This window comes from Lithobates pipiens, unplaced genomic scaffold, assembly GCF_037356315.1.
Source record: "Lithobates pipiens isolate NorthernLeopardFrog02 unplaced genomic scaffold, aLitPip1_a1.2 Scaffold_69, whole genome shotgun sequence".
NCBI classification, from domain to species: domain Eukaryota; kingdom Metazoa; phylum Chordata; class Amphibia; order Anura; family Ranidae; genus Lithobates; species Lithobates pipiens.
Window position 1 is genome coordinate 1,632,250 of NW_027507891.1, and position 72,089 is coordinate 1,704,338.

General features: G+C 49.8%; 1 protein-coding gene across 3 annotated transcripts; it reads left to right on the forward strand.

The window, feature by feature from the left end:
• Positions 1-5,315: 5,315 nt before the first annotated feature.
• On the forward strand, positions 5,316-59,751 carry LMCD1 (LIM and cysteine rich domains 1). Of its 3 annotated transcripts, none has more exons than XR_013270193.1 (7): positions 5,316-5,388; positions 29,541-29,629; positions 45,842-46,097; positions 47,365-47,667; positions 50,748-50,963; positions 53,194-57,412; positions 57,453-59,751. XR_013270193.1 is itself a non-coding variant. In XM_077467957.1 (6 exons), exons 1-6 carry the CDS (start codon positions 5,368-5,370, stop codon positions 53,353-53,355), a joined length of 1,047 nt encoding a protein of 348 aa, XP_077324083.1. In that variant the 5' UTR covers positions 5,316-5,367; the 3' UTR covers positions 53,356-59,751. The 3 variants fall into 3 exon arrangements, 1 of the variants encoding a protein (XP_077324083.1); XR_013270194.1 differs by having other exon boundaries at positions 57,493-59,751; XM_077467957.1 differs by having other exon boundaries at positions 53,194-59,751.
• Positions 59,752-72,089: the final 12,338 nt, after the last annotated feature.

Sequence of the window (72,089 nt, forward strand, 5' to 3'; positions counted from 1 at the left end):
ATGTGAAGAACACGTTCTCCTCTCCTCATCTCACCTTCATAAACTGGCCATCTCAATGACGGAAGGACGCATCCTGTGATGAGACGTGAAGAACACGTTCTCCTCTCCTCATCTCACCTTCATAAACTGGCCATCTCAATGACGGAAGGACGCGTCCTGTGATGAGATGTGAAGAACACGTTCTCCTCTCCTCATCTCACCTTCATAAACCGGCCATCTCAATGACGAAAGGACGCGTCCTGTGATGAGATGTGAAGAACATGTTCTCCTCTCCTCATCTCACCTTCATAAACCGGCCATCTCAATGACGAAAGGATGTGTCCTGGGATGAGATGTGAAGAACACGTTCTCCTCTCCTCATCTCACCTTCATAAACCGGACAACTCAATGACGGAAGGACGCGTCCTGTGATGAGACATGTTCTCCTCTCCTCATCTCACCTTCATAAACCGACCATCTCAATGACGGAAGGACGCGTCCTGTGATGAGATGTGAAGAACACGTTCTCCTCTCCTCATCTCACCTTCATAAACCGGCCATCTCAATGACGGAAGGATGTGTCCTGGGATGAGACGTGAAGAACATGTTCTCCTCTCCTCATCTCACCTTCATAAACCGGACAACTCAATGACGAAAGGACGCGTCCTGTGATGAGACATGTTCTCCTCTCCTCATCTCACCTTCATAAACCGGCCATCTCAATGACAGAAGTACGTCTCCTGTGATGAGACATGAAGAACACGTTCTCCTCTCCTCATTTCAGCTTCATAAACTGACCATCTCAATGACGGAAGGATGTGTCCTGGGATGAGATGTGAAGAACACGTTCTCCTCTCCTCATCTCACCTTCACAAACCGGACAACTCAATGACGAAAGGACGCGTCCTGTGATGAGACGTGAAGAACACGTTCTCCTCTCCTCATCTCACCTTCATAAACCGGCCATCTCAATGACGGAAGGACGCGTCCTGTGATGAGACGTGAAGAACACGTTCTCCTCTCCTCATTTCAGCTTCATAAACTGACCATCTCAATGACGAAAGGACGTGTCCTGTGATGAGACGTGAAGAACACGTTTTCCTCTCCTCATCTCACCTTCATAAACCGGCCATCTCAATGACGGAAGGATGTGTCCTGGGATGAGACGTGAAGAACACGTTCTCCTCTCCTCATCTCATTTTCATAAACCAGCCATCTCAATGATGGAAGACCATGTCCTGTGATGAGACGTGGAGAACACGTTCTCCTCTCCTCATCTCACCTTCATAAACCGGACAACTCAATGACGAAAGGACGCGTCCTGTGATGAGACATGTTCTCCTCTCCTCATCTCACCTTCATAAACCGGCCATCTCAATGACAGAAGTACGTGTCCTGTGATGAGACATGAAGAACACGTTCTCCTCTCCTCATCTCACCTTCATAAACTGACCATCTCAATGACGAAAGGACGTGTCCTGTGATGAGACGTGAAGAACGTGTACTCCTCTCCTCATCTCACCTTCATAAACTGGCCATCTCAATGACAGAAGAACACGACTGTGATGAGACATGAAGAACACGTTCTCCTCTCCTCATCTCACCTTCATATACCGGCCATCTCAATGACGGAAGGATGTGTCCTGGGATGAGACGTGAAGAACACTTACTCCTCTCCTCATCTCATCTTCATAAACTGGCCATCTCAATGATGGAAGACCATGTCCTGTGATGAGACGTGGAGAACATGTTCTCCTCTCCTCATCTCACCTTCATAAACCGGACAACTCAATGACGAAAGGACGCATCCTGTGATGAGACATGTTCTCCTCTCCTCATCTCACCTTCATAAACTGACCATCTCAATGACGAAAGGATGTGTCCTGTGATGAGACGTGAAGAACACGTTCTCCTCTCCTCATCTCATCTTCATAAACTGGCCATCTCAATGATGGAAGACCATGTCCTGTGATGAGACGTGGAGAACACGTTCTCCTCTCCTCATCTCACCTTCATAAACCGGACAACTCAATGATGAAAGGACGCATCCTGTGATGAGACATGTTCTCCTCTCCTCATCTCACCTTCATAAACCGGCCATCTCAATGACAGAAGTACGTGTCCTGTGATGAGACATGAAGAACACGTTCTCCTCTCCTCATCTCACCTTCATAAACTGACCATCTCAATGACGAAAGGACGTGTCCTGTGATGAGACGTGAAGAACACGTACTCCTCTCCTCATCTCACCTTCATAAACTGGCCATCTCAATGACAGAAGAACACGACTGTGATGAGACATGAAGAACACGTTCTCCTCTCCTCATCTCACCTTCATAAACCGGCCATCTCAATGAGGGAAGAACACGCCTGTGATGAGACATGAAGAACACGTTCTCCTCTCCTCATCTCACCTTCATAAACTGACCATCTCAATGACGAAAGGACGTGTCCTGTGATGAGACGTGAAGAACACTTACTCCTCTCCTCATCTCATCTTCATAAACTGGCCATCTCAATGACGGAAGAACACGCCTGTGATGAGACATGAAGAACACGTTCTCCTCTCCTCATTTCAGCTTCATAAACCGACCATCTCAATGATGGAAGACCATGTCCTGTGATGAGACGTGTTCTCCTTTTCTCATCTCGCCTTCATAAACCGGCCATCTCAATGACGGAAGGATGTGTCCTGTGATGAGACGTGAAGAACACGTTCTCCTCTCTTCATCTCACCTCCATACACCAGCCATCTCAATGATGGAAGAACACGTCTGTGATGAGACATGAAGAACACGTTCTCCTCTCCTCATTTCACCTTCATAAACTGACCATCTCAATGACGGAAGGACGTATCCTGTGATAAAAAGAGAAGATGTTCTCCACTCCTCATCTCCGCTTCATAAGAGAAGAGAACATGCTCTTCAATCCTCATCTCCGCTTCATAAACCAATCATCTCAATGAAGGAAGGATGCATCCTGTGATGAGAAGAGAAAAACATGTTCTCCTCTCCTCATCTCACCTTCATAACCTGGCACACCTGAGATGTCACCTGTGATCATCAGGATCTCAGCTTTTCTCTGTTTCAGAAACGGACACCTTTAACCCTTTGTTAGGACAGACAGCGATCACATGGAGTGACAACTGATAAAGAAGATCTTCCTGCACAGCACAGATGGGGTTAATGATGGCAGAGAGCTGCCCATCCCCCTCTCTGTAAGATTCTTCCTGGCTATAGAGCCTGTGAGCTGACACCTACAGATCGATTGTTGGGGGTCAGTGAATGGGGAAATGGAACAGATATACAGGAGGTGATATACTGTGAGGGTGCAATCACACCGCAGTAACGCGCACTTTACAGCGACCACTCATGCGTCATAAATCGATAGGTAGGATTGTAAGCTCCTGGGGTGAATGGATTGTAAGCTCTTGGGGTGAATGTCTGTAGATATCGGGAGGTTGGATTGTAAGCTCTTGGGGTGAATGTCTGTAGATATTGGGAGGTTGAATTGTAAGCTCTTGGGGTGAATGTCTGTAGATATTGGGAGGTTGGATTGTAAGCTCTTGGGGTGAATGTCTGTAGATATTGGGAGGTTGAATTGTAAGCTCTTGGGGTGAATGTCTGTAGATATCGGGAGGTTGGATTGTAAGCTCTTGGGGTGAATGTCTGTAGATATCGGGAGGTTGGATTGTAAACTCATGGGGTGAATGTCTGTAGATATCGGGACGTTGGATTGTAAGCTCTTGGGGTGAATGTCTGTAGATATCGGGTGAATGGATTGTAAGCTCTTGGGGTGAATGTCTGTAGATATCGGGAGGTTGGATCTTAAACTCTTGGGGTGAATGTCTGTAGATATCGGGAGGTTGGATTGTAAGCTCTTGGGGTGAATGTCTGTAGAGATTGGGAGGTTGGATTGTAAGCTCTTGGTGTGAATGTCTGTAGATATCGGGAGGTTGGATTGTAAGCTCTTGGGGTGAATGTCTGTAGATATCGGGTGAATGGATTGTAAGCTCTTGGGGTGAATGTCTGTAGATATCGGGAGGTTGGATTGTAAGCTCTTGGGGTGAATGTCTGTAGATATCGGGAGGTTGGATTGTAAGCTCTTGGGGTGAATGTCTGTAGATATCGGGAGGTTGGATTGTAAACTCTTGGGGTGAATGTCTATAGATATTGGGAGGTTGGATTGTAAGCTCTTGGGGTGAATGTCTGTAGATATCGGGAGGTTGGATTGTAAGCTCTTGGGGTGAATGTCTGTAGATATCGGGAGGTTGGATTGTAAGCTCTTGGGGGGAATGTCTGTAGATATCGGGAGGTTGGATTGTAAGCTCATGGGGTGAATGTCTGTAGATATCGGGAGGTTGGATTGTAAGCTCTTGGGGGGAATGTCTGTAGATATCGGGAGGTTGGATTGTAAGCTCTTGGGGGAATGTCTGTAGATATCAGGAAGTTGGATCTTAAACTCTTGGGGTGAATGTCTGTAGATATCGGGAGGTTGGATTGTAAGTTCTTGGGGGGAATGTCTGTAGATATCTGGTGAATGGATTGTAAGCTCTTGGGGAGAATGTCTGTAGATATCGGGAGGTTGGATTGTAAGCTCTTGGGGGGGAATGTCTGTAGATATCTGGTGAATGGATTGTAAGCTCTTGGGGAGAATGTCTGTAGATATCGGGAGGTTGGATTGTAAGCTCTTGGGGTGAATGTCTGTAGATATTGGGAGGTTGGATTGTAAGCTCTTGGGGTGAATGTCTGTAGATATCGGGAGGTTGGATTGTAAGCTCTTGGGGGGAATGTCTGTAGATATCTGGTGAATGGATTGTAAGCTCTTGGGGAGAATGTCTGTAGATATCGGGAGGTTGGATTGTAAGCTCTTGGGGTGAATGTCTGTAGATATTGGGAGGTTGGATTGTAAGCTCTTGGGGGGAATATCTGTAGATATCTGGTGAATGGATTGTAAGCTCTTGGGGTGAATGTCTGTAGATATCGGGAGGTTGGATTGTAAGCTCATGGGGTGAATGTCTGTAGATATCGGGAGTTTGGATTGTAAGCTCTTGGGGGGAATGTCTGTAGATATCTGGTGAATGGATTGTAAGCTCTTGGGGTCATTGGGGGCCCAGCACCATTAGCCGGGTCACCTGCAGCGGTCAGATTTCCATTCCAATTCCTTTAAAGGAAGAAGTAGAAATAATGGAGGAAATGAAATGTGGAGTGTGAATCATTCCTTGACTCAGCTCACTCGCCCGGCTGGGTGTTGCCTGCTGCCACTCCCTGATTGGCTGGAAGTTCTCCTGGCCAGGGATTGGTTGGCAGGGTCCTTGGCTCATTCTTATAGTGAGGAGGTGAGAGTGGAGCTCAGTCAGGATCAGAAGAGAACGAGAAGAATCCTGGGATGGAGCTGAGCATGCAGAAGGTGAGTCCCCACCCTCCCTCCTTATATCCTCTGAGAAGGGGGAGGGGATGTTTATTACAGGTATTTATATAGTGCTGACAATTTACATATATGTTGTACATTCACATCAGTCCCTGTCCCCAGGAGCTTACAATCTAAGATCCCTAACTCACATAGTGGGGATAATTTAGACAGGAGACAATTAATCTTCCAGCATGACTTTGGAGTGTGGGAGGAGACCAGAGTACCCGGAGGAAACATGCAAACTCCGTGCAGGGAGTGTCTGACCCCAGCGCTGCCCAGTGGAAGTGCTAACCACAGTCACTGTGCTGAGGATGAGGATGATGGTCCTAAATGTGAAAAACTTTCCATATATCACCCCAACTCTGTATGAGAATCAATTATTGGTAATGAACTGATATACATAATAATGAAAGACTGACACTAAAATTGCACTATTCCCTTACATTGGTGATCAGTGAGAAGAACGTTCCTTACATTGGTGATCAGTGGGAAGAATGTTCCTTACATTGGTGATCAGTGAGAAGAATGTTCCTTACATTGGTGATCAGTGGGAAGAATGTTCCTTACATTGGTGATCAGTGAGAAGAATGTCCCTTACATTGGTGATCAGTGAGAAGAATGTCCCTTACATTGGTGATCAGTGAGAAGAATGTCCCTTACATTGGTGATCAGTGAGAAGAATGTTCCTTACATTGGTGATCAGTGAGAAGAATGTCCCTTACATTGGTGATCAGTGAGAAGAATGTCCCTTACATTGGTGATCAGTGAGAAGAATGTTCCTTACATTGGTGATCAGTGAGAAGAATGTTCCTTACATTGGTGATCAGTGAGAAGAATGTTCCTTACATTGGTGATCAGTGAGAAGAATGTTCCTTACATTGGTGATCAGTGAGAAGAATGTTCCTTACATTGGTGATCAGTGAGAAGAATGTTCCTTACATTGGTGATCAGTGAGAAGAACGTTCCTTACATTGGTGATCAGTGAGAAGAATGTTCCTTACATTGGTGATCAGTGGGAAGAATGTTCCTTACATTGGTGATCAGTGAGAAGAATGTTCCTTACATTGGTGATCAGTGAGAAGAATGTTCCTTACATTGGTGATCAGTGAGAAGAATGTTCCTTACATTGGTGATCAGTGAGAAGAATGTTCCTTACATTGGTGATCAGTGAGAAGAATGTTCCTTACATTGGTGATCAGTGAGAAGAACGTTCCTTACATTGGTGATCAGTGAGAAGAATGTTCCTTACATTGGTGATCAGTGAGAAGAATGTCCCTTACATTGGTGATCAGTGAGAAGAATGTCCCTTACATTGGTGATCAGTGAGAAGAATGTTCCTTACATTGGTGATCAGTGAGAAGAATGTTCCTTACATTGGTGATCAGTGAGAAGAACGTTCCTTACATTGGTGATCAGTGAGAAGAATGTTCCTTACATTGGTGATCAGTGAGAAGAATGTTCCTTACATTGGTGATCAGTGAGAAGAATGTTCCTTACATTGGTGATCAGTGAGAAGAATGTTCCTTACATTGGTGATCAGTGGGAAGAATGTTCCTTACATTGGTGATCAGTGGGAAGAATGTTCCTTACATTGGTGATCAGTGAGAAGAACGTTCCTTACATTGGTGATCAGTGAGAAGAATGTTCCTTACATTGGTGATCAGTGAGAAGAATGTTCCTTACATTGGTGATCAGTGAGAAGAATGTTCCTTACATTGGTGATCAGTGGGAAGAATGTTCCTTACATTGGTGATCAGTGGGAAGAATGTTCCTTACATTGGTGATCAGTGGGAAGAATGTTCCTTACATTGGTGATCAGTGAGAAGAATGTTCCTTACATTGGTGATCAGTGAGAAGAATGTTCCTTACATTGGTGATCAGTGAGAAGAACGTTCCTTACATTGGTGATCAGTGAGAAGAATGTTCCTTACATTGGTGATCAGTGAGAAGAATGTTCCTTACATTGGTGATCAGTGGGAAGAATGTTCCTTACATTGGTGATCAGTGGGAAGAATGTTCCTTACATTGGTGATCAGTGAGAAGAATGTTCCTTACATTGGTGATCAGTGAGAAGAATGTTCCTTACATTGGTGATCAGTGAGAAGAATGTTCCTTACATTGGTGATCAGTGGGAAGAATGTTCCTTACATTGGTGATCAGTGAGAAGAATGTTCCTTACATTGGTGATCAGTGGGAAGAATGTTCCTTACATTGGTGATCGGTGGGAAGAATGTTCCTTACATTGGTGATCAGTGAGAAGAATGTTCCTTACATTGGTGATCAGTGAGAAGAATGTTCCTTACATTGGTGATCAGTGAGAAGAATGTTCCTTACATTGGTGATCAGTGAGAAGAACGTTCCTTACATTGGTGATCAGTGAGAAGAATGTTCCTTACATTGGTGATCAGTGAGAAGAATGTTCCTTACATTGGTGATCAGTGGGAAGAATGTTCCTTACATTGGTGATCAGTGGGAAGAATGTTCCTTACATTGGTGATCAGTGAGAAGAATGTTCCTTACATTGGTGATCAGTGAGAAGAATGTTCCTTACATTGGTGATCAGTGAGAAGAATGTTCCTTACATTGGTGATCAGTGGGAAGAATGTTCCTTACATTGGTGATCAGTGAGAAGAATGTTCCTTACATTGGTGATCAGTGAGAAGAATGTTCCTTACATTGGTGATCAGTGAGAAGAATGTTCCTTACATTGGTGATCAGTGGGAAGAATGTTCCTTACATTGGTGATCAGTGAGAAGAATGTTCCTTACATTGGTGATCAGTGGGAAGAATGTTCCTTACATTGGTGATCGGTGGGAAGAATGTTCCTTACATTGGTGATCGGTGAGAAGAATGTTCCTTACATTGGTGATCAGTGAGAAGAATGTTCCTTACATTGGTGATCAGTGAGAAGAATGTTCCTTACATTGGTGATCAGTGAGAAGAATGTTCCTTACATTGGTGATCAGTGAGAAGAATGTTCCTTACATTGGTGATCAGTGGGAAGAATGTTCCTTACATTGGTGATCAGTGGGAAGAATGTTACTTACATTGGTGATCAGTGGGAAGAATGTTCCTTACATTGGTGATCAGTGGGAAGAATGTTCCTTACATTGGTGATCAGTGGGAAGAATGCTCCTTACATTGGTGATCAGTGGGAAGAATGTTCCTTACATTGGTGATCAGTGGGAAGAATGTTCCTTACATTGGTGATCAGTGGGAAGAATGTTCCTTACATTGGTGATCAGTGGGAAGAATGTTCCTTACATTGGTGATCAGTGGGAAGAATGTTCCTTACATTGGTGATCAGTGGGAAGAATGTTCCTTACATTGGTGATCAGTGGGAAGAATGTTCCTTACATTGGTGATCAGTGGGAAGAATGTTCCTTACATTGGTGATCAGTGAGAAGAATGTTCCTTACATTGGTGATCAGTGAGAAGAATGTTCCTTACATTGGTGGTCAGTGAGAAGAATGTTCCTTACATTGGTGGTCAGTGAGAAGAATGTTCCTTACATTGGTGGTCAGTCTTAGAATGTTCCTTACATTGGTGGTCAGTGGTACTAGGTATGGTAAAAGACATTAATTTCTTATTGCTCCGGAAACCCTGAATTACTTCTATGGGATCCTATAAAGTTCTGTGGATCTGGGGTGACTCCGGTTGGGTGGAGCTCCTGTTAGTTGAGTGGGAAGTCTTCCTGCAATCTGTATTCTATAATGAATACTTCCGGAAGTGAGGACTCTGTGATGTGATTGTCAGCTCTTGCGCCTGGGATGTATCCAGTGTTTGTCTCTCTGTACATTGGATACATTGATGATCAATTATGAATTGAAGAAGAAAATGTTTCCAATTCAAACTTTTATTTGATACAAATCTGTGAAGCAGAATTGTCACCAAATCCCTGGATTGATTTGGTGGTATTTGTACTGGGGGGTGATTTGGGGGGTATTTGTACTGGGGGTGATTTGGGGGTGTATTTGTACTGGGGGTGATTTTGGTGGGTATTTGTACTGGGGGTGTGATTTGGTGGGTATTTGTACTGGGGGGGGGGATTTGTCCTGGGGGGTGATTTTGGGGGTATTTGTACTGGGGGTGATTTTGGGGGTGTATTTGTACTGGGGGAGTGACTTGGTGGGTATTTGTACTGGGGGGGGGCAATTTGGTGGGTATTTGTATTGGGGGGGGGTGATTTGGGTGGTATTTGTACTGGGGGGGTGATTTTGGGGGTATTTGTACTTTCCTGGCATTTTTGTACCTCAAGAAATGAGATCGGCCGTCAGTAGATCAGGATTGATCGATTTTCATTCATATATCTCATGCCGCATACACACGACCGGAATTTCTGGCAGAATAGGTCAGACTGAATCATTCTGTTGGATAATCCGATAGTTTTTCTTCAAAAAGATTCCAATGGACCTAGAAATAGAACATGTTTCAATCCTGTCCGATGGACTCAGTTCCTGTCAGGAAAACCGTCCGTCTGAGTGCTGGTCCGAAATACGAGGGCAGCTATTGGCTATTGAACTTCCTTTTCTAGTCCCGTTGTACATCATCACGTTCAAAACCTTCGTTCGGAAGTCTGTCTGACCTTTTCTGCCGGAAAGTCCGGTCGTGGGTACGCGGTATCAGTCTGTAGGCGCTATAACTTGCACACAAAAAAAATTACCTTTTACCAAAGACATGGAGCAGAATACATTTGCGCTAAATTTATGAAGAAATGTGATTTTATTGGCTGTTTTATAGCATAAAGGAGAAAATATTGTGGTGTGTTTATTTTTTCTATTTACCAGCTGAAGTGGCGCAATGCTGAATAGCAAAGATGTCCTTGTCATGTTGGGGGGTAAATCTTCCAGAGTTAAGGGGGGAAGGGACATATCATGGGGGGCTCCACAGGTGTTCTGCATCTGCTGAGGGGACATTTCATGGACACAGAAATATTGGGGGGTGTCTAAGCAACAGCGGGGGTCAAATATTATCCATGCCAGGAGGTCCCCACCCCACAGGTAAAGAAAATACAACAAGAAAAGGGAGTATTGGGGTATTCAGGGTGGTCTTCCTGTAATGACATTTCTATAGAAGATGCACAAAGTCATTTTACAATGTATCATATTTTTATAGAAAGCTAAAACATGTCCAGTTTCTGTATTAGGAACTATATAAGTGTAAGGAGTTACTGCAAAGTAGACAGGTGCAATAACGCGTTTCGTGGTTAAATGCTTCTTCAGATTGGCGTAATCACTGAAAACAGATTATCCAGCAGATCTCTGAGTTCTAAAAAGATATCAATATGAAAATATAAATCTACGAATAGATATTTGTAACGGAAGATCCCGCACGCCGCTTCCTACAGACTGGAAAGTTCAGATATCAGATATTACAGCCACATATAGTGTAAGAACCTGGCGAGACTCGCTCACTTCCAAAACCGCAACATGGAACTGTTTATGGAAGTGACTCCAATCACATCTCATAACACAAACTAAGGAAAAATATAAAAACTGTTTTTTTGTTTGTTGTTTTTTTCCTTCTCAGAGCGGAGAGTTTTTGTTATGAGATGTAATGTACTAATAAATATCTATTCATAGATTGATATTTTCATATTGATATCTTTTTAGAACTCAGAGATCTGCTGTATAATCTGTAATAAGTGATTACAGCAATCTGAAGAAGTGGTATTTAACCGCGAAACGCGTTATTGGACCTACACTTTGCAGTAACGCCTTCCACTTATTGCTGTATTGGGGTCGGTGAATGTTTTTAGTTTTGTATAATAAAATGTGAATCTTTGTAGATGACTTGTGTATAGAAATGTCACTGCAGGAAGACCCCCCCCCCCCCCCCCGAATCCCCTTTTCTTGTTGTATTTGTGGATTTCTTGGACGATTCTTCTGCTTTTATCATTTATAAATTCTTTTCATATTCTGCATTCCGATCGTTTCTGCGCACAACGATCGTCCCAATACAAACCTTGCCGAACAGAAGCTCCAAAGTATTTCAGTGCCAAAATGTTGTTAATATGAAAACACCTCTCAGTGATCCATACTGGAGATGCCCACCCCTCCCTTCCCCCACCTAAGAACCTCCCCCTCCCATCACCAGACCCTCCCACTGCAAGCCTTGGATCTGCTTTCAGCTGGTGTTCACCAACCCCCCTATGAGGACAGATTGATGGGGGGAGGTGAGAGGATCTGGGAATGTTTTTTATTTCTTGCTGTTATAATGGAAGCAGAGCGGGGGATGGAGTATAAAACTGGATTCATGCCGGAGCCTCTTTTGTGTGTTTCTTGAGCACAGAGAAAACGCTCAGACGCACCTCCTGGTGTTAAGCCCTCTGGCTGGGGGGCATTAAGAATATGGACTATACAAGACCACCAATGCGTTTCAGAGACCAATACCCCCCCCCCCCTTCTCAGGGGACCAGGAAAGGGGAATTTGATGCATTTTTACTGCAAAGCGTAACAATGTAACACAATGTGAGATGCGATTTTTACATGCGTTTCCTACTGAAAAAAATCAATAAAATGCAGATTGTGTTTTCCATGCGTCGCCATAGGAGTCGGGATTTTTCAGGAACGCAGCGAGCTGTGCCCTACAGAAAGTGCAATATATGAATAGCGTCTTCATCGGAGATTCCACGGGAAATGCAGCGAGTCGCTCCGACATCCTCCAGTCAGGCGGAGACGGCAAATATGCGGACAAACCAGATCTGCTGCATAGTCTGTGGGTGAGGGGCGAACAAACGGCACCAGGGAACCACACCCCCTATGTATAGACACACCCCCTCAATGTATAGAGAGACCCCCCCATGGATATAAACCCCACCCTCCATGTATAGAGAGAGTCCACCACCCCCCATGTATATAGAGACACCCCCCATGTATAGAGACACCCCCCATGTATAGAGACCACTCCCCCATGTATAGAGACCACTCCCCCATGTATATGATGACCACTCCCCCATGTATATAGAGACACCCCCCATGTATAGAGACGCCCCCCATGTATAGAGACACCCCCCATGTATAGAGACACCCCCTGTACAGACACACCCTTTGTTTACATGTGGGGTTGGTTGTGTTCTGTTAGGAGATAAGAAGCTCTGGGCTGCTCATGGGGTTTAGTGCTCTAATTCCCCTTTATAGCTCATTTCCGGGGTAATAAATCCATCGGTCATGTGACTTCCGGAATCTCCTCCCAGATCTGTGCCGTCATTCAGTGTGAGACTTCCTGTAATAAAGACCGCCCACTGCTGATCTCTCTTCTTGTGTCGGGGGACTGGTCTTGTCTCCGCCCCCTCCTGTACTGGGTGGAGCCTGCTGGGCCCCTCCCACAGCTCTGCTCTCTGCACTGGCTATATACAGCACAGTGATGATGTCACAGCTACTCTTATGAGGTAATATCTGGGTTTGTGGAGACGTTTGGAGTGCAGAGAGCGGATTCCTATCCTTTGTGTTTATTGAGGAATAGATTTTGCCCGGAGTTCAGCTTTAGGTAGTGAGTTAGGATTGGATTGGACGTGGTGATGGAATTGGGGGGACGGAATGAATTTGGGGGGTTGATGACGGAATGAATCGCTATCCAGGTCCAGCTGTAGAGGACGGCCATATTCTGTCTGCCAGGAGAAGGAGGGGGCCGACCTGCAGGATGGAGGACCCCCCCCTCCCCCTTGTAGTGTAATTATGGAGGAATTGGTTCCAGATGCAGAATTGGTAGCCTCCCATCCCCGATCTCTCCGGACTCCACACACAGAACCAATTCATGAACCGCCCGGAACCCAAATCACGCCGACCATTTCGAGGCTTTCATGCACTTTATGTTTGGTGTGTTTAAATATCTTTGGCGCTGTCATCAGAGCGCGCTTCATAGAGGTCCATGGTAAGGCAGCGCACAGAACACCCCTCCTATGGTGGATCGATTACCTGAGCGGCTCGGCGATCGACATTTCCACCAACACAACATTATATTCTAATAAAATTAGTTTACCCCAAAATTCTTCTCATTCCTATTGGGCAATAGTGGAAAGGGGGAGGGGCAAAAACTGACTATGTGCAGGAAGAGTGGGGGAGGGGTTAAACCCCCATTCTTACTTTATGAATTCTGGGGCAAATCTAGACGTAGTGATGAGTGAATCTTCTCAAGTTTGGTCAGAGGGAGGTCCAGAGATCTCAGCTGGAGGACCGCGAGTCCAGAACTGAGCATCAAACCCCAATGGGGGGGGGGGGGGCGAGGGGGCAAAGTTTTTTATTTATTTTTTCTGGCATATTTTGAGGTTCATAAGAAATTGCTGATGAAGGACAGAGGTGGGTGACTGGGCACCAGCCTGGCCAATGAGGAGAAGATAAAGGCGAAGGAGGAAGAAAAGGAGATGGATGAGGAGTAGAAGATGAAGGAGAGGAAGAAGGAGGAGAAAGGGGAGGAGATAAAGGAGGAGGAGGAGATAAAGGAGATGGAGGAGAAGGAGGAGATAAAGGAGATGGAGGAGGAGGAGAAGGAAGAAAAGGAGATGGAGGAGGAGAAGATGGAGGAGGAGGAGGAGGAGAAGATAAAGAAGGAGGAAGAAAAGGAGATGGAGGAGGAATAGAAGATAAAGGTGAAGGAGAGGAAGAAGGAGGAGAAAGAGATGGAGGAGGAGGAGGAGGAAGAAAAGGAGATGGAGGAGGAGGAGGAGGAGGAGAAGATAAAGGAGATGGAGGAGGAGGAGATAAAGGAGAAGGAAGAAAAGGAGATGGAGGAGGAGGAGGAGAAGATAAAGGAGATGGAGGAGGAGGAGATAAAGGAGAAGGAAGAAAAGGAGATGGAGGAGGAGGAGAAGATAAAGGAGATGGAGGAAGATGAGGAGATAAAGGAGAAGGAAGAAAAGGAGATGGAGGAGGAGGAGGAGAAGATAAAGGAGATGGAGGAGGAGGAGATAAAGGAGAAGGAAGAAAAGGTGATGGAGAAGGAGGAGAAGATAATGGAGAAGGAGGAAAAGATAAAGGAGAAGGAAGAAAAGGAGATGGAGGAGGAGAAGATAAAGGAGGAGGAGGAGGAGGAGAAGATAAAGGAGAAGGAGGAGAAAATAATGGAGAATGAGGAGAAGGAAGAAAAGGAGATGGAGGAGGAGGAGGAGGAGAAGGAGGAGAAGATAAAGGAGAAGGAGGAGAAGATAAATGAGGAGGAGGAAAGGGAGATGGAGGAGGAGGAGGAGAAGGAAGAAAAGGAGATGGAGAAGGAGATGGAGGAGGATGGGAAGAAAAGGAGATGGAGATGACGGAGAATGAGGAGGAGAAGATGGAGGAGGAGGAGAAGATAAAGGAGGAAAGGAAGATAAAGGAGGAGAAGGAGAAGATGAAGGAGGAGGTGAAGATAAAGGAGGAAAGGAAGATAAAGGAGGAAAATGAGGAGGAGAAGATAAAGGAGGAGAAGGAGCCGTACTAAAACTCTGCACAGAACAATCTATAAAATGCAGCGCTGTGAACTCCGGGAAGTCGCCCCTCCAGGCACCTCAGAGGAATCATCCTGCGGTCGGCGCGGCTGACTTAAATTTCAAGCAAAAATTCAGTCTTTATTTCTCAGAATGCCGGAGAAGGCGCAGAACTGAATAAATAACCGCAGTGTGAAAAGAGGAACTCCGCAGAAAAATACTCATACATAACAACCAAAAGATATCAACATACCAATATTCTTTTTAAATGAAGCCTTTCCATTTTCATTACATATCTTATGACCTGATGTCATCACCGGGTCTCTGTACTCCTCTCTATGCAATGCCGATGTCCTGTCAAATAGTGTCCCCCATTAGATAGTGTCTGCTGTGTACTGCGCATGACAAGCAGACTCCGAAGATGTACAGCGCCTGCGCCGTGAGTCCAGGTTCAAGCCCCACCATCCAAGTGCACATAGAGTTAGGATAAAAAAGAGCGAGGCCGTGCCCAAAGCGTGGCGAGCGAAGCGAGGCCGCTAGGGGCTGTCCACTTGGATGGGGGGGCTTCCACCTGGATTTTCCGAATCTCCTTGTGCTCCGTACTGCGCAAGCACTGCGCCTGTACAGTACACAGTGGACACTATTCGATAGGCGGACATTTTTGGACAGAACACCAGCAGATCATGGGTGGTGGGAGGGGCCGGCAGGGCCAGATCATGGGTGGTGGGAGGGGTCGGCAGGGGCAGATCATGGGTGGTGGGAGGGGTGGGCAGGGGCCAGATCATGGGTGGTGGGAGGGGTCAGCAGGGGCAGATTTATGCAAATATCAAAACACCTTGATGGGCAGGCAACTTCCTTGCCAGAGTAAATCTACTTCTTGGATTATTATTGGCTCGTATTTCCTCCATCGCTGTGATAGGTTGTCTCTCTGCTCCAAATAATACAACAAAACATTGTGCCAATCACCGATCGCCCCGCAGCTCGCTGTCTTCTTACATCTCTGGGGTATATTAATGACTGCATGGCTCCACTGCTGGACGTCTGCCAGCTCATCCATTCATCCTGCCAGGTGGGGGATTTCTACTGTCTGCAGACTTCTATAAAATGACAGATGAACAGCCATCGCCCTTCCTCTAGGGGGAGCCCTTCCTCTAGGGGGAACCCCTCCTGCAGGGTGAGTCCTTCCTGTAGGGGGAAGCCCTGCCTGTTGGGGAGCCCTTCCAGTTGGGAGAGCCCTGCCTGTTGGGGGAGCCCTTCCTGCAGGGCGAGTCCTTCCTGTAGGTGGAGCCCTTGCTACAGGGGGAGCCTTGCCTGTTGGGGGAGCCCTTCCTGCAGGGGGAGCCTTTCCTATAGGGAGAGCTCTGCCTGTTGGGGGAGCCCTTCCTGCAGGGGTAGTCCTCCCCGCCAGTTGGGGGAGCCCTGCCTGTTGTGGGAGCACTTCCTGCAGGGGTAGTCCTCCCCGCCTGTTGGGGGAGCCCTGCCTGTTGTGGGAGCCCTTCCTACAGGGGGAGCCCTTCCTGTTGGGGGAGCCCTTCCTGTAGGGGTAGTCCTCCCTGCCAGTTGGGGGAGACCTGCTTGTTGGGGGAGCCCTTCCTGTAGGAGTAATAGATGATGCCCCATGTAAAGACGTGAAAAGTGCCCCGGAATGGGAGGATGTTGGTGGAAAGGATCCATTAAAGTGTACCTGTCATCTGCGGACTATGGGGGTGACATTGCTGGTTTGTATTAGAATTCCCAGAACTTTGGGGAGATATAAAACACAAATCCTAAAGCTGATCAGTCTTCCTCAATAAAATCTTCAATGTGTTATAAATCAGCAGTGAGAGTATCTGTGTGTGACCTGGTATTGGCCTTATACAGTCCCAGTACAGCAGAGCTTAGACTGGAGGAAGGAGAAGTAGAACAAGGAGCTAATCAGTACCGCTGAAGTGCCAACAAGGGTCACACTGATAGGAGGGGTGAGCAGAGTGAGAGAGAGGGCATCAGTCTGCTGCTTCTCCTTTCACTGTCCAATAACAGCTGGGGGAGGGGCAAGACCTGTAAGTGTTACTGCATTGCAGGAGAACAATATCCAGTTTCCTTCACTGCTGGACAGAGCTGTGTAAATCTCAGGACTATATGGACAGAGATACAAATCCTTTGGCAGGTAACGCAGCTCCCACTTATCATCATTCAGTCAATGATATTGAGATCAATAGATTGTGAGGTCCCCTCCAGGGATGTCTTCTTTTGCACCCACCGAATGGTCAGCATGGCTCTGCGTTTCAAATCACAATTGTGTAACTTGTGTTGGAAACTCTGATGCAGTACTCCACAATCCCCAAACACAGCAGAGGTTCACCGCCATGCTTCAAAGTAGGGCTGATGGGCTTCTCTTCATGGCCTTGTGGACTCCTCCAAACATAGCGACCATGGGGGTATCCTATCTATCTATCTATCTATCTATCTATCTATCTATCTATCTATCTATCTATCTATCTATCTATCTATCTATCTGTAACAGAATCACTTCCCACACTCCGTTTGAGTGCTTCCGTCATATACCGCTTCCTCCAGTCTGAATATAGATATTAGATATTATAGCCGCATATTACAACCAAGAACTAGGTAGGACTCATTTGGCTACAAAGCTGGAACTGTTTATTGGAGCAAGAATACAGACTTTTATATACTTAAGTTACCCCCTTCTGATCATATTACCCTAACATTACACACTGAAACCAGCAACATAAACTAACATGAGTTAATTAACGTATAATTTAACTAGCCCAGGTGACTCAGAGGTTTGACCTATTCAGGTCAGCCTTGGCGTCTTCTACCTCAGAAGACACAATACACATTATCATAAATATAAACACAGAACTCATTCTTACAATAGCAGGAGCCCCCATTAGCAGACTATGCGTCTCCTACATTGTACAAGGGCCTATGTGATAAGCTCTTTCAATTAACATGTATATTTCAGAATCAAATAAACCAGGAATAGTCTTTATATATTTCCTGGGAGGTCTTGTGGATAAATATTACAGTCCAAATTGCTTGGTCACCTTGTGCCCCTAATAGGCACAGGGTGACTTAGACATAAGAGGGCATGGGAGGCTGAAACAAAAGTTTCCCAGTTGTCTCCAAAAGCCCCTGTCCTGGCTAGGTCTGTCACTATCTATCTATTGATCTCTGTGGGCCGAAGAGCTGACATTTCATAGAATGAGTTCCTCTCGGAGGTGCAGATGCTCAGGCCGACTAACTGCTGCTATTTAAAGCTTATCAGATGGAAAATATGAAATGCAATCTGAGGATAATCCCATTATAACACCGGCGCTGCAAATCATTGTTCTTATTTAATTTTTGGCTCCTCTGCCGTTTCATAGGCCGGATCCTCCAAGGCCGCACACCAATGACTACATAAGTAGGATGCGGTGCGGAGATAAGAGATTAGAAAAGAATGGATTACATATTAGGAAGAAGAGAGCGATCACAAAGGGCATTCAGCCTCCGGCAATCGAGAGAAGCGGCCTGATAATTCTTTAATTATCTCAGTAATTATGTCCACCGGCGAGCATCGCATGCGCTCAGTGAGCGCCTCCTTATCTAAATCGCAAATTCCTACTATTATTTTTAGCTCCGCCCCCTAGTGGTTGTCTTCATCACACTGCAATTATTTAACATTTCTGATCAACAACTGCTGAGATAAAACCACTCGCCTGCTTAGGGCCCCAGCACACTGGATGTGCATTATTGCAGATGCTTTCATGGCTTGTTGCACCTTCAGGTTATACGTTATGTGTGTGTAAATGTGCTTTCCGAGTAGATTTGTAAAGAACCTCCGATCCGTCCAAGATTCACCAAACTTTCACCTTGTTTTTAAATGCAGTTACTCTGCAGCATGGCCTCTGATGCAGTAAAGTCCCAACCAGTAGGAGTGTGCCGTGGCTCATTGCCGCTGCAGGCAGATTTTTTTTGACTCTGGATACGCCAGATGCCACCTAATTTTTAATGCCCTCCCCCCTTGTTTGCTAGGACTCTGGCACAGCAACCATTGTCACTGGGCAGCTGTATCATTGGTTGCTAAGATGCTGGCGGCTGTGTCATTGGTTGCTAAGATGCTGGTGGCTGTGTGTCATTGGTTGCTAAGATGCTGGTGGCTGTGTGTCATTGGTTGCTAAGATGCTGGTGGCTGTGTGTCATTGGTTACTAAGATGCTGATGGCTGTGTGTCATTGGTTGCTAAGATGCTGATGGCTGTGTGTCATTGGTTACTGAGATGCTGATGGCTGTGTGTCATTGGTTACTGAGATGCTGATGGCTGTGTGTCATTGGTTACTGAGATGCTGGCGGCTGTGTGTCATTGGTTACTGAGATTCTGGTGGCTGTGTGTCATTGGTTACTGAGATTCTGGTGGCTGTGTGTCATTGGTTACTAAGATTCTGGAGGCTGTGTGTCATTGGTTACTAAAATGCTGATGGCTGTGTGCCATTGGTTGCTAAGATGCTGGCGGCTGTGTGTCATTGGTTGCTAAGATGCTGGTGGCTGGGCTGCACAGTGTCCATTGGTAATTATAGAGCACCAGCAACCAATGACAGTGCTTGGTTTAGCAGCCAGTGCCCTAACAGCTGACCAGCTCTCTATTGTTGGTAGTATGGACACTCCGGCCTCGGTAGCCCCTCCCCCCCGGTTCCATCTGAACTGGTTGCCCCTGTTAGCCTTTCCGGAGTTTCCTCTCCTGCTGGACTACTAAACACCTCCCCTCCTCATCCTTCTCATAAGGTGTTCTGTAGTCCAGCGGTGGAGAGGTAGGAAGTGAGGAGATCACTGGATTCCTGGTGGGATCAGATATACATTCATAGGAGAGCGCCCCCTCCAGGGCCGGGCGTAGATCAGCAGTGTGGGCGGGGTGATTGAACGCACCTTCCATATCATATACTGTTTGCACTTCGCTCCCATAATCCTCCATCTCTCCATCCTTACCCACAATTCCTTGCTGTGATGTGCACACAGCTGGTCACTCACCCCCCCCCCCCCCCGCCCGGGACACGTTGGGTGATGAGTCGGGAATGTGGAGGAATTTTGTATTGGGAAAGGAAAGGCGTTTTATTCTCCATGTTGGTGGGGGATGGGGCTACATGGAGTATGTATGATGCTTGGGGGGGGGGGCAGGGAACCGTCTGAGCTTCCTGGACTCACATCAGCTCCTGGGGGCCAAAATATCTTCCACCTGACACAATGCGTTGTGACAATGTGGCCCCCCGGAGGGACAGGTGGGGGGATTATCCCTCCAATCCCATCTCATCCTCACAGCAGCCCAAAATAGATGGAAGGTGACATTGCCGCCCAATGGACGACCCCGGGAACATTCTCTGCCAATCGAGTCACACTTCTCAGATTAGAGAGAGACACAGAGCACCCCTTATATAGAAGAGTCCCCCCTTATATGGGGGCAATAGAAGGGTCCCCCCTTGTAGTATTATTATTATACAGGATTTATACAGCTCCAACAGTTTATGCAGCGCTTTACAATATAAAAGGAGGCAATACATTTATAATACAATAAAATACAAGAGGATTAAGATGGCCCTGCTCAGAAGAGCTTACAATCTAATAGGGTGGGGGAGGTGGTACACAAGGTTGTAGCTGTGGGGGATGAGCTGATGGATGTGGTAGGAGATCAGTTGGAGACATGATCGGCTTTCCTGAAGAGATGAGTTTTCAGGAATCCCCTGAAGGTAGAAGAGTAGGGGATAGCCGGACCGGAGGAGGTAGCGAGTTTCAGAGGATGGGAGAGGCTTTGGAGAAATCCTGGAGACAAGTATGGGAGGAGGAGACGAGAGAGCCGGAGAGCAGGAGGTCTTGAGAAGAGTGGAGAGGATGATTTGGGTGATATTTGGAGACAAGATTGGTGATGGAGCTCGGGGCAGAGCTGTGAATGGCTTTGTATGTTGTGGTTAGTATATTGAATTGAATTCACTGGGCGATTGGAAACCAGTGTAAGGAATTGGAGGAGAGGGTTGGAGGACACTGAATGGAGACCAGTGTAGGGATTGGAGGAGAGGGTTGGCAGACAATGAATGGAGACCAGTGTAGGGATTGGAGGAGAGGGTTGGAGGACACTGAATGGAGACCAGTGTAGGGATTGGAGGAGAGGGTTGGCAGACAATGAATGGAGACCAGTGTAGGGATTGGAGGAGAGGGTTGGAGGACACTGAATGGAGACCAGTGTAGGGATTGGAGGAGAGGGTTGGCAGACAATGAATGGAGACCAGTGTAGGGATTGGAGGAGAGGGTTGGCAGACACTGAATGGAGGTCAGTGTAGGGATTGGAGGAGAGGGTTGGTGGACACTGATTGGAGACCAGTGTAGGGATTGGAGGAGAGGGTTGGAGGACACTGAATAGAGGTCAGTGTAGGGATTGGAGGAGAGGGTTGGCGGACACTGAATGGAGGTCAGTGTAGGGATTGGAGGAGAGGGTTGTCAGACGCTGAGCGGTTGGTAAGGTGGATAAGTCTGGTTAGGGTTCATGATAGACTGAAGAGAGGAGGAGCCTATAGAGAGGCAGGCCAATAAGAAGGGAGTTGTAATAGTCAAGGTGAAAGATAACAAGGGAGGGAAGGAGGAGATTGGTGGTTTCATTTGATAAAAAGGGGTGTGGTTTAGAGATGATTCAGAGGTGAATTCTACAAACCTTTGACAATGATTGGACTTGGATCTGAAATGACAAGTCAGAGTTTAGGATTACACCGAGTACCCCGTGCATGGTGAGAAGCATCTGCGGGCGCGCTCCCGTGATACAGCCGGCAGCTATAGCCGCCCGCTGTGTCACACGGCCCCGCCCCCCGGCGCTCCGCGTCAGTGGATGTGATTGACAGCAGCGCGAGCCAATGGCTGCGCTGCTTTCCATCCAACCACTCCAGCCAATCAGCGGCCAGGCTGAACGGTGGAAATGACGTCGGGGGACGAGCGCGGGACTTTCGAGGGGTGAGGTAAGTAAAACGGGGGGGCTGGGGGCGCATGCACTGTCAGATGTTTTTTCACCTTAATGCATAGAATGCATTAAGGTGAAAAAATCTTTACCTTTACAACCCCATTAAGTGGAATACAATGACACATCTTTGAGAACCGGTCAACCACCATAAGGATAACAGTGTTGCCTTGGGAGTTGGGCAATTCCACAATGAAATCCATAGACAGGTGAGTCCAGGGCCTCTCTCCATTGGGTATGGGTTGTAGGAGGCCCACTGGAAGGTGTCGTGGAGTCTTACTCTGAGCACACAGGCAGCTACGAAGGCAGTAACATCAGCCTGTAGACTAGGCCACCAGAATTGTTGGGAAATGGCCCAAATTAGTTGATTCTTCCCAGGGTGGCCAGCTGCCTTGGGAGAATGGTAAGTCTGGAGCACTGCAGTATGGAGACTCTCTGGGACAAAGCAGCGGTCACAAGGTTTCTCAGGAGGAACATGGACCTGAGCAGCAAGAATATTGTCACCCAAAGGAGAAGTGAGACTGGTGAGAACCGTAACCAAGATATGATCAGGAGGAATCATAGGAACCGGAACCGAATCCGACTTGGAAGTGGAGGAAAATTGTTGTGACAAGGCATCCGCCCTTACATTCTTAGTACCGGGTAAGAATGAGACAATGTAATTAAAGCTTGACAAGAAAAGAGCCCATCGCGCCCTTCTGGGAGAGTCGCTTAGCCTCAGACAAGAATGTGAGATTCTTATGGTCAGTAAGAAAAGGAACGGGCACAGTGGTACCTTCCAGGAGATGTCTCCATTCTTTCAGGGCTAAAATGATTGCCAACAGCTCTCTGTCACCAATCTCATAATTGCACTCCGCAGGTGACAATTTCTTGGAAAAGTAGCCACACGGATGCATAGCGCTCTCAGAGTTAGGACGTTGAGACAGAAGGGCGCCAACTCCAGTCTCAGAAGCATCAACTTCTAGGATAAAAGGCAATGTAGGATCAGGATGTGCCAACACAGGAGCAGAAACAAAGGCAGCCTTGAGACTCTCAAAGGCCTTAATGGACTCCGGAGACCAACTCTGTGGGTTACCGTCCTTTCTGGTCATATCAGTCAGGGGCTTCACCAGAGACGAGAAGTTAGGAATAAACTTCCGATAGTAGTTGGCAAAGCCCAGGAAACGCTGCAGAGGACGTAAACCCACGGGTTGAGGCCACTGTAGGACTGCCGACAGTTTCTCTGGGTCCATCGAAAAACCAGCAGTGGAAATTACATAGCCCAGGAATGTAACCTGTTCACGATGGAACTCGCACTTCTCCAGTTTACAATAGAGATTGTTCTCTCTTAGTTTCTGAAGCACACGACAGACATCTGTGTGGTGGCTCTCCAGGGACTTGGAAAATATGAGGATATCATCGAGATAAACCACCACACACAATTGCAACAAATCTCGGAGGACGTTGTTAATAAATTCCTGGAAAACTGGCGGGGCATTACAAAGGCCAAAAGGCATAACCAGGTATTCATAATGGGCTGTTCTGGTATTAAACGCAGTTTTCGACTCGTCGCCCTCCTTAATGCATACGAGATTGTATGCCCCTCTCAGGTCAAGCTTTGTGAAAAACCGTAGCTCCCTTGAGGAGGTCAAATAATTCTGTAATCAATGGAATCACACGATTGAGACCCCTATAATCTATACAAGGTCTCTGTTCACCGCTCCTCTTTTTCACAAAGAAGAAACCAGCACCAGCAGGAGACGAGGATTTGCGGATGAAACCTCGAGAGAGTGCATCAGCAACATACTCCTCCATGGCCTTATCCTCCAAGACCGACAAAGGGTAAACCCGGCCACAAGGAGGTATGGCACCAGGTTAAAGCTCAATTGCGCAATCATAAAGCCGGTGTGGAGGCAAACTACCGGCTTGACCTTTATCAAAGACATCGCCAAAATCACGGTACTCCTCCGGCAGGGAGGGGAGTGAAGCGGTGCACAGGACCTTGGATACCTTCAGGAAGCATGTCTCACTGCATTGTGGTGACCAAGAGAGAACCTCAGCACGGAGCCAATCAAAAGACGGGTTGTGCCTCTGTAACCAAGGGTAACCAATAACCAGCGGAAACCTGGGAGAGGAAATAACTTGGAATTGGATTATCTCATGGTGAAGAGCCCCTACGGCCATGGACAACGGAACCATCTCATGAGTCACATGGGCAGGCTGTAAAGGTCTCATGTCAAGAGCCTCAATGGCAAGTGGAGTGTCACGCAGCTGCAGCGGAATCGAGTGCTGCAAAACAAATGCAGCATCAATGAACAGGCCTGCAGCCCCAGAGTCGATTAGAGCCTGTATCTCGATGGACGACTCAGCCCAAGAAAGGGTGACCAAAACCAGGGGCTTATCCTTCTGGATAACTGGGGACAAAACAACGCCACCTAAGGGCTGTCCATGACAGGACCTCAAGGTTCGGGCGTTGCCTGGACGGGTAGGACAAGACTTCAAAAAGTGACCTGCCTGGCCACAATTAAAGGCACAATCTCTCCCTCCTCCTAAAGGCTCTCTCATCCTCAGAGAGACGTGTGAAGCCCAGGTGCATGGGTTCATCTTCACTGACCAACTCGGTACCAGGAGGCATGGGAGGTGAGGGAGGCATGGGAGGTGAGGGAGGCATGGGTGGGACTAAAAAGCTCGGAGACAAACGTACAGGAGGCTTCCACAAGCGCTCCTTAAGAGAAAGTCTTTCTCTGAGTCTGGAGTCAATGAGGATGGCAAACGAGATCAAGCTCTCCAGCTCAGTGGGTATATCTCAGGCTGCTATCTCATCCTTGATGGAATCTGAGAGACCATGAGAAAAAGCAGCCACGAGGGCCTCATTATTCCAAGCAACCTTTGCTGCCAGAGTACGGAATTCAATGGCGTAGTCGGCAACAGTTCTCGTACTCTGATGGACATGAGGCACTTGGCAGCAGAAGCGGAGCGTGCGGGAACGTCAAATAACTTTTTAAAGGAGGCCACAAACTGAGGGTAATTTAAGACAACAGGTTTTTGCATCTCCCATAGAGGGTTAGCCCAGGCCAAGGCTGTCTCAGAAAGCAAAGATATGACGAAACGTACTTTGCTTCTGTCTGTGGGAAACTCCTGGGGCAGCATTTTGAAGTATATCTCAAACTGATTGAGAAACCCTCTGCATTGAACTGGATCGCCCCCAAATTGCTGGGGAAGTGGAGCAGAACCAGACATACCTCTTATAGAGGTAATACATGAGGCGGGTGCCTGCACAGAGACTGGCGCAGCAGCAGGGACGGCCTGCGACTCAGGTTGTACCAGAGCAGCCACCGTGGGGGATTCCAGGTGAGCCGTGCGATTCAGGAGCGTTTGTAACGCCATGGCAAACTGATCCATGCAGTGATCTTGCTCATTCAATCTGGAAAAAATATTACCAACAAGTGGATTGACTGTATCTTCTGAATTCATAGCCTTCACCTACTGTCAGAAACCATGAAACAGACAGGGACAGAAGTACAATCAAATAAAAAGGTAAATAGAAAAAGAGTAGTCAAGCATAGCCAGAGTCCAGTAGCCAGATCGAGTAGTCAGCCAGTCCAAAGTTCATAAACCAGATCGGGTAATCAGCCAGGCCGGAAGTCAGCGATCCAAGGAGAGCAACTGCAAGCAGGATAGAAGCCAGGAGGGATGTCAGCAAGCCAGTCTTGAAACAAACAGCAGGAGATGGTCCCTATTGATATGACCAACACGAAGGCAAAGGAAAGAGTGAGCTGGAAGGCTTTAAATAGGCAGGTCAGATGAGCATCATCGGGAACAGCTGGTAACTGTGGAAAGAGAAGAGAGCTGGCAATTAGCCGACACTTGAGTGGCCAGCCCAGAGGAGGAAGGGCTAAGCCAGCCCTGACAGGCTGGTAGTAGGAATATGGAGTAGTGGCTGGTAGTAGGAGTATGGAGTAGTGGCTGGTAGGAGTATGGAGTAGTGGCTGGTAGTAGGAGTATGGAGTAGTGGCTGGTAGTAGGAGTATGGAGTAGTGGCTGGTAGTAGGAGTATGGAGTAGTGGCTGTTGGTTTTATCAGTTAGTAGATCATTAGTGAATTTTAGTAAGGCATTTTCCATGGAGTGCTGCGAGTGAAAGCCAGACTGTAAAGGGTCCAGAAGGTTATTTCCAATGAGGTAGGAGCGAAGACAGTTCTAGACTAAGCATTCTAGATGTTTAGCGGTGTACGGAGCAATGAGATGGGTCTTCAGTTGTTCAGGTTGGTGGGTCCAGTGGCGGCTTTCTAAGTATGGGGGTGATCTGCGCATGTTTTAGCCCTTGTACACACGATCGGAGATTCCGACGGAATGTGTCAGATCGGAGCATTTTGTCGGATATTCCGACTGTGTGTGGTCTGCATCGGACTGTTTCCGTCGGAATATCCATCGGACCAAATTTTCCAACTTGCCAGAAATATTTTCCGACAAAATGCTCCGATCGGACATACTCCAATCATGTGTAGAGAATTCCAATCGGACAAAGTGCCACGCATGCTCAGATCAAATTCCTACATCAAAGCTATTGGCTACTAGCCTGAACGTAGTCCCATCGTAACGAAATTACGTCATCACGTTCTGAAAGATCGGATTTTTCGACAACTTTGTCCGACCGTGTGTATACAACAGTTTCGGACAAGATTTGTCGGACTAAGTCCGACGGACAAAATCAGACGGATTTCGTTGTCGGAATCTCCAACCGTGTGTACAGGGGCTTAGAGGGGAGGGGAAGGTGCCACTAGAGAGGGAGAGATTGAAGATGTGAGTGAGGAGGTATAGGATAGAAGAAGAGGGGGAGGGTAGTAGTTGTGAGGGAACAGGGTCCGAGGGACAATTGGTTAGGTGGGCATCTGAGAAGTTTTGGAACCTCTTCAGTAGCCAATTCAAAAGAGGAGAGCATTGAAAGGGCTGATAGTCCAGGTATGTTGGGTGGGGAAGATGTTCTCACAATGGAGGTGTCCTCACGAATTGCTTCAGTCTTGTCTTTGGTGATTGGCATCTCTTGGGCAGTGAGTGAGGTGGTGGGTAGAGGGGGGGGGTGGGGGACGAAGCAGAGAGTTAGAGGTTGAGAAGAGCCGATGAGGACCGGATGACAAGGAATTAATAAGAGAGATAGGAGGCCTGGAGGCAGGAATTGTATCTTAGGGGGGCAGATTTATATAAGGTGAAGTCTTGCAGGTATTTGGTTTTACGCCACAATCATTGAAGATCACGGCAATGTCTCCGGAGATTTCTAGTGCTGTCAGTTTGCCGGGGTTGTGCCGGTCGGGGCTGAACCTCCGTGTGGTTAGAGGAGGAAGTGCATCTAGAGATGATGAGAGTAAACTGTTGTAGACAGAGGTGACCAGGTCCGGACAGGGGAGAGATTGTCATATGGGTGGTCAGTAGCAGAATAGAGAAGAGAAGGGTTAAAGTGGCAAAGGTTCCTTATATGGGGGCAATAGAAGAGTCACCCCCTTTACAGTGCCTGGAAAAAGTATTCATACCCCTTGGAATTCCCCACATTTTGTTACAACCAAAAACATAAATGGATTTTATGTGACACATAATTGTGAAGTGGAAGGAAAATGATACAAATAAATACGTGAAAAGTGTGGGGGAGGGGCATGTGTATGGCGCCCCCCCCCCCCCGGAGTCAATACTTTGTAGAACCCCTTTTCTCTACAAGTCTTTTTGGGGGTGTCTCTACCAGCTTTGCACATCTAGAGAGGACATTTCTGCCCATTCTTCTTCTTTGTAAAATATCTCAAGCTCTGTCAGATTGGATGGAGAGCGTCTGTGATCAGCAATTTTCAAGTCTTGCCACAGATTCTCAATGGGATTTAGGTCTGGACTGTGACTGGGCCATTCTAACACATGAATATGCTTTGATGTAAACCATTCCATTGTAGCTCTGGCTGGATGTTTCGGGTCGTTGTCCTGCTGGAAGGGGAACCTCCGCCCCGGTCTCAAGTCTTTTTTAGACTCTAAGCCCCTGTACACACGGGTCGGACATTCTGCCAACCAAATCCGTTGGATTTTGTCCGACGGATTGTGTCCGAAACTGTTGCATACACACGGTCGGACCAAGTTGTTGGAAAACCCGATCATTCAGAACGTGATGACGTTATTTCGTTCCGACGGGACTACGTTCAGGCTAGTAGCCAATAGCTTTGGTGTAGGAATTTGATCTGAGCATGTGTGGCACTTGGTCCGATCAAAATTTGCTACACATGATCGGAGTATGTCCGATTGGACCAGTTTGTCGGAAAATATTTCCAACAAGTTGGAAAATTGGGTCCGATGGATATTCAGACGGAATCAGTCCGATGCATACCACACACAGTCGGATTATCCGACAACACTGTCCGATAGGACACATTCCGACGGATTCTCCGACCGTGTGTACAAGGGCTTAGAGGTTTTCTTCTAAGATTGTCCTGTATTTGTCTCCATCCATCTTCCCATCAACTCTGACCAGCTTCCCTGTCCCTGCTAAAGAAAACCATCCCCACCACATGATGCTGCCACCACCATGTCTCACGGTGGGGATGGTGTGTTCGGCGGATGGGCAGTGTTAGTTTTCCCCACACATAGCGTTTTGCTTTTAGGCGATAAAGTAGAATTTTGGTCTCCTCTGACCAGATCACCTTCTTCCACATGTTTGCTGCCCCCTTCCCCACATGGCTTCTCACAAACTACAAACAGGACTTCTTATGACTTTCTTCCTCCAATGTCTTTCTTCTTGTCACTCTTCCATAAAGGGCAGATTTGTGGAGAGACGACTAATAGTTGTCCTGTGGACAGATTCTCCCCCCTGAGCTGTGGATCTCTGCAGCTCCTCCAGTTACCATGGACCTCTTGGCTCTTCTCTGATGAATGCTCTCCTTGCCCGGCCCGGTCAGTTTAGGTGGACGCCGTGTCTTGGTAGGTTTGCGGTTGTGCCATAATCTTTCCATTTTCCGATGATGGATTGAACAGAGCTCCGTGAGATGGTCAAAGCTTGGGAGATTTTATTATAACCCAACCCTGCTTTATACTTCTCTACAACGTTATCCCTGACCTGTCTGGTGTGTTCCTTGGCCTTCATGATGCTGTTTGTTCACTAAGGTTCTCTAACAAACCTCTGAGGGCTTCACAGAACAACTGTATTTATACTGAGATAAAATGACACACAGGTGGACTCTATTTACTAATTAGGTGACTTCGGAAGGCAATTGGTTCCACTAGATTGTATTTAAGGGTATCAGAGTAAAGGGGGCTGAATACAAATGCCCCTCCCCCACACTTTTCACATATTTATTTGTATCATTTATGATTTTCCTTCCACTTCACAATTATGTGACACTTTGTGTTGGTCCATCACATAAAATCCCAATAAAATACATTTATGTTTTTGTTTGTAACATGACAAGATGTGGGGAATTTCGAGGGGTGTGAATACTTTTTCAAGGCACCGTATATGGGGATAATAGTAAAAGTCACCCCTTATATGGGGGCAATAATAGATGTGGGGGTTCACCCCTTATATTGGGCAATAGAAGTGGGGTCATAGGGATCAATTCTTATATTGGGCAAATGTAAAGAATACCCCTTATTCAGGGCAATAATAGAGGTCATTTCTTGTATGGGGCCATAGATTTTGCCCGGTAATAACCTCTTACATTGGAGCATAGATAGTTGCTGGAGATCCTTCTGAAAGCCAATACAAGACTGATAAGAGTTTGTGAATTATGATTGGCTCTTCATCCTGACTTAGGCTCCTCCTTTTTCTTCCAGATGTCCCTTGAGCAGCCGCCAATGGGACGAGGACCGCCGTGTGTGAAGTGCAAAAGAGCATGTGCGGGATTCCAGCCACACCCCTGGAGGTAAATGTCACTGCACTGATCTCTGGAAGGAGAATGTTCAGAGGGGGTCTCTGTACCCTCATGGGAATGTCCCATCTAAATCCCCTCCCCCTTCCCCATCATTCTTGCACAGTTGTATCGACTCCTCCCCTGGACAGAAATGTCTTCCTCTGATGTCACCGCACACTGTGAGCTTCTCACCGTGTGCATCAGAAGCTGCAGAATAGAGCCCCGCCTCTACAGACTTATTACAGACCACCCTAGGTAACACCCCCATCCAGAGCCCCCAACTGCCCCTGATTAGGAGCTATGTCCCTCTGCCCCTCTCATTTGTCCCTCTGCCCCTCGTTCCTCCTCATTTGTCCCTCTGCCCCTCGTTCCTCCTCATTTGTCCCTCGTTCCTCCTCATTTGTCCCTCTGTCCCTCGTTCCTCCTCATTTGTCCCTCTGTCCCTCGTTCCTCCTCATTTGTCCCTCTGTCCCTCGTTCCTCCTCATTTGTCCCTCGTTCCTCCTCCATTTGTCCCTCTGTCCCTCGTTCCTCCTCCATTTGTCCCTCTGTCCCTTGTTCCTCCTCATTTGTCCCTCGTTCCTCCTCATTTGTCCCTCTGTGCCTTGTTCCTCCTCATTTGTCCCTCTGTCCCTCGTTCCTTCTCATTTGTCCCTCGTTCCTCCTTATTTGTCGCTCTGTCCCTCTCGTCCCACATTCCTCCTCATTTGTCCTTCATTCCTCCTCATTTGTCCCTCTGCCCCTTGTTCCTCCTCATTTGTCCCTCTGTTCCTCTGCCCCTCGTTCCTCCTCATTTGTCCCTCTGTCTCTCGTTCCTCCTCATTTGTCCCTCTGCCCCTCGTTCCTCCTCGTTTGTCCCTCATTCCTCCTCATTTGTCCCTCTGTCCCTCGTTCCTCCTCATTTGTCCCTCTCCTCCCACGTTCCTCCTCATTTGTCCCTCGTTCCTCCTCATTTGTCCCTCTGTCCCTCGTTCCTCCTCATTTGTCCCTCTGTCCCTCGTTCCTCCTCATTTGTCCCTCTGTCCTCGTTCCTCCTCATTTGTCCCTCTATCCTCGTTCCTCCTCATTTGTTTCTCTGCCCCTTGTTCCTCCTCATTGTCCCTCTGTCTCTCTCATCCAACGTTCCTCCTCATTTGTCCCTCGTTCCTCCTCATTTGTCCCTCTGCCCCTCGTTCCTCCTCATTTGTCCCTCTGCCCCTCGTTCCTCCTCATTTGTCCCTCTGTCCCTCGTTCCTCCTCATTTGTCCCTCTGTCCCTCGTTCCTCCTCATTTGTCCCTCGTTCCTCCTCATTTGTCCCTCTGTCCCTCGTTCCTCCTCATTTGTCCCTCTGTCCCTCGTTCCTCCTCATTTGTCCCTCTGTCCCTCGTTCCTCCTCATTTGTCCCTCTGTCCCTCGTTCCTCCTCATTTGTCCCTCTGTCCCTCGTTCCTCCTCATTGTCCCTCTGTCTCTCTCATCCAACGTTCCTCCTCATTTGTCCCTCGTTCCTCCTCATTTGTCCCTCTGCCCCTCGTTCCTCCTCATTTGTCCCTCTGTCCCTCGTTCCTCCTCATTTGTCCCTCTGTCCCTCGTTCCTCCTCATTTGTCCCTCTGTCCCTCGTTCCTCCTCATTTGTCCCTCTGTCCCTCGTTCCTCCTCATTTGTCCCTCTGCCCCTTGTTCCTCCTCATTGTCCCCCTGTCCCTCTCATCCAACGTTCCTCCTCATTTGTCCCTCTTTCCTCCTCATTTGTCCCTCTTTCCTCCTCATTTGTCCCTCTGCCCCTCGATCCTCCTCATTTGTCCCTCTGCCCCTCAATCCTCCTCATTTGTCCCTCTGCCCCTCGATCCTCATCATTTGTCCCTCTGCCCCTTGTTCCTCCTCATTTGTCCCTCTGCCCCTTGTTCCTCCTCATTGTCCCCCTGTCCCTCTCATCCCTCGTTCCTCCTCATTTGTCCCTCGTTCCTCCTCATTTGTCCCTCGTTCCTTCTCATTTGTCCCTCTGTCCCTCGATCCTCCTCGTTTGTCCCTCTGCCCCTCGATCCTCCTCGTTTGTCCCTCTGCCCCTCGATCCTCCTCGTTTGTCCCTCTGCCCCTCGATCCTCCTTGTTTGTCCCTCTGCCCCTCGATCCTCCTCGTTTGTCCCTCTGCCCCTCGATCCTCCTCGTTTGTCCCTCTGGCCCTCGTTCCTCCTCGTTTGTCCCTCTGGCCCTCGTTCCTCCTCGTTTGTCCCTCTGGCCCTCGTTCCTCCTCGTTTGTCCCTCTGGCCCTCGTTCCTCCTCGTTTGTCCCTCTGGCCCTCGATCCTCCTCGTTTGTGCCTCTGGCCCTCGATCCTCCTCGTTTGTCCCTCTGCCCCTCGATCCTCCTCGTTTGTCCCTCTGCCCCTCGATCCTCCTCGTTTGTCCCTCTGCCCCTCGATCCTCCTCGTTTGTCCCTCTGCCCCTCGTTCCTCCTCGTTTGTCCCTCTGCCCCTCGTTCCTCCTCGTTTGTCCCTCTGCCCCTCGTTCCTCCTTTGTTTGTCCCTCTGCCCCTCGTTCCTCCTCGTTTGTCCCTCTGGCCCTCGTTCCTCCTCGTTTGTCCCTCTGGCCCTCATTCCTCCTCGTTTGTCTCTCATGTTGCTCTGATCTCTGTAGTTGTTTATAAAATCCGCTTTTTGTCTTCCATAAAGTGTCCATGTGCAATGCTAAACTTGCATGACTGAGGAACTTTAATCCAATGAATGAAAGGGGCGGGCCAGGGACAGTCAGGCGGGGGGTGGGGCTAGATGATGCTGGACCTCCTCCAGCCAGGAAATGGGGCGGGGCTCTATCTGCGATTGATCCGTCTGTAGAGGAGATCTCTATAAATGACGACTTTCCCATCTTCCCGTCAATGTTTAGACATTTCTATAAAGATTAATGAATGTCGTCATATAAAGTGAGATTTTTTCTCGCCATCATTAGAACTTGCTGGTTGTTGTGGTTCTGTGACAATGAACCCCCCTCCCCCTCCCCTTAGAGAGTAGAAGGAGAAGAGCGACAGTCGCTGAGCCGGGCGGAGATGAAGGCGGACAGACGACGCTCTCACACAACAAACAAGCAGAAAATTAAAGAGAAATAAACAAACGACATAATAAATGTATTCCGCATGACAAATGAAACGCGTCGCTGTCTCTTCCAGCCGCAGCGCTCGCCTCCTTGTGTGAATTATTAATGATGATATGCTGTGGCAGAGCCGGAGACGCTTCTATTCAGGCCGATGATAAATACTCCGAAAATGAATGAGTACAACCCATGAATATTCCGTATCAATCATGCCGATCGATAGCGCGGCGATTTATGGAGCGAATCTGGACCTGGAAGTCATCTGAGGAACGAATGAAACATATTGACTCGTTCTGCTCTTCTAATCTGTATGTTTAGGCACTCGCCCAGCTGTTGGAGGAACGCGTCGGTCACAGTCGGCTGAGGGCTGTCGCAAAGCAAATGAAGGGGCTGCATAGTCGGCAAGCGGAAGCCGGGCAACGCTTACAGCAGAGCAACTCTGACCCCCAAGCAACACTTACCGCCGGGCAACGCTTACAGCAGAGCAACTCTGACCCCCAAGCAACACTTACCGCCGGGCAACGCTTACAGCAGGGCAACACTTACCGCCGGGCAACGCTTACAGCAGGTCAACTCTGACCGCCAAGCAACACTTACCGACAGGCAACGCTTACTGCAGGGCAACTCTGACTGACAAGCAATACTTACCATCGGGCAACACTTACCACCAGGCAACGCTTACCGCCGGGCAACACTTCCTGCCAGGCAACGCTTACAGCAGGGCAACTTTGACCGCCAAACAATACTTACTGCCGGGCAACTCTGACCACCAAGCAACGCTTACTGCCAGGAAACGCTTACCGCAGAGCAATGCTTAACTCTGGGCAATGCTTGCGCCAGAGCAACGCTCACCGCAGGGCAACACTTGCCATCGGGCAACACTTACCACCCAACAACGCTTACCGCCATGCTACGCTTACTGCCAGGCAACTCTGTCCGTCAAGCAACACTTACTGCCAGGCAACGCTTACCGCCGGGCAACGCTTACAGCAGAGCAACTCTGACCGTTGGGCAACGCTTACAGCAGAGCAACGCTTACCGACAGGCAACGCTTACAGCAAGGCAACTCTGACCCCCCAAGCAACACTTACCGCCGGGCAACGCTTACAGCAGGGCAACGCTTACAGCAGGGCAACACTTACTGCCGGGCAACGCTTACAGCAGGGCAACTCTGACCGCCGGACAACGCTTACAGCAGAGCAGTGCTTACCGACAGGCAACGCTTACAGCAGGGCAACTCTGACCGCCAAGCAACACTTACCGCCGGGCAATGCTTACTGCAGAGCAACGCTTACCGACAGGCAACGCTTACTGCAGGGCAACTCTGACTGACAAGCAATACTTACCATCGGGCAACACTTACCACCAGGCAACACTTAACCGCCGGGCAACACTTCCTGCCAAGCAACGCTTACAGCAGGGCAACTTTGACCGCCAAACAATACTTACTGCCGGGCAACTCTGACCACCAAGCAACGCTTACTGCCAGGAAACGCTTACCTCAGAGCAATGCTTAACTCTGGGCAATGCTTGCGCCAGAGCAACGCTCCCCGCAGGGCAACACTTGCCATCGGGCAACACTTACCACACAACAACGCTTACCGCCGTGCTACGCTTACTGCCAGGCAACTCTGTCCGTCAAGCAACACTTACTGCCAGGCAACGCTTACCGCCGGGCAACACTTACCAACAGGCAGCGCTTACTGCCAGGCAACGCTTACTGCAGGGTAACGCTTACCAACAGGCAACGCTTACCGCAGGGAAACACTTACTGCAGGGCAACTCTGACTGCCAAACAATACTTACCACCAGGCAACACTTCCTGCCAGGCAATGCTTACAGCAGGGCAACTCTGACAGCCAAGCAATACTTACCACCAGGCAAAGCTTACAGCAGGGCAACTCTGAGCCCTTGTACACACGGTCAGACATTCTGACAACCAAATCCGTTGGATTTTGTCTGACGGATTTTATCCGAAACTGTTGCATACACACGGTCGGACAAAGTTGACGGAAAATCCGATTGTACATAACGTGATGACGTTATTTCGTTATGATGGGACTATGTTCAGGCTAGTAGCCAATAGCTTTGGTGTAGGAATTTGATCTGAGCATGCGTGGCACTTTGTCCGTCGGAGTAGGCTACACATGATCGGAGTATGTCCGATCGGAGCATGTTGTCGGAAAATTTTATAGACAAGTTGGAAAACTTGGTCCGTCGGATATTCCGACGGAAACAGTCCAATGGAGACCACACACAGTCGGAATATCCGACAAAACGGTCCGATAGGAAACATTCCATTGGAATCTCCGACCGTGTGTACAAGGGTTAACCGCCAAACAATACTTACTGCCAGGCAACACTTACCACAGAGCAACGTTTACCATTGCGCAACGCTTACCACCAAGCAACACTTACTGCCGGGCAACTCTGACCACCAAGCAACACTTAGCGCCAGGAAACGCTTACTGCAGAGCAATGCTTACCGCCAGGCAACGCTTACTGCCAAGCAACGCTTACCATCGGGCAACGCTTACCACAGGGCAATGCTTACTGCCAGGCAACTCTGTCCGTCAAGCAACACTTACTGCCAGGCAACGCTTACCGTCGGGCAACGCTTACCACAGGGCAATGCTTACTGCCGGGCAACGCTTACCGCAGAGCGAGGCTTACCACAGAGCAACACTTACTGCCAAGCAACACTTACTGCCAGTTACTTCTAAATGGGTGTGGCTAGAATGGTAAATGACTTAAAGTGAACATTTACCCTCCCCGCCCCCATTCTGTCATCCACACCCCACCCCCTTCCTCTCTAAGAATCTGACTTTATTTTTTATGACTTTTTTCAAGAAACTCTTCCGAAACTGCCTGGTGCACCGCCTAGGTGGGAATGATATCCCAGGAGACCTCTGGGTCCTGTGCCTTGGTGCTGTCATCAGGGAGTCACCTGCCACTTCCATGTTCCTGCAGCCATCCCCCTGATGACATGGCTCAGCGCAGATTGGGGGAGGGGTGGGAGCGTTCCTCTTTAAAGGATAGCAATGTGTTGGGGATGTTGAGAAGAGTCAGAGGATTCTGTAGTTCAAGAATAAGAATGTTCCAGCAGTTTCACAGGATGTGACAGCCCATTCCAGTAGACACCAGACCACACTGTCCAGTGCCCTCTGTAGCCTAACAAAGCTGGTTGGACACGCCTCCCACTGATTAGACACACCTCCCTTTGGTTGGACACGCCTCCCTCTGGTTAGACATGCCTCCCTCTGGACAGACATACCCCCCTCTGGTCAGACATACCCCCCTCTGGTCACATACCCCCCTCTGGTCAGACATACCCCCCTCTGGTCAGACATACCCCCCTCTGGTCAGACACGCCTCTCTCTGGTCAGACACGCCTCTCTCTGGTCAGACACGCCTCTCTCTGGTCAGACACGCCTCCCTCTGGTCAGACACGCCTCCCTCTGGACAGACACACCTCCCTCTAGTTAGAAATGCCTCACTCTGGTCAGACACGCCTCTCTATGGTCAGACACTCCCCTTCTCTGGTCAGACACCCTTCTCTCTGGTCAGACACTCCCCTTCTCTGCACTCCCCTCTCTGGTCAGACACTCCCCTTCTCTTGTCAGACACTCCCCTTCTCTGGTCAGACACTCCCCTTCTCTGGTCAGACATGCCTCTCTCTGGTCAGACACGCCTCTCTCTGGTCAGACACGCCTCTTCTCTGGTCAGGCACGCCTCTTCTCTGGTCAGACACGCCCCTTCTCTGGTCAGACACGCCCCTTCTCTGGTCAGACACTCCCCTTCTCTGGTCAGACACTCCCCTTCTCTGGTCAGACACTCCCCTTCTCTGGTCAGACACTCCCCCATCCCTGGTCAGACACGCCTCTCTATGGTCATACACTCCCTTTCTCTGGTCAGACACGCCTCTCTCTTGTCAGACACTCCCCTTCCCTGGTAAGGACCTCAAAAGTCCCCAGGCTTTGGTGTTTGCCCCCCTTGTTACTTTGGCAAGTGATGCAAGACTGGACATAGGTCTTACAGTCCCTTCTCCAACCCGGCCACCAGAAGGAATGACTGATCAAATCGGCAGTCTTCTGGATCCCAAAATGTCCTGCCATCTTGTGATCATGAAAGGTCTGCAAAATATGGAGTCTTACTGTAGGAGGGATGAATACCTTGCTGTGTGCCCATAGCAAACCATGTTTCCTTTCCAAGGAGGATGCTGCAGTTTCGGAGAGTTGACTAGAGGCTTGCTTGATGGCTGTTTCTAGGTCAGGCTGGATGATTTGGAGGAAGTTGTGCGGAGACAGAATAGTTGCGGGTTCAGATGGTTCTTCAGCTTCTGGAAACATTCGGGAGAGTGCGTCTGCCTTCCCATTCTTGGACCCGGGGCGGTAGGTGATATGGAAATTGAACCTGGAGGAAAAGAGGGCCCAGCGTGCTTGTCGGGGTCGGAGGCGTTTAGCAGCTCTGAAGTACTCCAGGTTCCTGTGGTCAGTAAAGATCATGATGGGTAGAGACGCACCCTCCAGCAGGTACCTCCATTCTTCCAGAGCGAACTTTATAGCGAGAGGTTCCCAATCTCCGACATCGTAATTCCTCTCCGGAGGACTGAGTTTCCGGGAAGCGAAGGCGACTGGATGAAGGAGAGCCTTCGGCCCACTTCTTCGGGAAAGGATAGCACCTGTTGCGGATTCAGAGGCATCTACCTCCAATACATAGGGAAGGCTTGGATCCAGATGTTGGAGGATAGGAGCTGATATAAAGAGTCTGTTTAATTCATCAAAGGCTTCCTGAGCTTGTGGAGACCATTGCTGGATGGATCTTTTGTCTGAAGGGGCCGGCCATTCCTTGATGGCTTTGATCTTTTGTGGATCCATTGAGATTCCCCTTGTGGTGATGATAAATCTGAGGAACTGGATGGTGTCTCTTTCAAATTCACATTTTTTTCTCCTTTTAAGTAGAGCCCGTGTTCTCTGAGGACGAGGAGGACCTTCCTGACGTGGATATCGTGCAGTTCTATTGAATTGGAAAAAATCAGAATATCGTCAAAATATACTATCACGAAGTTGTCTAGCTACTCACGGAAGATATCATTGACCTGGTGCTGGAACGTGGCCGGGGCATTGCAGAGGCCGAAAGGCATCACTAGATATTCAAAATGCCCGAATCTAGACCTGAAGGCCGTCTTCCACTCATCCCCATTGCGGATTCGGGCTAAATTATATGCTCCCCGAAGATCTAGTTTAGTAAATATCTTTGCAGTTCTTAGGCGCTGAAAAAGTTCAGGGATGAGAGGAAGTGGGTACCTATTTTTAATAGTAATTTTATTAAGTTCCCTGTAGTCCACACGAGGCCTGAGAGAACCGTCCTTTTTTTTTTTTCAACAAAAAAGATGCCTGCGCCAGCTGGAGAAGAGGATGGTCGGATGAATCCCTTTTCCAGGTTTTTATCTATGTAAGAGCGTAGGGCTTCTAGTTCAGTCTATGAAAATGGAAAGATCCGACCAAACGGAATTTTGGAACTGGGTAGCAGGTCTATCGGGCAGTCATAGGGCCGATAGAATATCAGCCTTCTTCTTGTCAAAGATGTCCAGAAAATCATAATAGGCTGAAGGAACGTGTTGCAGATTATCAGGATTAATCTGTATGGTTAGGCAAGAGGTGGACTAGTGGGAGGTCGGCAGGAGACAGTGCTGTGAACAGTAGGCAGATGAAAAGAGTACTTCTTTCTTGTTCCAGTTGATCTGAGGGTCCTGGGCTTGTAACCAAGGGAACCAGAGAATGATCGGGAACATGGGAGAATGGATTCGCGGTGACCAGAGTCTGTGGACGTCAAGATTGGTTCTGTTTCCTGGGTCACAGGACCGAAGCAGGGTAGGGAGCCATCAGCCAGGTGAATTTGAAGGTACTGTTTCTTAGAGCAGTGAGGAATGTGTAGGTTCCGAGCTAAGGTTATGTCCATAAAACAGCTGCAGGCCCCGGAGTCAATGATGGCTCCCAGCCGAACCTCATCTTCTGCCACCTGTAATAAAACCGAGAGGACAAGGTGAGACCAGGTGGAAACCGCAATCTGAAAATTCACAGCAACGCGAGGTCGGCACTTACTGGGTCTCACAGGGAAGCTGCGTAGAAAATGGCCCGCTTCACCTCAGTATAGACAAAGGTTGGCTTGACACCGATGAAGTCTCTCGTTAGGGGTGAGCGGAGCCCAGACTAAGCCCAGCTGCATGGGTTCGCCATCAGTAGAGGAGGTGGGAGCTGGAACAGGTGCAGGTACCGGGGGTTCCACGTGGGTCTAGGTGACTGGAGGCGTTCGGAGCGATGCTCCTGAAGACGTCGATTAAGTTTGGTAGCCAACTGGACCAGATCTTCCAAAGACGTGGGGGTATCTACCCGGGCCAATTCATCTTTTAAGGTCTCAGAAAGGCCCAGACGGAATTGATACCTAAGGGCAGCCTCATTCCAGTTAGTGTCCCCAGACCATTTCCGAAACTCCACAATATAGTCCTCTACTGGTCTCTTTCCCTGGGTTAGGGAATGCAGGATGGCTTTGGCCATGGCAGTGCGCTGGGGATCGTCATACAGTTGTGACATAGCTTCAAAGAAAGTCTCTACGGAATCAAGAAGGGGGCTCTTCTGTTCCAGGAGGTTATGGGCCCAGGACTGTGGCTCATCAGATAGCAGAGAAATGATGAAACCCACCTTCACCGATTCAGAGTGGAAGGTCCTGGGCTGCAGAGCTAGGTACAGGAGGCATGCATTCTTAAATGCCCTAAACTTCTTCCGGTTGCCCAAAAAGCGCTCAGGAGTAGGGACTCTGGGTTCTGGATGGGTCATGACCACTCCGGTGTGGTACCGCCTTAGGCTTGCGAAGCGGAAGATCTGCTGGCTGTGGAGGGTGAAAAATCTGGTGGACTGGGAGAGACCGCCAAGTGCTGTAGGCGGCCCTCAATCTAGAAGTAGCTGTCTTGGAGTCACTGCACCACCTGGGACAGGGCTGCAACCTGCTGGCAGAGGGCCTCCAAAGGTGAGCCAGCTTTGTCTGCCTCTGACATGGCTGGTTTGTACTGTCAGGTACTCACCAGGGGCCGAAGTGCTGAGAGCGGCTTCCCTTGCAACTGGGTGCACGGTACCGCTGAAGGTGGAACAGCGGGTACAGGGCACGAAGGGGCACGGGTTGCCAGCAGGTGACTCGTATGTAGGAAGTATTCTGAAGGAAGAGATGCCCATGCAGATGGCCTTGGGATATGTTTGAAGAGAACGCCCGGTAGGGGTTCTAACACTTGGAGTGAAGCACAGCAGGAGGCCGAGGGTCAAACACCAGGGAGGTTAGAGCAGAGTCCGAGAGCAAGCCAGGTCATACACAAAGGTCAGTCCGTAATCCAGGTGTCACAACACAGGGAATAGGCAGAGACAAGTCCAGGAGGCAGGCCGGGGGTTAAACACAGGAACGGTACAGAGGGAAATCCAGAAGGCAAGCCAGAGGTCAGTCACAGGAGAGGTCCGAGAGAGTAGTCAGGTCTGATCCGGGTCACAATGGGAAGGCTCAGGAAACAAGGCACAGGGACACTGGAGCTGAAGAGACAAACCAGCAAAGACACGGAGCAAATGGTTGCCTTTTATAGGCCTGCCAGAACGATCAGGTGGTGTGCATAGCCGTGCGCATGCGCACACGATGTTGTACCATATCGCGCATATATGCGTGTGTCAGCCCGTACTGTGTGCACGCAGACCTGCTAATTTTGCGCACCCGTATGCGCAAACCTGCCACATCGCGCATCCGTGTGCGCCGCTGTGCTGGTCTACCCCGCAGACGCACAGGGAAGCACAGACAGTACAGTCTGTTGATCCTCTGACACTCTGGTCAGACATGCTTCTCTCTGGTCAGACACACATCTCTCTGGTCAGACACTCCCCTTACCTGGTCAGATACTCCCCTTACCTGGTCAGGCACTCCCCTTCCCTGGTCAGGCACTCCCCTTCCCTGGTCAGGCACTCCCCTTCCCTGGTCAGACACGCCCCTTCCCTGGTCAGGCACTCCCCTTCCCTGGTCAGGCACTCCCCTTCCTTGGTCAGACACTCCCCTTCCCTGGTCAGACACTCCCCTTCCCTGGTCAGACACTCCCCTTCCCTGGTCAGGCACGCCCCTTCCCTGGTCAGGCACTCCCCTTCCCTGGTCAGGCACTCCCCTTCCCTGGTCAGACACACCTCTCTCTGGTCAGACACTCCCCTTCTCTTTCTCCTCAGTATAAAGCTCTGAACTGGGAGAACCGGAAGCTGCATTTTTCACAAAAAAAAAAATCTGTATTTGAAATCATAACTCAGGACAATAAATAGAAAAGTCGCCGCATTCAGCAGATCACATTCTTCTTCCAATAACATATTCCAGAATTAATTGTGTGCCCTAAGGGGCAGAGCTGGTAGAAAAAGAGGGGCAGAGTTCAGGCATACTTAGGGCCATGTGATGTGCCATGTGACAGGTACGTTTCTTATGCCAGGTGAACCTACCTATGTACAGTCCATAGACAACTGTAGTCTGATGAGGCCACGCCCCCACCAAAATTAAATTGGTGATACAATTTATTTCCAGAGATAACGTTTTCTCTGCCTGCTGGATCAAATCAGATTTGTCAGACGGGCGGAGTTACCCTTTAATGCTGAGCTCCAAGTCCAGCTTATCCCTGACATTCAGTCATGTATGTAAAGAATGGAGGCGAGATTCCGGGGTCAGGAATTCCTGGATAAGAATAAAGGTCAGGACTGGCATCTCATCCCCGAGGGGGGGAGGGGAGTACAAAGCTTCTGTATGGCATGTGTGCCAGTCAGTGCTAGAGGAGTATATGGAGACAATCTATATACTATTCTACAGTATATAATCTGTATGCCCACCTACATTATACCCCCTTCACCTCTCACACCAGTTCAAGCCTATGGAACAAATTTTACATTTCAGAGATGGACTTGTTTATTTGGTGATAATTTTGTTACTAAAGATAACAACGTATACATATATTGTTCTTTTAAGTACAAACAAAGCTTTCTTCTCATGAATATTGTCCGGCAACAATAATTTATTTTAGTAATCTTTAGACAAACAAAACTAAACAAATCGCGTTTTTCCTTTTTTCGAGCATTGTGGACTCCGGTGGACTTTGAAAGAAGACTTGACTGAAAATTGTCCGCCGACTCGGCTTTCCAGCGGACAATCTGCTCGTCTGTGTGCTAGCCTGCCAGACTTTCCAAATGAACGGACTTGCCAACACACAGACTAAAGTCCGTTAGTCCGTCCCCTGGTATGAATTTTAAGGGGAAGCCCCTACGCTGCAAAAACGGCGTGGGGGTCCCCCCAAAGTCCATACCAGACCCTTATCCGAGCGCCCCCCCCCCTCTTGAGCCGCACCAGGCCGCATGCTCTCAACATGGGGGGTGGGTGCTTTGGGGAAGGGGGATGCCCTGAGGGCCCCCCACCCCAAAGCACCTTGTTCCCATGTTGATGAGGACAAGGGCCTCTTCCCGACAACCCTGCCATTGGTCCGCAGGGTCTGCGGGCAGGGGGCTTATCCGAGTCTGGAAGCCCCCTTTAATAAGGGGGCCCCCAGATCCTGGCCCCCCCACCCTATGTACATGAGTATGGGGTACGTCGTACCCCTACCCATTCACCTGGGGAGAAAAGTGTCAATAAAAAAACGCACAACACAGGTTTTTAAAGTAGTTTATTAGGCAGCTTCGGGGGTCTTCTTGCCGTGCTCCTCCGCTATCTTCTGCTCTTTTGCCGCTATTTTGCTAGCAGAGGAGTCCGGCTTTCTCCTTCGTCTCCATCTGGGGGTCTTCTTCCAACTTCGGGGTCTTCTTCCGACTTCTCCGCACTTTCTGACCTCTTCTTCCGCTCTCAGGTTCTTCTGCCGGGCTCCTTCGCTATCTTCTTCCAGCTCTTTTACTAGCGTTGGCTCAGTCTTTTCATTCGGCGTCATCATCACCGCCGTCTTCTTCTTCTTTCTTCTTCCTTCCTTCTTCCTTCTTCTCTTCTTCCGATGTTGACAGGATGTGTCCCCTGCTGTAATGCAGGGGACACGTTGTGCGGCGACTTATATAGGCATAAGGGGCAGGGTCACCGGGTGATGTCACAGTCCCAGCACCCCCGGTGACCCCGCCCCTTATGCCTAATAAAACAGAAGCAAATATAAATGAATGGAAAAGGAGAAATAGGGATTAGAGTACACTAAGGGTTATATAAGTCACCTTATTAAGTCGCCTTATTAAAGGGGGCTCCCAGATTCCGATAACCCCCCCACCCGCAGACCCCGACAACCAACTGCCAGGGTTGTCGGGAAGAGGCCTTTGTCCTCATCAACATGGGGACAAGGTGCATTGGGGGGTTGGGTGCTTCCCCAAAGCACCCACTCCCCCATGTTGAAGGCGTGCGGCCTGGTACGGTTCAGGGGGGGGGGTGCTCACTCTTCCCCACCCCCTTTCCTGACCAGCCGGGCTGCGTTCTCAGGTAAGGGTCTGGTATGGACTTTGGGGGGACCCCCACGCCGTTTCTTCGGCATAGGGGATTCCCCGTAAAATCCATACCAGGAAACAGAGCTAGAAAGGTGTCAATCTCACTGATGGAGGAGGCGAGATTGACTTCCTTCTCTAGTCCTGTTGTACCTGAAGTCACGTTCAAAATGAATGGACTTTAGTCCATGTGTAGGCAAGTCCATAAATTTGGAAAGTCCGACGGACCCCTGCCAAAAGTCTGGCGGGTTGTCTGTCGGACCTAGTCCACTGGAAAAGTCCATTCGTGTGTGGGTAAGTCCACTTGTTCGGAAAGTCCAGGCGGACCTCCACTGGAGAGTCCAGCAGGCTAAGTCCGCCGGATAGTCAGATCATGTGTACGGGGCATTAGAGGACATCCCCCCTCCTGATCATATTACCCTAACAATACAAACTGTAACCAAAAACATAATTACAACAACTGACATACTATAAACATTACGTTAATTAGCCACCTGGATGACTCAGAATTCTCATTGCAGATCAGACTTGCCGGCTCCAAGCTCAGAAGGTACAATACACATTATCATAAGTATAAACACAGAACCCCTTCAGACAATAGCAGGAGACCACCAGTAGCAGACTGTCCGGCTCCTACATTGTACAGAGGCCAATGTGATCAGCTATTTCAAGTAACATTTATAGTTGAGAAACAAACAAACTAGGACTAGTCTTTGTATATTTCCTGGGAGATATTGGGGATAAATATTATGTCCCATCTGTAGTAATCCAAACCACGTTCGTTCTCAGTGTCCATTATGTGGTGGTCCATTATTAGAGAACGATCTGGTCTCTCCCTGGCCCATAGTCAGTAGGTAAGAGGCTTGCTTCTATTCCTCTCCAGAAGCCCCCATCTTGGGTGGGTCTGTCACAGTTACCGCACATAAAAAGTGTGTGTTTTATTCTGTAATGTGTCCTGTTTAAAATGACACAAAAATTATACTTCTGGTGCAAAGCATTTACAAATAAAGTAAACGGTTTTTTTCTATTTTGTGTTTTTTTTGTTTTTGTTTTTCAGTGTGAAATGTGCAAATATTTTAATGAACAAAGCAAACAAAATATGTTTAAATATTATTAGTTAATAAAATAGAGGCAAATATAAATGAATGGAGAAGGAGAATAAGGCGTTAATTAGCGTTCACTCAGGGTTAATAAGGGGTTACACAGAGGGGCATTTTTTTTTTTAGACTTCGGGTTGCTTTGCCTGATTTCATCTGCAGATGGAAGTTCATCTCTTTGATCTGTAGGGTAGAACTGTAGATGAATGAACAGAAAGATATAAAATGTAACAATGTTTCTTTGTATCTTTCTGAGTGATGTTTTTGATAAACATTGCCAGACTGATTTTCTTTCACAGCTCCAATTGCCGGGACCTTCTCTGTGTACTCAGCAATGCAGCCATCATTCCTCAGAACAGGGACAGGGGGGTCCCGGCAGTAGGACTGTAGGTTTTACACACACACGCCCTGTGTACAATGATGCGTGTGTAGCGTGTAGAAGTCTGCAAATGGATACAATCTGTATAGCAAATTATACAATACAATCTGTATACCATCTCATGGCACACAGACAATGAGGCCCTCAGGTTGGAGTGAACTTCGGCAATGACCAGGAATGCCATTGGTCAGAGATGGATTCATGGTGGACATACCAGATTAACCCTTTGTGACCCCACCACTGACACTGACCCTATCAATGGCCCATACCCTACCACTGACTCCATCACTGACATTGACCCTGACCCCACCACTGACCCTGACCCCACCACTGACACGGACCCTACCACTAACACTAACCCCACCACTGACCAGGGCCGTTTTTAAGGCAGGGCAAAAGGGGCAGTTGTCCTGGGCCCTGTCATTGTTGTGGGGCCCAAAGCAGCTGCCTCATACTTGTAATCTAAACTGGTTTAAATTCCCTCATCCCTTGAGGTTTTAGTCCTGTGCTGAGTCCCAATATCTCAGTGTGAAGTGCTGCAAGTAATGCTGACCAGCTCTGCCCTATTGTTGTGTAAAACTGACTCACCTGCAGACCCTGTGTTTACATGTAAATTGCCGGCATTCATATGTAAATAATGGGGGAATTCATATGTAAATAGGGGATATCATGCCCCCCCTCAGGAGGGCATGATATGTATATCATGCCCCCCCCCCCCCCCCCCGAGGTCATATCCACAGTAATCTCTAGCAACCAATCAACAAGCAGAAATCATGTGCTGTAACCTCTAGCAACTAATCAGTGAGCTGTAATGTGTGTTGTAAACTCTAGCAACCAGTCAGTGAGTGGTAATGATACACTGCAACATCTGGCAACCAATCACAATAGCTGCCTGATCTGGTTTAGTAAACTGATTTTGAGTCTAGCTGCTATTTATTGTATGTCTCAGAGCATGTGGAGAGCAAAACTGCATGGGGGGGGGGGGGGGGGGCAAGAAAAGTTTTGCCCAGGGCCCAATCAATATTAAAGACGGCCCTGCCACTGACCCTACCAAAACTCCCTTTGTTTATAAACAAATCATGTTTAATGCTGGAGCCAGCAATGACACTCAAAAGTTTTCACTCGTTACATGGAGATCTTGGATCCTGATCAAGTATCAAATCTGACTTTTATACTTTGTGTTACATAGGAAATCCTGTGAGCTCTGCCACTGCCTACGTGAGGAACATATTCTGTCCACTGAAGTGGAGGAAGATCACCGGATTGGGCAGTTGCTCTCTGACACCGCCTATTCAGGACTGACCGCCCGCGTCAAGGGCAGAGATGGGCTCCGCGTCTACAAGAGGAACCGCATGATCATCACCAACCCCATCACCTCTCGTAAAGACCCGACCTTTGTCACCGTAACCTATGAATGGGCCCCTCCGGGGATTAGCCAGAAACTGGTAAATACATCCGATATACGAGGAGGAGCAGAATGAGACTAGTGGATGGGATGATCGAGTCTATGGGGAAGAAGGGGGGCAGAGAGAGAGTGGGGGGAGAGGAGGGGGAGAGAGAGGAGGGGGGAGAGAGAGGAGGGGGGAGTGAGGGGGGATAGGGGGAGGGGAGAGAGAGAGGGGGGTGAGCGAGGGGGGGAGAAAGGGGGAGAGATAGGAGGGGTGAGGGGGAGAGGGAGGAGGGGAAGAGAGAGAAAGAGAAAAAAGATGATGGAAGGAGAGAAGAGAGAACATATTGGGCTGATTTACAAATACTGGAGTAAAAGTTGAGTATCAGCTCATAGTGAACAGTCACATTTCTTTTGAAGCTGAAGAAAATGATCTGATTTGTCAGCTGAACTGTTGCTATGGTGATGATGAGGATGATGATGATGAAGGTGATGGTGGTGGCGAAGATGGAGATGATAGTAATAATGGTGGTTATGGTGATGATGGGGGTGGTGATGATGATAATCATCATGATGATGGTGATGATGATGGTGATTATGGTGATGATGATGGTGATTATGGTGATGATTATGGTAGTGGTGATGAGGTTGATGGGCAAAGCAATCATGACGGTGGTGGTGATGATGATGATGATAGTAATGATAGTTGTGATAGGCATAGTGATGATGAAGGTGATGGTGATGATGGACATAGTGATGATGGGAGTGATGACATGGTGATGATAGGCATAGTGGTGATGATGATGGGTATAGTGATGATGACGGTCATGGTGTTGATAGGAATAGTGATGAGGGTGGTGATGATGACGATCATAGTGATGACAGTCATGGTGATGATGGGCATAGTGATGATAACAGTGGTGATGATGATGAAGGACATGGTGATGATACACATAGTGATGATGACGGTGGTGAGGATGGACATTGTGATGATAGGTATAGTGATGATGATGATGATGGGCATAGTGATGATGACGGTCATCGTGATGATGGGCATAGTGATGATGACGGTTGTGATGATAGGCATAGTGACGATGATGATGGGCATAGTGATGATGACGGTCATGGTGGTGATAGGCATAGTGACGAGGGAGGTGATGATGATGGTGGTGATGATGATGGAGATGATAGGCATAGTGATGATGACGGTGGTAATGATGGACATGGTGATGATGGGCATAGTGGTGATGATGGTGATGATAGGCATAGTGATGATGACAGTCATGGTGATGATGGTGGTGATGATGCAACTCTTCTTTCCTCAGGCCATGCGTTACATGGAACTAATCCCCAAAAGGTTGCAGCCCCTGGCCGGCACGGAGGGCGCTCATCACCGCCGCATTCAGCTGTTGAGACAGCTTCCTCCATATGACTATGACCCCGCCCACTGCCGAGGTTTGGCTGAGGGTGAGAAAGCAGCTATGACCACATTTGTGAAACAATATAAAGAGAATGCCATGGGTGTGGGGGAGGTGCTGCTACCTGGCAGCATGAAGGTGGAAGAAGAAAACCCCAATGCAGAGAAGACTACAAATGGAAGCGAGGAGTGTAATGGGAAGACGGACCATGTAAGTGCACCAAACTACAAATCTATCTGTGTACATCCAAAGGGGGAGGTCCCGCACAATGAGAACCAGCAGGTTTTCACCCATCCAAAAACACTCTGAAAGTCCTACTCATTTGTGTCACCCCACCCCCCACCCAATGGATTGTACATAATAGTGGGGGTTCCAGCTGGGAGTGACATCACCATTATGGCCTGTGGGAGGGGCAGAGGCACCGAGAGCCAAGCTAAAGGTCAACTCCACCTGAAGCTATCAGTTACCTTAAGGCCGGGTTCACACTGCTGCGGGGGGAGATCCGGATGTGATTCGCACCCGCACTGCAGTGCAAATCACATCCGATCTCCGTAGCGATGCGAGTTCAGCCATACAGATAGTATGGCTGAATTCGCATCGCTCCCGCAGCAAACTCGCACAGGACCCTTTTTTTGGTCCGCAACAGAATCGGATCGCATGGGGGTTCACACCATGCGATCCGATTTCTGTGCGAGTCTGCAGATCGCACTGCGATATGCGGATGGATCTGGGGGTGTCATTAACATATCATTGACACTCCCAGCCGTCCGCATAGGGCAGTGTGAACTGCCGGCGGTAGGTGTGCGATGCGGGAAAACGCAGCGGATTCGCGGCGTTCCCGCATCGCTGTGGTGTGAACCCGGCCAAGGCAACATAAAATCTTCCATCCTCCAACATTCACCATCCATAAAATCATCCATCTTCCACCATTCACCATCCATAAAATCATCCATCCCCCACCATTCACCATCCATAAAATTATCCATCCCCCACCATTCACCATCCATAAAATCATCCATCCTCCACCATTCACCATCCATAAAATCATCCATCCTCCACCATTCACCATCCATAAAATTATCCACCCCCCACCATTCACCAGCCATAAAATCATCCATCCTCCACCATTCACCATCCATAAAATCATCCATCCCCCACCATTCACCAGCCATAAAATCATTGATCTTCCACCATTCACCAGCCATAAAATCTTCCATCCTCCACCATTCACCAGCCATAAAATCTTCCATCCTCCACCATTCACCAGCCATAAAATCTTCCATCCTCCACCATTCACCAGCCATAAAATCTTCCATCCTCCACCATTCACCAGCCATAAAATCATCCATCCTCCACCATTCACCAGCCATAAAATCATCCATCCTCCACCATTCACCAGCCATAAAATCATTGATCTTCCACCATTCACCAGCCATAAAATCTTCCATCCTCCACCATTCACCAGCCATAAAATCTTCCATCCTCCACCATTCACCAGCCATAAAATCTTCCATCCTCCACCATTCACCAGCCATAAAATCTTCCATCCTCCACCATTCGCCAGCCATAAAATCATCCATCCTCCACCATTACCAGCCATAGACAATGTTGTCTGAGGACAAACAAAACATCCGGACTATTCACATCAATCTGCAATGGAGATCCTGGAAATGCTACAAAAGGCAACAATGGAGGAAATACCGCCAGTGCCAGACAGTCCTAATATGGGTGGGGGAAGGGAAAATGAGAATTCAAAAATTTAAAGTCCTGAGGGCTGCGAAATGTGGTGGGAGAGGACACTGCGCGGGAGGGGAGACTGCGCGGGAGGGGAGACTGCGCGGGAGGGGAGACTGCGCGGGAGGGGAGACTGCGCGTGAGGGGACACTGCGCGGGAGGGGACACTGCGCGGGAGGGGACACTGCGCGTGAGGGGACACTGCACGGGAGAGGACACTGCGCGGGAGGGGACACTGCGCGGGAGGGGACACTTCGCGGGAGGGAACACTGCGCATGAGAGGACACTGCGTTGGAGGGGACACTGAAGAGGACACTGCGCGGGAGGGGACACTGCGCGGGAGGGGACACTGCGCGGGAGGGGACACTGCGCGGGAGGGGACACTGTACGGGAGAGGACACTGCGTGGGAGGGGACACTGTACGGGAGAGGACACTGCGCGGGAGGGGACACTGCACGGGAGAGGACACTGCACGGGAGAGGACACTGCGCGGGAGGGGACACTTCGCGGGAGGGAACACTGCGCATGAGAGGACACTGCGTTGGAGGGGACACTGAAGAGGACACTGCACGGGAGGGGACACTGCGCGGGAGGGGACACTGCGCGGGAGGGGACACTGTACGGGAGAGGACACTGCGTGGGAGGGGACACTTTGCGGGAGGGAACACTGCACGTGAGAGGACACTGCGCTGGAGGGGACACTGGAGAGGACACTGCGCGTGAGAGGACACTGCGTTGGAGGGGACACTGGAGAGGACATTGCGCGGGAGGGGACACTGCGCGGGAGGGGACACTGCGCATGAGAGGACACTGCGCTGGAGGGGACACTGTACGGGAGAGGACACTGCACGGGAGGGGACACTGCACGGGAGGGGACACTTCGCGGGAGGGGACACTGCGCGGGAGGGGACACTGCGCGTGAGAGGACACTGCGCGTGAGAGGACACTGCGTTGGAGGGGACACTGGAGAGGACACTGTGCGGGAGGGGACACTGCGCGGGAGGGGACACTGCGCGGGAGGGGACACTGCGTGGGAGGGGACACTGCGCGGGAGGGGACACTGTACGGGAGAGGACACTGCGCGGGAGGGGACACTGCGCTGGAGGGGACACTGTACGGGAGAGGACACTGCGCGGGAGGGGACACTTTGCGGGAGGGAACACTGCACGTGAGAGGACACTGCGCTGGAGGGGACACTGGAGAGGACACTGTGCGTGAGAGGACACTGCGTTGGAGGGGACACTGGAGAGGACACTGCGCGGGAGGGGACAGTGCGCGGGAGGGGACACTGCACAGGAGAGGACACTGCACAGGAGAGGACACTGCGCGGAAGGGGACACTGCACGTGAGGGGATACTGCGCTGGAGGGGACACTGCGCATGAGAGGACACTGCGCTGGAGGGGACACTGCACGTGAGGGGACACTGCACGGGATCACCTAGAGCCCCTGGCCCCCATATCACCCAGTCCCCCGGGGGCCTCCTGATCACCGAGCCCCCAGATTCCTGAACCCCTGGGCCCCTGCTCTGACTGTCTTTGTCTCTTCTGTCTCCCAGCTTTGTGAGTTGTGTCAGCAGTTGTTGCCGGGAGACGCTCCGGCCGTCCGCTCTGACCGCGCCGGCACAAAGAAGCAATGGCACCCGGCCTGCTTCATCTGCTCCCATTGCAGAGAGCCCCTGGTGAACCTCATCCATTTCTGGAAGAACGATCGCCTCTGGTGTGGGCGGCACTACTGTGAGAGCGAGCGACCGCGCTGCGCCGGCTGTGATGAGGTAGGTGGAGCTACCACAAGACAAACGCTATTTACCATCCCCCGACAACATATACGTTTATATAAATACTGTGATACTTTGACTGACAATTACCCCCTTCAATATAAACTTCCCTCAGATTATTTTATACCATTGTTGGTGATGGGTACAACTTTTTTTTTTGGTGGCATTTAATAACCGCTGAAGTTTTTCTATATAAAGGAAATTAACCAAAACATCAGTTTCCCTAACTTTCTGTTGTAAAACAAATCGAATAAAAGTTCCAGTAAGTCCCGAAAAACGATCTCTCTTCACAAAGTCGGCACCCCAAGCCGATCTTATTTTTGAAAGAGACGTACCGACACTGAAGGGGTTAAAAAATGGAGCTCAGTTAGAGGTGCAACTTAATACAAATCAACGAGACCGGGGAGGTGAGGGGTTAATATACGGTCACCAGAGACAGGCTGGAAATCAGATGGGGGATGGGAGGTGAAAAGCTTCACAATGATCACATGACTGATTTATTCTTCTTTCCTGCATTGTGAGAGGAAGGGAAGGGCTTTCTGATGTACAGAGCCACTCAGATTGGCTCTGTACATTGTGATCTCAGCACACTAAAGTGACACCAAATATTCCTCCATTTGCTTCTCCCCCAGTAGGAAGATGAGAGGAAGGGTGGAGGAGCTGGGTCAGCACAGCCAGCAATCAAACATTTCCAGTGGAGAGGGCTGTGACCTGCAGGGAGGGTGGGAAAGTAACTGGTCAATTTTTTTTTTAGCAAACTTTTCACATAATTTGTAAAACATCTTTGCCATTCTGAAGCTTCCCTCCAAGCACTTTGCATATTATTTTATATATACTGTGATTCTGTACCTGCCAAATATGCTGCAGAAATCTCCCTCCACCAAATTTAACAGTTTACTTCCTGGATTTACACAGACACACACTTCCAGCTCTGCAGCTCTCATTGGTCCTCCCTTCCTGACAAACTCTCAGGAGAGAGAGAGACATGATGTCATAAGCCTAGACTACTGACCAGACAGGAAACAGGAAGTGGGCTGTATAAGGGATTTACTGGCAGAAAAAAATGTTTTACTATCCAAAGATAAAACAACAACAAAGATTTATAGATGGGAAGATGAAAAATGACTGAAGATCCACTTTAAAGGCACAAAAGAGGTGAAAACAGGGAAAGTGAGGAAATGTAGAATTCCCGATTCTCACCGCTTGCCATGTTTTCAGTCGTCCCCGGAAGTGTCACATTGTAAAATAACTGCCAATCATCTCAAGAGCCCCAAATTCTGATAGTAACAGGAGCACCAATAGGGAACAAATGGAACCCGACGCGGTTCAGGCATCGCTCCCAACTGTCCCTCATTTCCAGGGGCTGTCCCTCTGTCCCCCTCATTTTTCCCTCATGTCGCTCTGATCTCTATAATTGTATATAAAATGCACTTTTTATCTTTCAAAAGTGTTTCTCAGAGCTAAACCTTTATCTGATTTCTAAATTGCTGTATTTGTAAATTCCAAACGCCAATATAAAGGAATAGAAGCAGTAAAACAAATCACTTGTGGATTTAATCGATCTTTTTTTTGTACTATTCTCCTTGAAAGGGGCGTGGCAAGGGGTGTGTCCTATGTCTGCATACTTTTGATGATAGGTGTCCCTCATTCCCATCTCAGAAAGTTGGGAGGTGGGGTTCAGGGGCCAACAACCCCCTTCATCAGGGCTTTAAATGTGATTGTTCCAATAATGAGGTCCTCTCTCATTCCGGGAACTTTGGGTTCTTCTGCAGGAAATAAAACTTCTATGAAGGAACTTTGAATCCAGTGAAACGCGTCGTGAAGGGGGATGGTTAGACTCTGAAACATGCTGGATGCATTTGTTTGACCCTCTTGAGACAATTGTTTGAACTTTTTTGACATTTTTATGCTGGGATTTTTCCGGTTAGGTGGTCCCCATTTCTCTGGGGTTCCCCGCTTTGTGGAAAGCTGCCAAACCTAGGCCATCAGGCTCAACCATTGGTTCCTTCTCACCTTCTCCATCCCCCTCCCATTGGATTATTTTATCACAGGTCTGACATGGTGCTCTGTCTCCCAGCCTCTCAGTGTACACAACATACATTCAGATCACTGAAGTTTGGTGACCTTCCACCACTTGGCTCCATGTGACGAGTGACAGATAAAGCATAGAAGAGAAAGGAATTGTGAATCCATTACTGACGTCTTTCTGCTCTCTTTTACCCTCCAGATTATATTCTCAGAAGACTACCGGCAGCTCGATGGAAAGTCTTGGCACAAAGAACATTTTTCCTGCCCAGTCTGCGAGCAAACACTGACCGAGCGCCCCTACATGCCAGACCGGGGCCAACCCTTGTGTGTCGCCTGCAGCAAGGACAACGCCGCCCATTAGACCAAAGAGCAATGAGATCATTAGAGTGCGGGATGCAGAGAGCAACCATGTGCAGTAATCCCTAAAGAGTCTATAGATATATAGGAGGTCAGAATCCATGCTCCACCCCAATCTGTGCTCCACCCCAATCTGTGCTCCACCCCAATCTGTGCTCCACCCCAATCCGTGCTCCACCCCAATCCGTGCTCCACCCCAATCCGTGCTCCACCCCAATCCGTGCTCCACCCCAATCTGTGCTCCACCCCAATCTGTGCTCCACCCCAATCCGTGCTCCACCCCAATCCGTGCTCCACCCAAATATATGCTCCACCCCAATCCGTGCTCCACCCCAATCCGTGCTCCACCCCAATCCGTGCTCCACCCCAATCCATGCTCCACCCAATTATATGCTTCACCCCAATCCATACTTCACCCCAATCCATGCTCCACCCAAATCCATGCTCCACCTCAATCCATGCTCCACCTCAATCCGTGCTCCACCAAAATCTATGCTCCACCCCAATCCATGCTTCATCCCAATCCATGCTCCACCCCAATCCCTACTCCACCCAAATCTATGCTCCACCCCAATCCATACTTCACCAAAATCCATGCTTCACCCCAATCCATATTTCACCCAAACCCATGCTCCACCCCAATCCATAATTCAGTTCACCCAAATCTATGATCCACCCAAATCCATGCTCCACCCAAATCCATGCTCCACCCCAATCCATGCTCCACCCAAATCTATGCTCCACCCCAATCCATACTCCAATCCATGCTCCACCCCAATCTATGCTCCACCCCAATCCATGCTCCACTCCAATCAATGCTCCACCCCAAACCATACTCCACCCAAATCTATGCTCCACCCCAATCCATCTTTCACCCAAATCTATGCTCCACCCCAATCCATCTTTCACCCAAATCTATGCTCCACCCCAATCCATACTTTACCCAAATCTATGCCCCACCCCAATCCATACTCCACCCCAATCCATACTCCACCACACTCTATGCTCCACCCCAATCCATACTTCACCCACAGTGTACCCCAATCTACACTCCACCCTAATCCATGCCCCACCCCAATCTACACTCCGCAGCCCTGGAGGAAGCCCACCTGCTGGCTTCCAAAACGTTTAGGAGCAAAGCCGTGATAGGAACTTAAGTAGTTAAACCATTTAGAAGAAGCCATGGGGCTGCCCACCAGGCTCCACCTGTAGATCATGTATCACTTTTGGGGTGAACATCCTACCTGCTGGATAGTTCTCATTTTCATCTCAGTATTGATGTTGTGCAGAGAGACGTCCCCATCATCTAATTCCCATCGCTTACTGATCCTGAAAATATAATCTAATGCCGGGGTCCTCCAACTTAAAGAAAGGACCAGTTCACTGTCCTTCAGACCTGGGGGGGGGGGAGGGGGGATAATCTGTGGTCAGCAGGAAAATGCCCCAGAATTGGTGGAAGCTCCCAGGTCCCCTTACACACACTGAAGCATAAGAGGGGGTTGCAGACTCAGCCAAATGCATGACGAATCTTGCTTCGCTGGATTATATTAAGATATGTAGAAAGTAATATTGGCCCCCCACCAAAGGAGTGACAGTCCAGATGGGTCTTTTCAAACAACAAAGACCCAACATGTTTCCAGGGTTCCCCCCTCCCTACCGGGGCTTATTGCTGCAGTTATTTTTGAATGACGTATTTCTAATTTTCTGATCCCCACAGATCTGGCAGTTTTTGAAGCTACACAAAATAAAAGCCCAGATAAAGGGGGAGGGTGTGAACCCCAGAAGTTTGTTGGCTCTGTTTTCCTATTTGTTATCTAATAGAGGATCACTCTGGACTCTAAAACCATTGGAGTGCGCCTCTTACTGCCTGCTACATACAGGATTCTCCTGGGGATCTCCTCCTTTTTTAGGGTCACTTTGGTGTAAGGGGGGCACCTCACTAAAGTGAGTAATAAGACTTCATGCTCAGCACTGGGCATTAATAATGGGGGGTTAGCTCCTCATCCTGTATATACTTTGGATTATACTAAAGCAAACCCCCCCCCCCCCCCATCACTTTTTTATCTTCCCTTCCCCTGGGGTCTTCTGGAAAGGGTTAGTCATGTAATGTCTTGGGGTCCACCCCAGGAGAACCTGGGCTCACAGGAAGTGGGCTGAATGGCGCTAACTATAATTCAACTCAAAAGAAAAGCGGCGGGTGGGATTGGTGGGTCTTCAAGGAGCAGCGATGGACAGGATCAGGATTTATAGATCGCCAACTGTTTACTCAGCAATTTACAATATAAACTAAGACAGTAGAGTTACAATACAATACAATACAAGAGTGGTGGTGTTGGGGGGGGGGGGGGGGGGTGGTTTGCCTGGTCCTGAGAGCTTACACTCTACAAATTGTCTTTTCAAAATTCCAGGGAAAATTTTTTTCTCTGAAAACTGGAAATCTGCGGCTCAGTGGATTCCTGGCCTCAGTTGTATTGTTTTAGGAACACACCAGCAGCTCTCCAACCTTTCATGCTGGAGGAGGCTTTGTAGAGATATCTTCACGGGGTTCAGGAATCGGACCTCATTCTGGAGAATTGCTCCCCCTGGAGGTCACTGCACATCGATGAACTCTGCATTGCGCTGATTGGCTCCCGCAGCGTCTGATGATTCTGATGCAGCGTTTGACTTTTGCACTTTCTGTATCCCTTCTCTATTTTATGTCTCATCTTTTCAGAGGAAAGGAAAATGTCACCATCAATGGACCAATAATGTGTCCACAACCCCCACCGTTGGCCTGCCACGTACCACCGTCTGCTGTGGTGCCTCAGTGGAAGCCACCTATGGAAATGTGTGTCCTGGGCAGTTATAGACACTTTCATAACAAGTTCAGCCATCCATAAAACAGGAACTGGAACTAACCTGTACAGAGTATAGAAAGCACCAAACATGTAATAGCTGTAAACAGCGCCATCTACAGGCCAGAGGTATGAACACCACAAAGTGCCTGATAAATTCAAAAAAACAAAAGTTAAAATAGATGAAAACCCAACTGGATGATGTTTAGTTTGCTGTAAAATTGTGCATTACCAGGCTGGTTTCTATAAATGAATGTTTCCAACTTTTTTAAATCTTTTTTTGTATCCTCCCACTCAGTGCCGGGACAAGGTCATCCAGCGCCAAGGGCAAAGATGCCAAACCGTGACCCCCTCCCTTACCTTAGGGTTAGGGTCAGGGCCTCCCCATCCCTTCAATAAACCATTGTACGCAGGGCAGCTGCCCCTCCGGCCCACCCCTTGTCCCGGCCCTGCTCCCACTGCTGGTCTTCTGCAACCTCTTCTCTCACGGCCTTGTGAAAAGGTGACAATGTAGGAGCACATTTGTGAGACAGGTAAAAAGTGTTGTCACCCTATAACAGGAAGTGCCTGAACAAGGACCTCCATGGCAGGATCACCAGGGATTATTTTAAGGAAAGCTTCAGATTTAAAAAGATTCACAAACTACTTTTAAAATGGCAATACTATGGAAAGGATATGATGAGATTTTAGTGATTCGGTTGACACCGACATTAATATAAAGAAGGATGGCAGATAATTCATAGAATAGGAATATCTCTACAAATGTATCTGAGTATATAAAAGGAGATGAATTTGCTTTTCTTGCTTACCCAGCATGCTTCAGTACAATATGGCCCTTGCCAGGCCGTGGTCTGCGGTGATTTATTTCCATATTACTGGAATACTAAGAAGTCTGATATTTATTGTATTTTCTGTCTATAATATGTGTATATAGTGTATCAGTGCAATAAAACCCCCAATCGAGGCCCCCATCTTCACATCTACCATCTCAACATCCATTTCTTTATCGACTTCTGACCCATGATGGTGGGATTTTGTGTCAAACATTTCCTTTGTTTTCACATTTATGACTGTCATAAGAAGAGAGAATACTCTGGAAATATGGACCTAAGTTACTGCATATCCAAATCCAAACGGGACGGGTTATAATGTCAGTTTTTTCTTCATCTTTGTTGTACTGTACAGATTTCCCTTCACTTCCTGTCCTAAATGTTTTCCTGAATCCAGGTCATGGTAGATTTATTAGTAGTTGGTCTCATGGATCCAGGTCATGGTAGATCTAGTAGTAGTTGGTCTCATAGACCCAGGTCATGGTATATCTAGTTGTAGTTGGTCTCATGAATCCAGACCATAGTATATATATATCAGCGCCTAGAGGCGATTCAGTTTGCATCGTGCATATACAATTATTTCATTCATTCATTCATCTAGTAGTAGTTGGTCTCATGGATCCAGGTCATGGTAGATCTAGTAGTAGTTGGTCTCATGGATCCAGGTCATGGTAGATCTAGTATTAGGTGGTCTCATGAATCCAGGTCATGGTAGATCTAGTAGTAGTTGGTCTCATGGATCCAGGTCAAGGACTATCTAGTAGTAGTTGATCGTATGAATCCAGGCCATAGTATATCTAGTAGTAGTTGGTATCAGGTATCCAGGTCAAGGTAGATCTAGTAGTAGTTGGTCTCATGGACCCAAGTCATGATAGATCTAGTAGTGGTTGATCTTATGAATCCAGGCCATAGTATATCTAGTAGTAGTTGATATCAGGTATCCAGGCCATAGTATATCTAGTAGGTGTTGGTCTCATGGATCCAGGTCAGGGTAGATCTAGTAGTAGTTGGTCTCATGAATCCAGGTCATGGTATATCTAGTATTAGGTGGTCTCAGAAATCCAGGTCATGGTAGATCTAGTAGTAGTTGGTCTCATGGATCCAGGTCATGATAGATCTAGTAGTAGTTGATCTTATGAATCCAGGCCATAGTATATCTAGTAGTAGTTGGTATCAGGTATCCAGGTCAGGGTAGATCTAGTAGTAGTTGGTCTCATGGATCCAAGTCATGATAGATCTAGTAGTAGTTGATCTTATGAATCCAGGCCATAGTATATCTAGTAGTTGTTGGTCTCATGGATCCAGGTCATGGTATATCTGGTAGTAGTTGGTCTCATGGATCCAGGTCATGGTATATCTAGTAGTAGTTGGTCTCATGGATCCAGGTCATGGTATATCTAGTAGTAGTTGGTCTCATGGATCCAGGTCATGGTATATCTGGTAGTAGTTGGTCTCATGGATCCATGTCATGCTATATCTAGTAGTAATTGGTCTCATGGATCCAGGTCATGGTATATCTGGTAGTAGTTGGTCTCATGGATCCACGTCATGGTATATCTGGTAGTAGTTGGTCTCATGGATCCATGTCATGGTATATCTGGTAGTAGTTGATTACATCTAACTGGACTTATTCTTTAATGTTCAAGACTTTTCATAGTTTCTCCAAGTCAATTCTTCAGTTGTAATGTGTTAAGGCAGATGTTGATTGTCAAAGAACAGGGCAGGAGGTGTGAAAGTTCGGGAAGCTCCCTGTTCTGCCACTTTAACATCTCTACCCCAGCAAACTGACATAAATTCACAGCTTCAATCATGGCAGTAGAAGAATTAACACCTATACAGACTTCCTGATACCAAGGATTGGATGATGAAAATAGAACGGGGAGGCTCAGAGACTTGCAAACTTCGCACCCTGTTCTTGAACAATCGACATCTGCCTTGACACATTTCATGGAGGTGTTTGTGCTCCCTGTGTGGATATGATGTTGGGAATGGATGTTGGGGGATTTTTCTGACACCTATCAGAAGTGAAGAAGCGACTTTCCGAAGGATCTTCAACATTAGTCCAGATGAATGTGACCAACTACTACCACTACTATTACTACTACTACTAGTACTACACTTCTGTCCTGTAGACTCAACAGGAAGTAAGAGGAAATCTCTCAAAGGTGGAGGAAGTTCCCTCTTTGTTGTCACCAGAGCTAGTGTACCCATTGGTGATGTCCCCTCTATTCCTGTTCTGGTGACCATAGAGAGTAAATCTTCCAATGGGGGACACAGTAATAAGGTCCTGACAGGGATCCTAACCCTGAACCACTCCACCCAAAACTAACAAATAAAGGATTCCAGTTTTGGGGACACTTTAATGACAAAATAAACTTGAATGACTTCATGACAAAGAATAGACGAGTGTATAGATCCCACACTGGCACCAGTGGAGTGTTCAGTCATTTTGGGTCAGCAAGGACGGTCAGCATTCTCCCGGGGGGGGGGGGGGTGTCACTAGACAGGAAGTCAGCCGCATGCTGGAAAATGTCTCCTCACCTTCCATGTACTTACATCGAATGTCTGCTGACCAATTTCCTAAACCTGAACATCTCAGATGAACTCTTCCCTTATGAACTGCCTCATGTGTCTCCGGACCTTTAAATTAAATTATTATTTTTGTATTGATATGTTTATTGACAAGGCGATCGATCAGACGATGCTTCTATAAATAAAGTTATTGTGGACAATCAATCCCGTGCCTTATTATATGAATCACTGAGCTGTGCTGGGACTATGGTGGGACTGTGCTGGGACTATGATAGGACTGGGCTGGGACTATGGTAGGACTAATCTGGGACTATGGCGGGACTGTGCTGGGAATATGGTGGGACTGTGCTGGGAATATGGTGGGACTGTGCTGGGACTATGGCGGGACTGTGCTGGGACTATGGTGGGACTGTGCTGGGACTATGGTGGGACTGTGCTGGGACTATGGTGGGACTGTGCTGGGACTATGGCGGGACTGTGCTGGGACTATGATAGGACTGGGCTGGGACGATGGTAAGACTGTGCTGGGACTATGGTAGGACTAATCTGGGACTATGGCGGGACTGTGCTGGGACTATGGTGGGACTGGGCTGGGACGATGGTAAGACTGTGCTGGGACTATGGCGGGACTGTGCTGGGACTATGATAGGACTGGGCTGGGACGATGGTAAGACTGTGCTGGGACTATGGTAGGACTAATCTGGGACTATGGTGGGACTGTGCTGGGACTATGGTAGGACTAAACTGGGACTATGGCGGGACTGTGCTGGGACAATGGTAAAACTGTGCTGGGACTATGGTAGGACTGTGCTGGGACTATGGTAGGACTAATCTGGGACTATGGCGGGACTGTGCTGGGACTATGGTGGGACTGTGCTGGGACTATGGCGGGACTGTGCTGGGACAATGGTAGGACTGTGCTGGGACTATGGTAGGACTAATCTGGGACTAAGGCGGGACTGTGCTGGGACTATGGCGGGACTGTACTGGGATTGTGCTGTTCCATGCCTCCTTTTAGAATAACAATGCATGTCCCATACTTCAGTTAGTCACGTACGAGGACCCCGCTCCTGTACATGATCACATCTCACCTGTGTGGTCCCGATTCACCTTCCACCACTAACAATGAATATGAGGTCTGATCTCTCCCTTTATCACCTTCACACAGGAAGTGACATCACAGCACAAGTTACCCTCCGGAAAACCACACTTTAGCCCTCTAATATACAGTACAGCAGCAATAAGACCTGCCCACAGGCCCTCCGACTCTCTAAGTAAGCTCTTGACATGAAACGCGTTAGATGGGGAGGAGGGCTTCTTCATTGTTGGGATGTTATGAATGTGACTTCACAGCTATGTGCAGAACTTGCCTCCAGGGAGAGGCAGAGAGCAAATCCAGCGGAAAATCCTCAGAAAACTGCGTTCAGAATTCCCATCTACTGTCTGCAGATCACTGCCAATCCACCACTGGGATGTACAGCACAGGGTATAGAATGGGGAGGGGAGTACAGCACAGTGTATAGTATGGGGAGGGGAGTACAGCACAGTGTATAGTATGGGGAGGGGGTACAGCACAGTGTATAGAATGGGGAGGGGGTACAACACAGTGTATAGAATGGGGATGGGTACAGCCCAGTGTATAGGATGGGGAAGGGGTACAGCGTATAGGATGGGAATGGAGTACAGCACAGCGTATAGGATGGGGAGGGGGGTAAAGCACAGTGTACAGGGTGGGGAGAGGGTACAGCACAGTGTATATAATGGGGAGGTGTGTACAGCACAGTGTACAGGATGGGGAGGGGGTACAGCACAGTGTATAGAAAGGGGAGGGGGGACAGCACAGTGTATAGAATGGGGAGGGGGGACACCACAGTGTATAGAATAGGGAGGGGGGTACAGCACAGTGTATAGAATGAGGAGGGAGAGGGGAGGGGTGGGGAGGACAGGGGAAACGGGAGAGAAGAGGAAGAGAGGAGAGACCTAAAGAGGGAAGAGGGGGACCCCAATCCTCAGGGGCGTGCTCCCTGTGGAGGGAAGAGACGGACTTCAATCCTCAGGGGCTGTGCTTCCTGTGGAAGGAAGAGGCGGACCCCAATTCTTGGGGGTGGCGCTCTCTGTGGAGGGAAAAGGCAGACTCCAATCCTTAGGGGTGGTGCTCCCTGTGGAGGGAAGAGGCGGACTCCAATCCTCAGGGGCATGCTACCTGTGGAGGAAAGAGGCGGACCCCAATCCTCAGGGGCATGCTACCTGTGGAGGAAAGAGGCGGACTCCAATCCTCAGGGGCATGCTCCCTGTGGAGGGAAGAGGCGGACTCCAATCCTCAGGGGCATGCTACCTGTGGAGGAAAGAGGCGGACCCCAATCCTCAGGGGCATGCTCCCTGTGGAGGGAAGAGGCGGACTCCAATCCTCAGGGGCGGTGCTCCCTGTGAAGAGAAGAGGCGGACTCCAATCCTCAGGGGCATGCTCCCTGGGGAGGGAAGAGTGGGACCCCAATCCCAAGGGGCAGTGCTCCCCGTGGAAGGAAGAGGCGGACTCCAATGCTCAGGGGCGTTGCTCCCTGTGGAGGGAAGAGGCGGACTCCAATCCTCAGGGGCTGTGCTTCCTGTGGAAGGAAGTTGAAGAATTGATGGAGATGAGAAGTTATCTTATGTCTGATGGAGGAGGGGAGCGGATGTCATCCATGGGGGGCACACACCCCAACCCCCTTCAATCATCTCTTCACTCAATAAACATCACTTTCTGTATAATGAATGTAAATGGCGGGATTTTCATCTCAGTGACCTATAGGCACAGAATCCCCTCCCCCCATAGGCACAGAATCCCCCCCCCCCCGTAGGCACAGAATCCCCTCCTCCCATAGGCACAGAATCCCCCCCCCCCCCCCGTAGGCACAGAATCCCCTCCCCCTATAGGCACAGAATCCCCCCTCCCCATAGGCACAGTATCCCCTCCCCCATAGGCACAGAATCCCCTCCCCCTTGTAGGCACAGAATCCCCTCCCCCTTGTAGGCACAGAATCCCCCCTCCCCCATAGGCACAGTATCCCCTCCCCCTTGTAGGCACAGAATCCCCCCCCCCCATAGGCACAGTATCCTCTCCCCCTTGTAGGCACAGAATCCCCCCTCCCCCCATAGGCACAGAATCCCCTCCCCCTTGTAGGCACAGAATCCCCCCTCCCCCATAGGCACAGTATCCCCTCCCCCCATAGGCACAGAATACCCCCTCCCCCCATAGGCACAGAATACCCCCCCCCCCCTTTTGTCTTAATAAATGACCATACAGGTCTAGGAAACGTTACATCTCATTAATAAACGACCATCATTTGGGGTAAAATCAAAGCGATGAAGGTAAATAGACACCAAACATGTCAGATCTTTGTGTGAAATGGGCGGCCTCTTTAATGAGATATCCCCATGTCTCCTCTGGGCTCCGCCCATCGCACTGCGATACGTCCTTTCTATGCTGGACACTACAAGAAGGGGAGGAGAGAGGAGGTGTGCCCGCCCTCCTCCCCGCCCGCCTTTTCGGTCCCGGTGCCCCAGATGGAATACAAGGTGGGGGAAGGAGGCAATCGGGCTGCAGCCCGGCTGTCCGGTCACTATGATGTGCAGACCATGGCAGTAAAAAGGTTACAATAACATCTTCCCTCTAGGAAGGGCGCCTGTAGACACATGCCCACAGTGCCCTAAGAATAAGGACCTCATTCCTGCTTGTCTCCTGGGGGAGGGGCAGTACTAGGAGCCAATCAGCCTCTACTGTACTGCATACCACTGTCACTCTACCACAGTCACCAATCAGCAGACAGGGGGCGTGACCCAGACCGAGCTGTACTGCTGGAAGTGACCCGACAAATGTCTTCAGGAAAATATTGGAGGACACTGATGGTGAGGATGGATTTACATGAAGGATTCACCCCTCCCCTATCATGACAGCAAGCGGGGGATCTCTCCCCCCGATCAGACATCGCTCTCCCCCCGATCAGAAATCGCTCTCCCCCCCAGATCAGACATCACTCTCCCCCCGATCAGACATTGCTCTCCCCCCAGATCAGACATCTCTCTCCCCCGATCAGACATCGCTCTCCCCAGATCAGACATCGCTCTCCCCCCAGATCAGACATCGCTCTCCCCCCAGATCAGACATCGCTCTCCCCCCAGATCAGACATCACTCCCCCCAGATCAGACATCGCTCTCCCCCAAATCAGACATCGCTCTCCCCCAAATCAGACATCACTCTCCCCCGATCAGACATCGCTCCTCCCAGATCAGACATCGCTCTCCCCCCAGATCAGACATCGCTCTCCCCCCAGATCAGACATCGCTCTCCCCCCAGATCAGACATCGCTCTCCCCCCAGATCAGACATCACTCCCCCCAGATCAGACATCGCTCTCCCCCAAATCAGACATCGCTCTCCCCCAAATCAGACATCACTCTCCCCCGATCAGACATCGCTCCTCCCAGATCAGACATCGCTCTCCCCCCAGATCAGACATCGCTCTCCCCCCAGATCAGACATTGCTCTCCCCCGGATCAGAAATCGCTCTCCCCCCCAGATCAGACATCACTCTCCCCCCGATCAGACATCGCTCTCCCCCGGATCAGAAATCGCTCTCCCCCCCAGATCAGACATCACTCTCCCCCCGATCAGACATCGCTCTCCCCCGGATCAGAAATCGCTCTCCCCCCCAGATCAGACATCACTCTCCCCCCGATCAGACATCGCTCTCCCCCGGATCAGAAATCGCTCTCCCCCCCAGATCAGACATCACTCTCCCCCCGATCAGACATCGCTCTCCCCCGGATCAGAAATCGCTCTCCCCCCCAGATCAGACATCACTCTCCCCCCGATCAGACATCGCTCTCCCCCAGATCAGACATCTCTCTCCCCCGATCAGACATCTCTCTCCCCCGATCAGACATCGCTCTCCCCAGATCAGACATCGCTCTCCCCCCAGATCAGACATCGCTCTCCCCCCAGATCAGACATCGCTCTCCCCCCAGATCAGACATCACTCCCCCCAGATCAGACATCGCTCTCCCCCAAATCAGACATCGCTCTCCCCCCAAATCAGACATCACTCTCCCCCGATCAGACATCGCTCCTCCCAGATCAGACATCGCTCTCCCCCCAGATCAGACATCGCTCTCCCCCCAGATCAGACATTGCTCTCCCCCGATCAGACATCGCTCTCCCCCGGATCAGAAATCGCTCTCCCCCCAAGATCAGACATCACTCTCCCCCCGATCAGACATTGCTCTCCCCCCAGATCAGACATCTCTCTCCCCTGATCAGACATCGCTCTCCCCAGATCAGACATCGCTCTCCCCCGATCAGACATCGCTCTCCCCCCAGATCAGACATCGCTCTCCCCCAGATCAGACATCGCTCTCCCCCCCAGATCAGACATCACTCCCCCCAGATCAGACATCGCTCTCCCCAAATCAGACATCGCTCTCCCCCCAAATCAGACATCACTCTCCCCCGATCAGACATCGCTCCTCCCAGATCAGACATCGCTCTCCCCCCAGATCAGACATCGCTCTCCCCCCAGATCAGACATTGCTCTCCCCCAATCAGACATCGCTCTCCCCTCGGATCAGACATCGCTCTCCCCCCAGATCAGACATCGCTCTCCCCTCGGATCAGACATCGCTCTCCCCCCAGATCAGACATCGCTCTTCCCCCCGATAAGACATCGCTCTCCCCTGATCAGACATCGCTCCCCCCAGATCAGACATCGCTCTCCCCTCAGATCAGACATCGCTCCCCCCAGATCAGACATCGCTCTTCCCCCCGATAAGACATTGCTCTCCCCTGATCAGACATCGCTCCCCCCAGATCAGACATCGCTCTCCCCTCAGATCAGACATCGCTCTCCCCCCAGATCAGACATCGCTCTCCCCCCAGATCAGACATCATTTCCCCCAGATCAGACATCGCTCTCCCCCAAATCAGACATCGCTCTCCCCCCAAATCAGACATCACTCTCCCCCGATCAGACATCGCTTCTCCCAGATCAGACATTGCTCTCCCCCCAGATCAGACATCGCTCTCCCCCCAGATCAGACATTGCTCTCCCCCAATCAGACATCGCTCTCCCCTCAGATCAGACATTGCTCTCCCCTGATCAGACATCGCTCCCCCCAGATCAGACATCGCTTTCCCCTCAGATCAGACATTGCTCTCCCCCAGATCAGACATCGCTCTCCCCCCGGATCAGACATCGCTCTCCCCCCAGATCAGACATTGCTCTCCCCCCGGATCAGACATTACTCTCCCCCCAGATCAGACATCGCTCTCCCCTGATCAGACATCGCTCTCCCCCGGATCAGACATCACTCTCCCCCCAGATCAGACATCAATCTCCCCTCAGATCAGACATCTCTTTCCCCCCAGATCAGACATCGCTCTCCTCCCGGATCAGACATTGCTCTCCCCCCAGATCAGACATTGCTCTCCCCCCAGATCAGACATCGCTCTCCCCCCAGATCAGACATCACTCTCCCCCAGATCAGACATCACTCTCCCCCCAGATCAGACATCAATCATCCCCCTAGATCAGACATCGCTCTCCACTGATCAGACATCGCTCTCCCCCCAGATCAGACATCGCTCTCCCCCAGATCAGACATTGCTCTCCCCCAGATCAGACATCGCTCTCCCCCGATCAGACATCGCTCTCCCCTGATCAGACATCGCTCTCCCTCCAGATCAGACAACGCTCTCCCCCAGATCAGACATCGCTCACCCCCAAATCAGACATCGCTCTCACCCCAAATCAGACATCAATCTCCCCCGGATCAGACATCGCTCTCCGCCAGATCAGACATTGCTCCCCTCAGATCAGACATTGCTCTCCCCCAATCAGACATTGCTCTCTCCCCGGATCAGACATCGCTCTCCCTCCAGATCAGACATAGCTCCCCCCCAGATCAGACACCATTCTCTCCCCGGATCAGACATCGCTCTCCCCTGATCAGACATCGCTCTCCCCCAGATCAGACATCGCTCTCCCCCCAGAGCAGACATCGCTCTGCCCCCGGATCAGACATCGCTCTCCCCCGGATCAGACATCGCTCTCCCCCGCCTCAAACATAGCTCTCCTCCCAGATCAGACATCTCTCTCCCCCGATCAGACATCGCTCTCCCCGATCAGACATCGCTCTCACCCGATCAGACATTGCTCTCCCCCCGGATCCGACATCACTCTCCCCCCAGATCAGACATCGCTCTCCCCCAGATCAGACATCACTCTCCCCCTAGATCAGACATCGCTCTCCCCCAGATCAGACATCTCTCTCCTCCAGATCAGACATCGCTCTCCCCCAGATCAGACATCGCTCTCCCTCAGATCAGACATCGCTCTCCCCCAGATCAGACATCGCTCTCCCTCAGATCAGACATCGCTTCCCCCCAGATCAGACATCGCTCTCCCCCTAGATCAGACATCACTCTCCCCCAGATCAGACATCTCTCTCCCCCCAGATCAGACATCGCTCTCCCCCCTTCATCAGACATCGCTCTCCCCCAGATCAGACATCACTCTCCCCCCTAGATCAGACATTGCTCTCCCCTGATCAGACATCGCTCTCCCCCCAGATCAGACATCTCTCTCCTCCGATCAGACATCGCTTTCAACACCAGATCAGACATCGCTCTCCCCCCAGATCAAACAAAGCTCTCCCCCGATCAGACATCGCTCTCCCCCCGGTTCAAACATCGCTCTCCCCCAAATCAGACATCGCTCTCCCCCCAAATCAGACATCACTCTTTCCCGGATCAGACATCTCTCTCCCCCCAGATCAGACATCGCTCTCCCCCCAGATCAGACATTGCTCCCCCCAGATCAGACATTGCTCGCCCCCAATCAGACATCGCTCTCTCCCCGGATCAGACATCGCTCTCCCCCCAGATCAGACATCGCTCCCCCCAGATCAGACATCGTTCTCCCCTGGATCAGACATCGCTCTCCCCCAGATCAGACATTGCTCTCCCCCAATCAGACATCGCTCTCCCCTCAGATCAGACATCGCTCTCCCCCCAGATCAGACATCGCTCTGCCCCAGATCAGACATCGCTCTCCCCCCGGATCAGAAATCGCTCTCCCCCCCAGATCAGACATCGCTCTCCCTCGGATCAAACATCGCTCTCCTCCCAGATCAGACATCGCTCTCCTCCGATCAGACATCGCTCTCCCCGATCAGACATCGCTCTCCCCCGATCAGACATCGCTCTCCCCCCGGATCCGACATCACTCTCCCCCCAGATCAGACATCTCTCTCCCCCCCGGATCAGACATCGCTCTCCCCCCAGATCAGACATCGCTCTCCTCCCGGATCAGACATCGCTCTCCCCCAGATCAGACATCACTCTCCCCCAGAATCAGACATCACTCTCCCCCAGATCAGACATCACTCTCCCCCCAGATCAGACATCACTCTCCCCCAGATCAGACATCACTCTCCCCCCAGATCAGACATCAATCATCCCCCTAGATCAGACATCGCTCTCCACTGATCAGACATCGCTCTCCCCCCAGATCAGACATCGCTCTCCCCCAGATCAGACATTGCTCTCCCCCAGATCAGACATCGCTCTCCCCCGATCAGACATCGCTCTCCCCTGATCAGACATCGCTCTCCCTCCAGATCAGACAACGCTCTCCCCCAGATCAGACATCGCTCACCCCCAAATCAGACATCGCTCTCACCCCAAATCAGACATCAATCTCCCCCGGATCAGACATCGCTCTCCCCCAGATCAGACATCGCTCCCCTCAGATCAGACATTGCTCTCCCCCAATCAGACATTGCTCTCTCCCCGGATCAGACATCGCTCTCCCTCCAGATCAGACATAGCTCCCCCCAGATCAGACACCATTCTCTCCCCGGATCAGACATCGCTCTCCCCTGATCAGACATCGCTCTCCCCCAGATCAGACATCGCTCTCCCCCCAGAGCAGACATCGCTCTGCCCCCGGATCAGACATCGCTCTCCCCCGGATCAGACATCGCTCTCCCCCGCCTCAAACATAGCTCTCCTCCCAGATCAGACATCTCTCTCCCCCGATCAGACATCGCTCTCCCCGATCAGACATCGCTCTCACCCGATCAGACATTGCTCTCCCCCCGGATCCGACATCACTCTCCCCCCAGATCAGACATCGCTCTCCCCCAGATCAGACATCACTCTCCCCCTAGATCAGACATCACTCTCCCCCTAGATCAGACATCGCTCTCCCCCAGATCAGACATCTCTCTCCTCCAGATCAGACATCGCTCTCCCCCAGATCAGACATCGCTCTCCCTCAGATCAGACATCGCTCTCCCCCAGATCAGACATCGCTCTCCCTCAGATCAGACATCGCTTCCCCCCAGATCAGACATCGCTCTCCCCCTAGATCAGACATCACTCTCCCCCAGATCAGACATCTCTCTCCCCCCAGATCAGACATCGCTCTCCCCCCTTCATCAGACATCGCTCTCCCCCAGATCAGACATCACTCTCCCCCCTAGATCAGACATTGCTCTCCCCTGATCAGACATCGCTCTCCCCCAGATCAGACATCTCTCTCCTCCGATCAGACATCGCTTTCAACACCAGATCAGACATCGCTCTCCCCCCAGATCAAACAAAGCTCTCCCCCGATCAGACATCGCTCTCCCCCCCGGTTCAAACATCGCTCTCCCCCCAAATCAGACATCGCTCTCCCCCCAAATCAGACATCACTCTTTCCCGGATCAGACATCTCTCTCCCCCCAGATCAGACATCGCTCTCCCCCCAGATCAGACATTGCTCCCCCCAGATCAGACATTGCTCGCCCCCAATCAGACATCGCTCTCTCCCCGGATCAGACATCGCTCTCCCCCCAGATCAGACATCGCTCCCCCCAGATCAGACATCGTTCTCCCCTGGATCAGACATCGCTCTCCCCCAGATCAGACATTGCTCTCCCCCAATCAGACATCGCTCTCCCCTCAGATCAGACATCGCTCTCCCCCCAGATCAGACATCGCTCTGCCCCAGATTAGACATCGCTCTCCCCCCGGATCAGAAATCGCTCTCCCCCCCAGATCAGACATCGCTCTCCCTCGGATCAAACATCGCTCTCCTCCCAGATCAGACATCGCTCTCCTCCGATCAGACATCGCTCTCCCCGATCAGACATCGCTCTCCCCCGATCAGACATCGCTCTCCCCCCGGATCCGACATCACTCTCCCCCCAGATCAGACATCTCTCTCCCCCCCGGATCAGACATCGCTCTCCCCCCAGATCAGACATCGCTCTCCTCCCGGATCAGACATCGCTCTCCCCCAGATCAGACATCACTCTCCCCCCGAATCAGACATCGCTTTCCCCCGGATTAGACATCGCTCTCCCCCAGATCAGACAATGCTCTCCCCCAATCAGACATCGCTCTCCCCTCAGATCAGACATCGCTCTCCCCCCAGATCAGACATCGCTCTGCCCCAGATCAGACATCGCTCTCCCCCCGGATCAGAAATCGCTCTCCCCCCCAGATCAGACATCGCTCTCCCTCGGATCAAACATCGCTCTCCTCCCAGATCAGACATCGCTCTCCTCCGATCAGACATCGCTCTCCCCGATCAGACATCGCTCTCCCCTGATCAGACATCGCTCTCCCCCCGGATCCGACATCACTCTCCCCCCAGATCAGACATCTCTCTCCCCCCCGGATCAGACATCGCTCTACCCCCAGATCAGACATCGCTCTCCTCCCGGATCAGACATCGCTCTCCCCCAGATCAGACATCACTCTCCCCCCGAATCAGACATCGCTTTCCCCCCGGATCAGACATCGCTCTCCCCCCAGATCAGACATCGCTCTCCCCCAGGATAAGACATCGCTCTACCGGATCAGACATCGCTCTCCCCCAGATCAGACATCGCTCTCCCCCCAGATCAGACATCGCTCTCCCCGATCAGACATCGCTCTACCCCTGGATCAGACATCGCTCTCCCCCCAGATCAGACATCTCTCTCCCCCCAGACCAGACATCTCTCTCCCCCCAAATCAGACATCACTCTCCTCCCGGATCAGACATCACTCCCCCCAGATCAGACATTGCTCTCCCCTTGGATCAGACATCACTCTCCCCCCAGATCAGACATCACTCTCCTCCCAGATCAGACATCGCTCTCCCCCCAAATCAGACATCACTCTCCCCCGGATCAGACATCGCTCTCCCCCAAATCAGACATCCCTCTCCCCCAGATCAGATATCGCTCTCCCCCCATATTAGATATCGCTCTCCCCCGATCAGACATCACTCTCCCCCCAGATCAGACATCGCTCTCCCCCCAGATCACACATCGCTCTCCCCCCGGATCAGACATCGCTCTCCCCCAGATCAGACATCACTCTCCTCCCGGATCAGACATCACTCTCCCCCCAGATCAGACATCGCTCTCCCCTCGGATCAGACATCACTCCCCCCAGATCAGACATCACTCTCCCCCCAGATCAGACATCCCTCTCCTCCTGGATCAGACATCGCTCTCCCCCAAATCAGACATCACTCTCCCCCGGATCAGACATCGCTCTCCCCCAAATCAGACATCGCTCTCCCCCCAGATCAGATATCGCTCTCCCCCCAGATTAGACATTGCTCTCCCCCGATCAGACATCACTCTCCCCCCAGATCAGACATCGCTCTCCCCCCAGATTAGACATCGCTCTCCCCCGATCAGACATCACTCTCCCCCCAGATCAGACATTGCTCTCCCTCCAGATCACACATCGCTCTCCCCCCGGATCAGACATCACTCTCCCCCAGATCAGACATCACTCTCCTCCCGGATCAGACATCACTCTCCCCCCAGATCTGACATCGCTCTCCCCTCGGATCAGAGATCACTCCCCCCCAGTTCAGACATCACTCTCCTCCCGGATCAGACATCGTTCTCCCCCCAGATCAGATATATGATACAATATATCAGATTTATAATAAATCATTTAAGATCCCATTTCTATAGATTACAATTTTTCAGGTTTTTCTCCGCAGAGTCGACCTCATTGGGGAGATTTCCTTCTGGCAGGGCATGCTGGGAGCAGTAGTACCCCTATAGGGGGTGAGGTTGGTGTCTGGCGTTGGCTCGGCGCGGGACGCTTGGCACCGGCTCAGCTGCTTGCAGGATGATGTCATTAAGTAAAATCAACAACAACACAGACACGCCCTTATATGGAGAGAAATGCGTCCTAAAAATGAAAAGTTTTCAACAGAAGTTTGATGGATGAAGCCTCCAAAAAAAGAACCCGTGATACCAGGCCTGGGGGGCGCTGCACAGCCCTCATCTCCATTCATTTCCTGGGGGAAGGGGGAGAGGGGGGATCATGAGGGGGAGGGGGAACAAGGAGAGAAGGGGGAGAAAGGAGAGGGGGGGCAAGGAGAGAGGGGGAACAAGGAGAGAGTGGGGCGAGGAGAGAGGGGGGAGTGAGCGGAGAGGGGGAGCAAGGAGAGAGTGGAGCGAGGAGAGAGGGGGGAGCGAGAAGAAAGGGGGAGCTAGGAGAGGGG

Excerpts from the sequence above, each read along its gene's own strand:
- LMCD1 (XM_077467957.1), top strand. The coding sequence starts at position 5,368 with ATGGAGCTGAGCATGCAGAAG. Across the intron at positions 47,668-50,747 it reads GTAATGGGAAGACGGACCAT|CTTTGTGAGTTGTGTCAGCA; the intron begins GTAAGTGCACCA and ends TCTGTCTCCCAG. Across the intron at positions 50,964-53,193 it reads GCTGCGCCGGCTGTGATGAG|ATTATATTCTCAGAAGACTA; the intron begins GTAGGTGGAGCT and ends TTTACCCTCCAG.